Raw genomic sequence first — 72,089 nt, forward strand, 5'->3', positions numbered from 1 at the left:
TTTTTCTATTAGGTTTTCTTTTGCCATAATGGTGATTCCTACTACATCATACCCTCAGCCATATGTCAATTGTTTTTTTGTCTCTTTGTTAATATACGGTTCTGTGCTTTTTATGTTGAATCCATTCAACTTCTGTATTGACATTGTGCATGTTTAGTAGTATTGATGAATTTATTTTGTGGTTTCATTCTGATAAAATTAAAATAAACAGTGTTCTTTTTAGTAGAAATGTGCTGTCAATAAGGGCTTTGAGGATTAGTCTTCTTCAGTAGATTGTAAGGGTTTTTTCGTAACTTTTCAGCTGGCTTCATAAAATTGCAAAGAAATCTACTTTGAAATATGTTTTATAAATACATGTGTTGGAATGCTTTACTGTGACTGCGTTAACATTGGTAGATGTAGCGTTAGGTTCATTTATAGGTCTGCTTTCAATTGTACATCTTTGTTTAATTTTAGTTTTTGGAAGAGGGGCCATACTTTATTTAGTGGTCAATGGTTTAGTTTTGTTGAGTTAGGATAGTAGCTGTTTTGTTTTAATGTTTTCTATAAATTGTCTTAGAGGTGGATGACTATATGGCTTGCTTTTATTCTTATCTGCTCTATTTATATGTATTGTTAGTAGGCAATCTATTCTGTCTGTTGGGAAAAAAGAATGTTTGTGTTTGATAGTTGCGGAATGTATATGCATGTGTTGTGGATGGGTGTGTGGATGTGATTGTAGAGATGAAGAATGTGCTGTGTGATTTTGTACTGGGATGATAGATGTAGGTGGGAAAGTTGTAAGAGTCTGTAAAGTGTTGACGGGCTTGGGTTAGTGAGTAAGGGAGTGGTGGTGTGTATCCCCATGCATCTACATTAGTCCCACTATCTGTACCTCCTTCCACTCACCCTATTTGTTCTTGTTGGTATCCCCACCCACTTAATGTATACCTAATGTATTTACCTTCACACATCTATAATTTCTCGATTCAACCTACCTGCACCAGTCTACCACTGCCTTTTGTATCACTACTCAAACTTTTCCCTCCCTATATATTCCAATCCTCCCATTCTACACACGTTTTCTCTCCCCTCCATCCAGTTGCCTAACATTCACTGTTTCTACCTGCATTCTCTATTCGTGCACCCATGCTAAATCCATCTTGTGTACTCCCAAGCACTCATCCTACCCCCATCCTTTCTATTTCCATTCAACCTACCCCATCCTCTTTGGTCCCATACACCTATCCCCCATACCTCTGCCATCACTCCCCCATCTTGTCTGCCCCCACGTATCCTACCCCACTGTATCTACTCCTACTTAACGTCACTCTTTCTACCCTCACTTGTCCATTCTATCCCACTCTCAGTCACACATCCATATTTCCCTGTGCTCAATATTCCCAAGCACGCACTGTACCCTGACTGTCTTTCCACCCACCCATCCTATGTACACCCACTGTACTCCTATCCTATCAATCCTACATCCTGCATCTCTACCTCTATCTATCCACTCAACATATGTGTACTATGTCTACATTCACTGTTAGTATGCATAATAATTTAACTTCCACTATGTCTGAGCCTACCATGTTTATATACCCCCACTAAATTCACACCCTCTCTACCTAAACCAATCCACACTGCTACCATCTTCTGTATTCACACCCATCCACTTTATTGGCATTACTATTACACCCTTGTGACACCCTAATCTAAACTGTGTATTCCTACCCACCTACTGTACTCATATTATCTGGACCTTCAGTCACCCATGCACCCTACCTGCACTGTGTCCATTCCTATCATCACTACCCCACTCACTGTACCAATATTCTCTATACCCTTGCAACCCACTTTATATTCTCTGTACTATTGCCCAGTAATCATACCCCCAACATCTGTACACCTACTCACTCACTCTACCTCTATACTGTGTACATCCATCCACTCATCATATTTCTATTATTTCTACCCATAGTCAGTGTACCTTGACTGTGTTTACCCCTACCCACCCATCCTATCTGCTTGTGCACTACTTCCACCATCCTACCCCTTCTCTGGTACCCCCAACCACCCTACTTATCCTCAGCCTGTGTATCACCATCCACTCATTCTACATGCAATCTTTCTTCTGCCATCCACTTGCCTTATATTCACTGTCTGCACCTCCACTCCATGTATCCCCACGTCTTTTACTCCCATTCTCTGTACCCCATGAACCCACCATACCTCCACCCTCTGTACTCCCACCCACCCTAAATCCCCTGTAATTACTCATTCATCCTACATCCACCTTTTCTATTGCCATTCTCCATATTTTCCCACACCATACCTACAGCATCTCTGCCTCCATCCACTTATCCAACCTACTTCAATATTCTGTTCCCCTATATATCCTCTCTATCTGTAATTTCTCTTTTCGTGTCAGTTGAAACACTTGTGTATTTGCGCGTTATGAATGCCATATCATATCATATCATATCAGTTACCCTACCTGCAACCTCTGCACCCCTATGCACCCATCCTACACCCACACTGAGTAGCTGCATCCATTCAACCTAGCTCAATGTTCTATATACCCACCCACACTACCTCCACTGTTTCTATCCTCAGCAAGTGATCCTATCTGCCTCCACCCTACTTCCACCACCCTACTCTCACACTCTCTAATCCCACCCAGCATATCCCACCTTCTCTACTGCTACAAATGCATCCTGTCACCACTCTCTTTACCCTCATGCACCCACTGTACTGTATTTTTCTCCCAGCCATATAAACAATGTACTTCTCCTGTCTTTGTTGGTATCCACTCATGCTATCTCTTCTCCATCTATTGTTACCTATTCATTTTGAGTGGATCTTTCTTTTAAAGTATTTTTCTATTCTAGAGGACTAGAGGTGTTTTAGGCGTGCTCAGCATGCTTGTTGGAGCTTGTTAAATTGGATGTGTTGTATCCATAGTTTCACATTTTATATATAGGTTACATTAATGATTACATTACTATTATCATAGTTGCCTGAATGTGCTTTGTCACATGGAACTTGAACCAAGGCACAGCCGAAACGGGTTCCAGGTTCCATGAAGTGTCAGTTGGGAGGTGTGCAGCTGAGGTTGCTATGGAGAGACTTGCCTTAACTGAATGACAATAAAGGCAACGTCTGCAAAATTCACACCGGGCCCCCTGTATGTTTCTTGAGTCCCTCACGTAACAACTGGCGATGAGGTGAAAATATGAGCAGCGACCTACAGCATATGCAGAACGAAGCAAAAGGAGCCCATCTGACCCGCATGTGACCTGACACGACCACAAGTCTCAGGTGAGATCTGCACCAGCAATAAACCACTGAGAGGTCCAGGGTCAGCAGCGGCTCCATGATATGAGCTGTGGCTTCTTTGGAAACAGGAGGTAGCCATAGCCCTGTGCGCGGACTATGTGCGGTGGCCAGATCTGAGCCATCATCCTGTAGGACGCTGTTAGCAATGGTCCCCGTTAAAGGAAAGGACGCTATAGAATCATAGTATGCACAACCATCTTGTGACTTGGGAAGCAATCAGCGTTACCAGGCCAATGCTTTGTGCTGAAAGCAAAGCACAAAGAGTGCTGAGTCTATCCCTCCATGCTAAAAGTAGAAACAGCGTCAGATGCAGGTGGGGCAATCAGAGTATTTGACAGGACTGAGTGGCAGAGATTACTGTACACAGAGAGTGCATAGCAAAGAGCTCAAAGAGTTGCACAGTAGCAGAGGTGCAAGACCAATACAAGCAGATCAACTGTCTTGGCTGGGTGAAGGAGATACAGACCATGTTCACAGTGCATCAAACACTGCAGCATCACACAACTCATCAGCACTTGTAGTAACATTTTGCTATGGCCAATGTATCTGGCCCAATATTTTGGCTCACCAAATATGTACTGGCCATGTTTGGTGTTAATTATTCTAAATGACACGAAGGTAGCACTATTATTTCACTGTCTTGGGTCCGGTGGTCGCGACATTCAGAAAAAGCTACGAGAACCAGTCGGCTTAGGAGATGTAGAAATATATGAGAGGACAATAGCCAAACTTGACAAGCACTGCGAAGATCAGGAGAATATTATTTTAGCATGTTATCACTTTTGCCACCAGGGAACAAAAGGTGAGTGAGAGCATCAAGGAGTACACCTATCCCCCATTCGGGCCTTGAGAGGTTTGGTTATCAAGTGCCAATTTACCCATTGTCAGGAGGAACACCTTAGAGATCAACTTATGAGTAAGTGAAATAACAACAAGATGAAGTGGGAGAATGGAACAAAAGGCTCCCACCAATCCCCTCACACCCCTGGCCTAGAGGATCGCGGCCCAGACACTCGCCACAAGAGGACTTTGCCTATCTACCAGACGAACAAATACCCTGGTACAGGAACATACGGATGTGCCCACAAGCCTGCCCACCAGCCTGCCCACCAGCCTGCCCTGCCCATGCCGACACCTGCGGCATGGATGAACTCGACTGAACCATTCAACAGTAAATGAACACATCGTTAGAGATGCCATGACGACCTAGCCAACGGTCAGCACACCCGAGCAAACATGCACACTGGACACTCCCACACCAATCCACACGAAGAACATATTCAGTGCTATGACGTAGATGACAGACACACCCACTGACGTGCATCTTTATTATTTTTCACATAGGTTTTTCAAAATGCAGAAACGCAAGATGCACAATGAACTCATCTAAAATGCTTGCTGACGCTTCTCCTAACCCATGCATTGCAATGAGAAATATAACGAAGACATGATACTGGGGATAAAGCAATATGATACCATAACCTAAAGCGCTGTGCATCAAACATCCCCACCTATGCACCAGGCCCAAGTAGGCCGCAAGCAAGAGCCTCCATGAACATTGAACAAGCAAGAGTACAATTGCTGACCCTGCAGAATGAGCCCGGCGAGAACAGACAGTCAAGGGCACAATGTTGCAAACTTGCATGCCACAAGCCGAAGCCAAGGTCACACCTGCAAACTAAGCCAGACACACAGTGGAAAATGCAATATTAAATGTGCAGAATTCTGCCTCAACCACGGTCTCTCCTCACGTGACCAAGCCGAACCTGACAGGGTGCCAGGCCCAGGAGGAAGGAGGCGCCTGGATCCCACGTTTTGAGATGCAGGCAGCAACAATTAAGCGACTCAATGGACATATGCGGCGGTGGGAGTAGTCTGCCCTCCAGCATATGAACAAATCCTCGCATTGTCTGCACATACCCACAGTTATACATTGTTGCAAATGACAGGTGCACCGCGAGCCGGGAACAGCGATGGTCCCAGACATGGGGGGGCTCGCGAGTGGACCAATCAGAACATGGGGCTCTTATCACTGACGCCATTAACATTAGCTAATCCTCAGGGGTCTTCATGTAACAATTTTCATGTATCTAATTGAAGGGACAACCCAAGTATACCACCTGACTGACCCTCAACCACTAACAGCGTTCTCTATACGTATGCTATACTAACCCTACCACTCGAGGAACCAATCCAGAGTGGCGATAGGTTTTTTGCTAACTTTCCCAGGTGACGCAAGTAGCGCGTCACACTAAGGTAAAAAGGGCCTGCGAGCCCCACGAATGGAGAGAGAGTGTCAGGACGGACGCGTATGATCCTTGACCCATCCCTGCCGTTTTGTTTAATAAACAGCAGAATCACCTTGCTTCTTGCGTGTGCCTCATACTCATTTTTGGGATACACGGGAAGAGTTGGGGCCTCCCTGCCCGGAGGTCCGCGGACGGCCCAGCCGACCCCGGGAGAATTTCCCCCCGACAAAGATATGAGAAGAGATGTGGAAAGATCGAAACCCCACCTTGGCAAGGGAAATCGAAATAGCTAAATGCACAGAGCATACAGAAAATTGTATCAAAGCTCTTCACTCAGACAAGAATTTTGAAAGCCAAAGGGCAGCACCAGATGAGGGTTTTGTGAACAAGAGTTCAAAGGCATTTCAGAAGCAATGGTCAGGTGCAACGAGGAAGAGTCACAAAAAAGCAAAAGAGACTCAAGGTGATAATGGACATTGCAACAATAAAAACACAGGACGATCGTGGGGCCCTCTGAAGGAGCCCAGATCAGAGTAGAAGTTGCTACAGATGTGGTAGTAGTTCCCAACTTACCTATGATAACGAGTGTGTAGCCATTCACATTAATTGTCGCGAGTGTGGGCGCAAAGGCCATGTAGCCCGATGCTGTAAGAATTTCAGCTTCTTCAGGCATGTGAGGGAGGTGATTGAGGATGATGAAGAGGATGAATATGAAAACACGGGTAAAGAAATAATTGGCTTGGTACTGGCAGTCTCTGGAAGAGTGAGAATAAGCAAACCTCATGCCATGATAACCATCAATGGGGTGCCCATTTCCATGCTACTAGTGTAGGATATTTTGTGTAAATTTGGGGTTTGGTGGTATTTTCTTACCGCCAAAACATGAGTGGTACCTTGGTAATACCTATCCTCGTGTTTAGATTGGGTTTGGCCTCACATCATTCTAGTGACCATACTTTGTTACATCATATTGGAGAATCTAGTAATATGTACTACTGGTGGTATTCTGTGGTAGTAGGTTACTTATTGGTGAGCATAATTGTCCTTCCCTACATTACAACCCCATCCTACACATAACCTTCCTTAGTATTATAATACTCCTAGTGATCTATAGAGAGTCTTGGACCTACATCCAGGGACACCCAATATTTTTACATGGAGTGCCACCTACAGCCTGTGGCCGGTATCACCAGTTTATCTACACCAGTGATCTATGCCCATAGGTATTGCTGGCTCATAGACCTCCAGCAATCTATATTATATTAGGTGCTTTCCAACAACATGCAAGGAAAACACATACACACACACACACACACACACACACATGTTTATCACTGCTTATTCGTGTTTATTATTCTATCTGCATGGGCAAAATGACAAATGCATTACCAAAGAAAATACATCTCCCGTCTCAAAATTACATTCCCAAATGCAATAAAAAAACTATACACCATCTGTTTTTATATATTATTTGTATTGCAGACAAATAGAATCTTACCATGTACATGCATCATTATCTGTAACAAAAGAGAAAAATACATAGACAGAGCACAATACATTTTGTGACATTAAACATGATGAATTAAATGCAGGGGATTACTTTTGGCTACTCTCCCTAAATGATATTTTTAGATCAGATCTTCGTCAAACAACGGCACACAGTAACCTCACTTCAACTGTCTGCGCTTACCAGAAAGATTTGTAGCTCTCTCCCCCACATGACCTTCTTTCACTCGCCTCAGAAGAGAAGCCCCAGCCAACAAACTGCTTCTGTTAATCTTGGATGTTTGGAATGCGCAGCGAGAACAGAGGGTTCTCCAGCCAGTGCTGATGAGACCAGGCACATCTGTCTCAGAGCCCAGTAATCCCAAACTAACTTCTTTGTTCCCCTCGGAAGGGCTCTGCACCTACCCATTTTGCCTATAACATAAAACTGGCTATATGTGTGCCACATTATTGCAGGCAACAAAATGCCAAACATTCAGTGAAGCGCTACACACTCCAAGGCACTACAAACATTATAAAGCGCTATATATTTCTACATTATCCCTCCTTTTCTGACAATTTGGCAATGTTCCAAGCCACAACTGGAGGAACCCACCTTGTGCTCCTCTTTCCTTTTAAAATGTATGCACATTGGGATATCTTTCATTCCCTATTGTTGCTAATATCACAAGCAACATCTTCACCTTTACGGACAAAATGATTAACCATCCTCCCATCACTAATACTACAACAGATAAACCCACCATAGTGCGTTCCACCCAGGTTCCCCAATTAAACATTTCCACTTCCATTATACCGAGGCTAATAACTGTAATATTGTCCTTTCTCAAATTCATCCTCATAGTGTGTTTTTCTTTATGATTCAATAAGAACTCCTTATCCGGGTCTATTGGGAACATATCCTTTTGAAACAACTCAATATTTTCCACTTTGCTTTCCCAAATATCATTTGTAATATGGAACAATGTTAAACCCCCAATCGAATCAACTGTGACCTTTGGAACCTGTAAGTAAAATACATTATATTTCAATTGCTTGACAACAAATGTTCCATCATTCAAATGCATCATTGTTACATTTTTCATACAGGTGCTGACCAACCATTAATTTTTGACCATTTTAGCTTGTGCTAATTCTTCACCACCCAGATTGCTAATGACTACTTCACATCCTCCTGATATGCCTGGATCAGATTTTAAACCACAAATAGCATCTGTAGCATCAGGAATAAATGGTTTACCTGGACACATGTAATTTTGTTCTTTAAATCTTATATATGTTTCCAGGTTCGGGATCAAGTACACTTCAGGCTCCCATGACTGAAATCCCACCACCTCTGGAGTCTTCATTTTTATGTATTTATCTGCTTGCCAAAATCCTACGTTATGTACCCATTTAGTTTGATAAATAAGTTCAGGAGCTATATATGGGATGCATAATAAAAACCCAATTTCCATCCTTTCCAAATTCACATATGTGTGCATTGCATTGCGCATTTGAAATGCAATTTACACTTGTACCATATCAATCTCCCTTCTGGTTAAACTTTCTATCATTTGATGAATAATATCTTGTGAAACAAAATATAACGGTATATGTCCTTGAATTAATTGGGAAATTGCAGCCTGGACTTCCCTCATGTAGTCTGTCATCTATTAACAGGATTTATTACATTCAGGATTTCATTCAACACCCGGTCATGCTTAATTATCAGTTTTGTGGTATGCTGTACAAATTAAGCCTGTTTGTTTATTATCACTGCAGTTTTGTTTATAAATTTCATTTGCTCATCCAATCCACCTCTAATTCCATCCAAAGTCTTTTGTATCATTTCCAAGTCGTAACTTAGTTGTTGTGCTTAAGTACTCAGTGTCCCTACTGAAATGGCATTGGCTGTTGACATTGTAGTACCTATTATAGCTCCAATAATAGACATTACCAATGAGACAGCAAGCATTACTGCTCCTCTTTTTCCTCTCTGTTTCTTTATGTCCGCTGAATTCACAAATGTTTCTTCTAATTGCATCAACATATCTCTTATTGACTGCTTGGCATCCTCTTTTCTTAACTCTAGCCACTCTTTAGTTTGATCAACCATGATCCCAGTGTTGTTGAAATGTTTTTCCATCAAGGTATATAAATATTCTGAAAGATCATCCTTCTATTGCTCATAATAAATCTGTGCGCTTCTTCCACTGCAATGCCAGATGCTGGTCCAGGCTCAATGATAACCTGTGCTTACATAGTTTTGATATTTCCTACAATCACTAGCATTGTCATCCATGTCGCTTGCGCCATCATCAATGATATCCATTTTACAGGTTTGGTCTTCGCCCCCGCCCGTGGCTTTTTCGGAATCCCTCCTTGCGGATTCCAGGACTCCATCATCTCCCGTGTCCTCCAGTCCTGTGACCTCTGAGCGAAAATATTTGTTAATTGTTCTAAATCAATTAGAAAAAAGACAGATTAAGTCCATAGCACAATACCAACTTCACCCTGTTTAACAAAAATAAAATATAGTCTAAAACATTTCATCCTTGTTCATTTGGTTTCTGAAATTAAGCACATGTTAGAGAAAAAAAAACATATACACAAAGCATCATTATACATTAAACATATTTGAACCTTGTAATAAAATAATACCATCTACTTCAGCCCCCTTTTTGTTAATGTTTATTACCTATGATATTTCATGTACATCTTTCATAACAAGAATTACATCTATTTCTATTTCTCTGGTATTGGATATTATGAAGGGTACTATGTGTTTTTCTTGTATGTATTCAGGGCACTTGAGCGGTTTATACTTGCTCAAGCCTCCTGATTTCATGTTTGGGATGACAGGGCTTAATTCGGTTAACATGAACACATTGCTCTGTTACCATTTCACCCTCTGTACTTAATATTTTATAAACCACTGGAGACATCTTATCTATGATTTGAAATGGCCCCTGCCAGGCCGCCAGAAATTTAGAATTGTTCTGTTTACCTTTCCCAAAATTAAATTTATATACCTGATCCCCTACATTATACTATTTCACAGATGTCTTTTTATCATAATATGATTGTGCACTGTCAGCAGCCCTTTCCAAATTTTGCTGCACAAAAGCAAATGCATGTTGTAAATGCTTCCTCAGTTCTTCCATATATTTGTGAACTGTAGATCCGCTTACAAGTGTCTGCTCATGTGTCCTGTATAACAAGTGTTGTGGTAACACCATTTTCCTACCTGTCAATACTTAATGAGGGCTGATACATGTTGCTTTGGCAGGAGTTGATATGATTGCCATCAAAACCAGAGGTAAACGTAAATCCCAGCTGGAACCTGCCTCTGCTACAAACTTCTTCAATATATCCACAACAAACCTATTACAACGTTCAACACCCCCAGAAGAAGTGGGTCTGTATGCAATATGTAGTTTTCTTTTTACCCCCAGTATCTGACACAGTTTACTCATCAAAGCACTTGTAAAATGACCTCCTCTATCTGATTCTATTCTCTGTGTTAACCCAAACCTTTAAAATATATGATTTACCAGAAATGTGGCTGCTCTTTGCACACTACAATCTGGTACAGGAATACAGTCTATCCATTTTGACATCAAACAAACCACGCTTAAAATATAACGGTTCCCCCTGCTCGACCTTTTTACAGGCCCTACATAGTCTATTTGCAAATCTGACCATAGAAGGGTTAACCCTTTTTTCATCAGTGGAGCTCTATGCATTGGTGAAGCGGGTTTCAATTGGGCACATACTAGACATCCCCTAGCATATAATTCCACGTCTTGGGACGTATGTGGACAGTAAGTATAATCTTTCAGTATCTCTAATGTTTTTTGTGAACCTCTGTGTCCTGCAGTTATTGCATCATCTGCATGGTGTAGCATTAGTCCTCTGAATGAAAGGGCTACCACCCACTGTATCTGTCCTGTTACTGTTATGGATTCTCTAATCATGAGTCCATCTGGTAATCTGATTCGTTTTTTTATTTTTTAATAGCACCCTCAACTCTTCTTTTCCCGTACAATCATTTTCAGTTAAAGAATTTTGTTCAGGATCTGTCAAATTATTATAATAGATTCCCAAAATTGGATCGTATTTTTGTGCCTTAATCAGGTCTTGATCTGGTGTATCATAACTCCATTGTGCTACTGGTTGTTCTACCTCTTTTGGAGCCTTAGAACATGTAACTGCATCAATCTTTATTTCACCAAGTAAGTGTTCAATAGGTAGTAATTCTCCCACCACAGCCCCAACTTTGGTTAAATGATCCGTCTTATCATTCCCCTCCTTATCTTCTCCTGGAGTTTTTCGATGTCCACAAATTTTCCTCCAGTATATTGTCAAATCATTCTCTGACACTAATTTGTCTATGGCCGGTATCATTTTTCCATGTTTAAGGGGCTTTTTGTTGTATGCAATCATGCCTCTTGCCTTCCAGCCAGGCAAATATTCCACAAAGCTATTTCGGGCATAATCAGAATCATTCACCAGGACAATTTCACTAAATTTATTATCGACTGCAGTAGTAATTGCTTTATAAATGGCTGCCAATTCCGCTACTTGACTGCTCCTAGCCCCAATTCTCATCCCTATACTGGGAGTGTCTTCATATTTCAACCAGACATTTCCTATTTCTGATACTAATTGTTTATTACTGTCATTTCCAATGTGAAAAGCACAACCGTCAACATATACAGTTGGCAAATCCTTGCATGTCTTTTCATCAAAAGCTTTGTGTAGTGATTGTTCAAACTCCTTTAAGCTACATTCCACTTCTATTTCATTTGATATATGTTCAGCTGTACAGTCATGTAAATCTGCCAATCCTTGAGCAACTGGGCTCTTTTTATTTTGGCCATACCTCACTTCTACAGGAAAGCCTTGCAATGCCAGTGTCCATGAAGTAATTCTGGACTGTGCTAGATTGCCTGACCTAATCCTTTTTCTCTCTAGAAATTGCAATGGCTGATGATTTGTCTCAATGATTACCTTTTCTCCCTGAACAATGGGGGGGAAATGCTGTAATGACTACACAGTGATCAAAAGGGCCGTTTCACATTCACTGAATTTAATTTCAACTTGGGAAAATGCCTTACTTGCATAAGTAATGGTTTTGTGATTAAAATCATGTTTTTGTGATAACACTGCTGACATACAATGTTCAGAAACCTATTTCTATAAAGAAATCCCTCTTCTTTATGGGGTATGCTAAACATGCTGCCTTTATTAGGCATTCCTTTAATTTAACCACTGCCTCAGATTGCTCTTTTTCCCATTTCCAGGGTTTATTCAGCTTCATTAGTTTAGTCAATGGTTGAGTAATTTCAGCATAATTTTCAATAAACTTTCTGTTATATCCCGTCATTCCTAATACACTTTTCCTACCTTTCACACTTCTAGGCTCTTTAAGTTTTTGTATGGCCTCTACATTCTTCTTTTTCGGGTTTAGTCCATGTTCAGTCACTTCATGGCCTAGAAAATTCACCTTTTTCTTGCACCATTGTGCTTTGTGTAAAGATACTTTGGCACCTGCCTTTTGCAATTGGCCAAGAACATGCCTAATTTCATCAAAATGGCTTTTTAAGCTTTCATTTTTTATCCGGACACTCCACATAAACTATAGTTCCTCTTTCCGCTGCATCAGGCATAGCCTTTCTCAAAAATATGCCAAATTAACTCCCACTATTGACGTACCCGAATGGAGTTCTAACCCATGCGTATTGCGTTTTATCAAATGAAAATGAAAACAAATTCTGAATATCCTCTGCCAGTGGTACACACCAATAGCCAGATGTGAGATCTCATGTAGTAAACACCTTTGAGCCATGCCCCTGAGCCAGGCCTTGATCAATGAATGGCAGTGGCCATCTAGAGACTGGCACTTTTTTATTTAATTCTCTCAAATCTGCACACAAACGCCATTGACCATTTGGCTTTAACACACCCAAAATAGGTGTGTTGGATGTGCTATGAATGGGCCTGATCATTCCCAGAGACTCCAAATGTATAATTATCTCTGCCAATGACTCTAAACATGGCAGTGGTAACCGGTACTGGTGCACAAATACTGGATTTCTACTACACCCTTCCGGTAATGTGGCAACATGTAAAATCTTTAGTTCGCAATCATATGCATCTTTAGCAAAGACATCTTTAAACTCCATAAATATTTTCCTCAATTCATTTTTTTTCATCGCTATCGCATGCATCTGCGGACAAAATGGCTCCTCTACCATTTCTGAGAATTCTGGGAAATCCTCCACTGGAGGAATCTCTGTGCTTTCTTCCAACTGTGTGGCTGTGTCTCTCTGTAAAGCTGCCACTTTTAAATATTTTGGCTTATCAGCTTCCACTTCAATGCGCTGATTTTCTGTTTCATTTTCATTTAAGTCAAATACTATAATCCTCTTGGTGACAGCACACTGTCTCATTTGAATCATAAGGGTACACAGATTGAATTTTAAAGATCCCTTTGGGCTGAGAATCCAGATATTCTGGCAATACACCTCCTGCATCTACATACCTTTCAGGGATGTGTCCAATTAAAATGTTATTGAAATCTGCAGTATAATGTGATTTTTGTATGGCCATACTTAAGGATGAATTTTCCTCTAAATGAATATCCTGACACCCTTTATTATTCACCATAATTTTTAACGTCCCTTCACCAACATCTATCAATGGGATGTATTCATAATCCAGGCCTTGCTGTTTTATGGATTCATTCAAGCACACACATGCATCAGAATCTTTCATTTGCTCTCCATTTTTGCACTTTAGCGTTATTGCAACCTGCTTGGTGAATGCAGGAATAATAGTATCCTTCCTCACCTGTAATTCAATTGCATATGGGACCAGTTGTGCGCAATGATAAGCCTTTCTTTTGTCATCAAATTCAGGTGCAGGCCCACCTAGCCGTGACCATATTTTTTGATTAAGGAAATTTAATACCATACACATTATGCGCATGATATCATTACTTGGAGACATGTAAAAGCCATTTTGTGTTCCATTCACTATCCATACATTATGATAAATTGTCTTCTGCCCAATATTAATCTTTAGCATGCATCTGCCTGCAATTCAGTTTTCAAAGTCTGGACTGTCCAAAGCATAGACATATTGGTTTTTAATTCTAAATTCTGGGATCTCCTCCCTCTCCATTATTTCTGCAGTCATTTCTCATTAATAAAGCTTCTTTACTGTTCAAACACTAAGGTGGCTTTTATTACTTTAGAATTGTCATTTATACCAATGTGAACCCATGGTTGCTCATCTTCCATGTGTATTTCAGCAAGAGTAGTAATGTGTTTTTCTGTGTTTGTTTTAGGAGTAGTATTCTGTTTGCATTTCTTCTCTTTTAAATAGAAGCGTAATGTGTGCTCATCTATTTCAGTTTGCCATTTTTTCATACGGTCTAAATACATCTGCACAGATTGTCTTTCCTTCCCACCTTGCATTTTATCTTGACACATCAAGATAACAGTAACGCTGTACAGGTATACAGCTCTTCTGGAGGTGTACCTCCACTGCATCATTCGTTTTGGCAACGGTGTGGCATTCATTTATATTGTTGTTTTGTGATTTTATTTTCTTAGGTCTCAATGGTTTTTTGGTCAAGGAACACAGTACTCCATTCACCCCATTTATGAGAGGAGACAATCTTTTCAGGCAATCTGTCCCCATCAGAATTAGAATTTCACAAAAAGATGTGATCAATACCTCCTGTTTCATTCTGTGTTTTCCTATCTTTATGTCAACTTCATAACATCTATAATAGGCACCTCATCACCGTTCAAATTATGCACTGGACCTTCACTTTGCCTCACTGTGATCTGATTCTGCGGAGATCTTCATTGATTCACTTCACTCATACTTTTTACCAATTCTTTGGACTTAATTGTGGCCTGTGCGCCGGTGTCAGTCATCGCAAATGTATTGCATTTCTCTTCTACAGTGATGGGAGCATAATACCTGTCTTCAGCTTCCTCTAATATACATAAAAAAGTGTGAATTGTTACTGATTTCAGGACTCACTTTTCATAGGCCTTTTTCACTTTTGGCTAAGCACATTGGTAAATGGAAAGACATTTTTCCTTCATTTCTGTGTGAGAGACTCTATTCATTTCCCCATGTTCAGAGGTTTTCTGGAGCGTGGCCACTGTTTGCCCATCCATCCAGGGATCATCAGAGGTCACACTACAATCCTCCAACTGAACATGTGTAAAAACATTACTTGGTAATTTGACATTTTTCAAATTCTGTGCATTTGTGGTTATTTGGTATGGTACCAGTCCTTGTAACGTCTTCAAAAATCTGTGGCTCAAAGAATTCTTCGGGTGATTGATCTGTACCCTCCTTTTGAGTATTTATTTTTTCTGCCTGTGTTTGGTTAGTGTTTTGCTTGCCCAGGGAAGGAGTTCTAGCATCCCCACTTATTCACTGTTCACTTGTATTCCCCATGCATGAGTTATTTTTCTTAAATCTGTCTCTTTGTTCTTTTGGAATTTCAGGTTTTCCTTTTTCATTTGTACAAATCTCCAATGTTTGATTTAGCTCTAGGTTAAACCGAACTTCTTTTTTGGATGTATTTGCACCTACTGTCACATATTAATTTGCCGGTATTTTCATTTTGAAATCATCAGGCATCTCAGAATCATTATGCAAAATTAAATCGGGGCAATCTGTTTTCTTAGCATTGCAGGTATCATTAATACTTAGTCACTTATCAGAAACTGCCCGGTCAGTGCTATGGCCTTCTGCCCCCTCCTGTGATGACTGTTTTTGTGCTGTACTGAGCTTTCCTATTTGCTCAGCCAACATTTTCACTTGGGCTTAGAGACACTGGAATATTTCCATTTCTCTAGAATCCTCTCTCTGTGGCCTAGATCGATATTGGTTGTTTTCCCCCTGTTTGAATCCATTCTGATATCTCTCAGGAGAATTATTTCTATTGGGATTGCTTCTAAATTCTTGATTCATCTGTGGAGGGGAGCGAGGTGCACCCATCCTTTGGTTGTAGTCCCCTGGTGGTGGTGATTCATTGTATTGACATGGAGCATAATTCATATTCTTCCTCATGTCCTGTCTGTCATTTTGTGGGTACTGACCCCTATGTTGATTCCCATTATCAGTAAATCGATCCATATATCGGCATCTATCCTGATTTCCATATATCATGGTGTTAGGATCAAATCTACTCTGTGTCCCCAATGTCTGGTAGGGACTATTATTTCTTTGATCCTGACTTTGTCTCTGATTATTATTCATACCTGACATATCAGGCCGATATCCTGCCCGGGGACTATCTCCTAAGTACCTAGGACTAATTTAGTTCTCACTATCACTAGGATCATGTGATTGAAACATTGGTGCAGGGAGTGACAACCTTTGTTTATTACCCCTTTGGTCAGGTACCAAATTATTTTTACCTGGACTTTGAGCAGAGTTAAGCGACATTTTGGCTGATCTGATCTTCATCACTGTTGCTGAAGGTTCTTTAGATTTTGGTCTAGTGTCTTTCATTTTATCATGCTCTCTGCCCTGACAATAGAGTACGTCATATAGTTTTGTGCTTTGGTGTACAATCCATTCAAGGGACTTGTCACGGTCAAATTTACGGACTAACTGTGATATGATGTCTTTCTGTAGCCCATAGAAGTAGGCAGTTTTAAACTCATTGGCATTGGGGTCAAAAGATACATCAAAGCGAGAAAAAGCTCTTTTTAAGTTTTGCAAAAATTGGCGAGGTGACGTATTAGGCCCAGCAGTAATTGTGTAAGCAACCTTTTTTTGCCTCTTGCAATGATTGGAAAGGAGAAACATGATGTCTACTCTCTTTTTCAAACTCTGCCCATGTCCTGTTCTGCTGTTCATTTAACCCCCTAATGATACTGGCTGTGGGAGCATCTAGAGTTAAATGAAAATATTGTCTGTATTGCTCCTTAGGTATCTGGAGGGCTTTAACTATATCATGCACCGCTTCTAAGTGGTCATCTATGCAGCACTCCCCTCCTTTTTTAAATGGCTTGATCAGAGATTTGATGGATTTCATTATCTTTATGGGGCTACTTGTTGCTATGCATGGAATTGCACTACTTTGTGATTCAATCCTGGTTTCTGGTGTATGGGAGTGGTGGCCCCCAGTGGGTGTGACAGATCCCCCAGGGGCACAGCAACCAAGTTCATTCATGACCAAGTCACTGGAGCACCAGCTCTCTGTGTAGAAACAGAATTCACCTCAACTCCATTGAATGTGGTGCCCTGCCGTCTATCCTGGGACCTGGAAATGCATACTTGCTGTTCCAAATCCTTGCACTTTTTAAGGAGCCTATCTGCCTCCTTATGCAAATAGTTGTTTTCATCACTCATTTTATTAAATACCTCCTGCATATCGCCCATTTGCATTTGGCATTCATTGAATTCTTTGTTTCTCTTGTCTCTTTCTTGAAACATTTTAACCATTCCTGTTCAGCATTTTGGAGATCACTTTCTTTCTCACACTGTTCCTTTTGCAAAACCTGCATTTCCAAAATAAACTCATCTTTGTCTTGTCTAATATGGTCTACCAACGCTTCCAAGTGTTTCAATTCTTGTTCACTATCCTCAAACTGTTTCTTGCTTTGAGACAATTGAGTGTCAAGATCCCTATATTTTGACTGCATGTCTTTTTGACATACCTCCAATTCGGCTCTTACCCTTTCCTCTTTTTCATTTGCTCCATCCAAATCAGCTATTAACCTGCTAATCAGCTTGGCATCATTTTCTTGCATTCACAGGGAACTATTTAGGATAAACCATATCTTGGCATAGAGGCTTATCAGACAATCTGAGAATACTCAGTTCGATGATAATAAAGCAAATCAGATATAATTAAGATCTCACCTTGACAGACAGTAAAATACTAAAGGGGAAGAGCCAATGCGGAAGGTGAAAGCTCCCCTGACCGACCTGTCCCTCCCAGCGTGGAAAGTTATAACCCAGGGGAAAGACCACGACCGTCAGGGAAACCTTCTGGGGAACAAAACCCTGGATGAGTTTGAGATCCGGAGAATCTGGGTCGTCGTGCAGATGGTGTTCAGGCATGGCTGGAGTAGAACAGGACACGGGAAGGCTTCTTCTAATGACAGAGAAACAAAGGAGGTGAGAGGAGTTTCTTTGAGAAAGAAGGAAATTTAGGACGAAATAGTAGAGTGAGCCGGTAAAGATTCTCTCACCTCTAGACGTGAGAAAAATTACGAATTAGAGTCGAGTTCTTGAAGACTGGATCCGGAGTGAAAGAGAGGCAGGATATCTATAACAGACAGAAGGGTAAGTACGGGTGAAATGGGAGAAAATAGAAGGAACTCACTCCTGAGATGGTGTAGAGAGAGAAGCAATACCCGAAAGGGCGATGTTGCACTAGAAGGGAAAACAAGAGTTTGATAGTCTGGAACAAGTAATAGAGGCGTTTGGGCAAAGAGGAATTCCCACTGAGGTGATCTGAAAAGAGCAGAGGCACAGAGTTAGAGATAGATATGATATGATATGATATGGTATTTGTAACGCACCTATACACAAGTGTTTCAAGGCGCGACGAGGCAGGGAGGGGGGGAAACAAGGGGAAGACAGACAAACGATCCTACTAGGCCAGGTGTCATTCAGATCGCGCAAGTGCAGAGGTAAGGGGAAAAGGAGAAAGTGCAGGGGGAGGAGGTGGGGGGAAAGTGCAGTACAAGGTAAGTAGCGTAATAAAATAATAAATAATAATAAAAGGGCCAGCTGGTGGCAAGTGCGAGGTAAGTGCAGAGCAAGTGCTGGGAAGGGGGCTGTAGGGATGCAGTGACAGTCCCACAGTGCAGGGGGAGCAGGGAGGCAGTGCAAGTGGAGAGTGGCTGGGCCCTGGACCGAGGTCACAGAGTGGCCCAGATGCAGGTTTAGTGCAAACTTCAGTGGGGAGTTTAGCAGGTTTAGCAGGGGAGAGGGAGAGAGAAGGCAGAAGCGAAGAGGAAGGTTTTGAGGTGCTTCCGGAACCGGAGATGGTTCTCCTCAAGTTTCAGGGAGGCAGGAAGGCTGTTCCAGAGGGAGGCCCCTGCTGCGGAGAGAGATCTACCCCCAGCTCGTTGCTTCGAGAAGCGGCTGACCATGAGGGAGTTGGAGACGGATGAGCGAAGGGCTCGTGAAGGCAGATATTTAGGAAGAGAGAGTTGAAGGTATTGTGGCCCCAGGCCCCAGAAGGCCTTGTGGACAATGCAGAGGGTTTTGAACTTAATCCTCGCAGCCACTGGGAGCCAGTGAAGAGATTTCAGTCCTGGAGAGATACGGTCCCTGGGCTTGAGGCCAAGGACAAGTCTCGCAGTTCTGTTCTGGATAAGTTGCAGAGGGCGGAGAGTGGAGGCAGGCAGATTAAGATAGAGGCTGTTACAGTAGTCCAGCCTTGAGAGAACCAGGGCTCGGGAGACAGTGAGCTTCTGGGGGAAGGAGAGGAAGGGAAGAATACCTCTGAGGAGGTGCAGCTGGTAGTGTGACTTCTTAGAGACGTCAGAAATATGAGGAGAGAAGGAGAGTGTGGAGTCGAAGATGACCCCGAGGTTTTTAGCTTTGCAGGTAGGGGCAGGAAGAGGGCCAAGGCAAGCCGGCCAGAGAGCTGCAGGAAAGGAGGGAGTGGGTGTGCCGATGAGTAGAATCTCAGTCTTACTGGCGTTAAGGCAGAGGTCATTGGCGGCACACCATTCCTGGATAGCAGACAGACAGTCGGAGATGAGGGAAGGAGAGGAGGAGGCCGAGGGTAGCCTGAAAATGAGCTGGGTATCGTCCGCATAGCACTGAAAGTGGGGGCAGAGAGCGGCGATGCGGTGGGCAAGGAGTGCCAGATACTGATTGAAAAGCCAGGAAGAGAGGTTGGATCCCTGGGGGACACCACAGGTGGAGAAAAAGATGTCAGAGAGGAAGGAGCCCATTTGGACCTGGGAGGGTCGACCGGAAAGGAAAGAGGTCAGCCATGCCAGAGCCTGACCAGTGATACCCAGGTTATCACAGAGACGGTTGAGCAGGATGGCATGGTTGACAGTGTCAAAGGCAGAGGAGAGATCGAGCAGAATGAGAACACAGGGAGTGTTGGAATCGAGGTTCAGGAGCAGGTCCTCACGGATGTTCAGGAGAGCAGTTTCCGTGCTTCTGGCCGCTCTGAAGCCGGATTGATGGTCATGAAGATTACCAACATATTCAGCATGGAGGTTAAGCTGGGAGATGGCCAGTTTCTCCAGGAGCTTGCCCAGGAAGGGAGTAATGGAGATTGGGCGATAGTTGGCCGGGCAGGAGGGGTCGGAAGAGGGTTTCTTGAGGAGGGGGTGCACAAGGGAGTGCTTGAGGGGGGATGGGAAGACTCCAGAGGCGAATGAGTGGTTGCAAAAGTCAGCTAGGGCAGGAGCCAGGGAGTCGATGTGGTCCTTGATGGTTTTGGAGGAACAGGGGTGAACCTGTTTAGACGAGGTTTTCACTTGTCTGGAAACCTCATCAGCAGAAAAAGGTGGAAAAAGGTGGAAAAGCAGAGAAGGAGGGCGGAGGGGCGGCTGCAAGAGAGCAAGAGGAAGAGCAGGGAAGAGAGGGAGGGAGGTGAGAGGAGGGGAGCGAGGACAGGATGTCCTGAGTTTTTGAGATGAAGTGCGAGGCCAGTGCAGTGCAGAGGGCCTGGGAGGGGACAGGAGAGGTAGAGACTGCAGCAGGGTTGGCCAGCTCCTTGCAGATTTTAAAGAGTTTGGCCGAGTTGTTAGATGCCTCAGAGATGCGGGCTTGGATAAGGGCTCTCTTCTTGGTGAGAACGGAGAGCCGGTATTGCCTTTGGAGCAGGCGGCAGGCCAGTTTGTCAGAGGATGAACATGAAGCACGCCATTTCCTCTCTGCCACCCTGCACTTGCGTTTTAGGGTAACGAGATCCGAGTCATACCAGGAGTTACATTTGGCTTTGGGCTTCAGGCGGATTCTCATGACGGGGGCAAGGATATCGAGAGTATCAGATATAGAGGAATAGAGCATGGAGAGGGCTGCGTCAGGGTGGGAGTCAGCCGAGGGGGGAGAAGGGGCTGAGAAGGTAGCAGCGAAAGCCTCAGCTGACACGCGCTTCATGGGTCGGATGACCGAGAAGGTGGGTGGCAGTGAAGAGGGTGGCTCTGCCTGTGGGGTAGGGAGGGAGAGGTGGGAGGATAGGAGAAAGTGATCGCTCCAAGAGAGAGGAGTGGAGAGAGGGAGGGAGAGGGGAAGGTCAGAAGAGATCAGAGCATCAAGAGTGTGCCCTGCAGAGTGAGTAGGCCCAGACGGGAGAATAGAGAGTGAGAGAGAGTTGCAGAGTTCACGGAAGAGACCAGTGGGGGGACAGGAGGCATCGAGGTGGATGTTGAAGTCACCGAGAAAGAGGAGTTGGGTGGTTGAGGACAGGAGTGAGGAGGAGAGGTCAGCCCACTCAGAGAGGAAGGAGGAAATTTGACCAGGTGGCCGATAGATAGTAGCCACGGTAAGGGAATGGCTAGGAGAGAGAGAAAGTCGGCAGACAAGACATTCAAAAGAGGAGTAGGTCTGCGTAGGAGTGACAGTGGCAGGAATCCACTCAGGGAAGATAAGGGCAACACCACCCCCTGAACGGTTGGGCCTGGGCACGGAGGGGATCTTGTAGCCGTCAGGTAGGAGTGTGTCAAAGCTGGTGGCAGAGCTGGCAGTGAACCAAGTCTCAGTGAGACCGAGGACGTCGAGGTCCAGTTCCTCAAGAAGGCGACAGATATCAGAGGAGTGCTTGATGGCAGAGCGAGAGTTTAGAGTGGCAATGTGGAGAAGGTTGCCATCCTTGAAAAACTTCCGGGGAGGGGTACAGATCAGAGGTACGCCCTGCGGAGGTGTTAGAGAAGGAGTTGAAGAGGGAGCAAGAGAAGGGGCAGGGAGGGAGGGGAGAGGCAAGGTAGCCGAGGACAGAGGAGGGGGGACAGCGGGAGCGGAGAGGAAGTTGATGAGGCATGGGAAGCATCTATCAAAGAGGTGAAGGTTGGCCTGAGGGCCTTGGACCAAGACGGTCCCGTTAGCATAGACATTAATGATGGCTTTAGAGGAGTGGAAAGGGGCCAAGAGGACATCCCAACGGGTGCCACCATTTATGGGAGAGGTGGAGAAAGGAGAGAGCACAGCGACCATGTGAAGGGTCCATAGGTCAGGTGAAGGCACGAAAAAGAGAATGTCAGTGAGAGTTTCCTTGGAGCAGGCGCTCGTGTAGGTGTCAGCGATAGGGAGGCCTGGGTTGGAGACCAGGATGTCCTTTTTAAACTTTTTCCTACCGGATTTAGTGAGGAGAGCAGGATAGTCAATGGAGAAGCAGTTCGAGTAGATAGGCGAGATAGAGAGCACCATGGAGTAGGATGGGAGGCGGACGACACGAGTATGCAGACAGGAAGTGAGTGGAGGGCACTAGTTTACCACAATGCAGAGCAAACAGTAATGCGTAGTAGGTCAGGGCCACCTAAGTTTGAGAATCCTGCGAGGGGAGAAAAACACCCTAGTTTACCACAATGCAGAGCAAACAGTAATGCGTTATAGGTCAGGGCCACCTAAGTTTGAGAATCCTGCGAGGGGAGAAAAACACCCTAGTTTACCACAATGCAGAGCAAACAGTAATGCGTAGTAGGTCAGGCCAACCTAAGTTTGAGAATCCTGCGAGGGGAGAAAAACACCCTAGTTTACCACAATGCAGAGCAAACAGTAATGCGTAGTAGGTCAGGGCCACCTAAGTTTGAGAATCCTGCGAGGGGAGAAAAACACCCTAGTTTACCAAACAATTGGAATAGGGGGGGGCGAGGCATCATGTGGATGAGGTGAGCAAGGTGAGGAGGGGGGGGGCCAGAGAGCGGAGAGCAGGTGGAACTGGCGCCTGGCGTCCCCTGCGGACACCTGCAGACACACAAGGGAGCCGCAGTCGTAGGAGCCGCCCTTTGCCTAAGGGGCCCTTGGCCTAGGGGGCTGCCGGGCAGGGGGGGCTGCCCAGAGGGAGTGGGATAAAAAGCAGAGGGAGAGGAAGGGGAGGGGGGTGTGGGCGGGAAGGGAGGCGGGAATGGAGAGGGGAGAAGGAGGACCAGGAAGTGAGGGGGAGGGAGGGGGCAGCACACAGACGCGCACGGAGCGCTGGCAGCAAGAAAACAAAAACGATTCAAAAAATAATATAACTGGAGGCTTAACTGGAGCCCAACGGGGCTCGGGAGGCAGCCTCAGCAGCAAGCCACACGGGGCTACGGCGACCGCTCCAACCCGCTCAGGCTCAACAAGGAAGCGAGCGTGGTGAGCGGTCGAGCCGTAGTCCCGGAGCGGCTGCAAGGACAGCCAATCAGAGGGGGGGGTGGGCGGGAAGGGAGGCGGGAATGGAGAGGGGAGAAGGAGGACCAGGAAGTGAGGGGGAGGGAGGGGGCAGGGGGCAGCACACAGACGCGCACGGAGCGCTGGCAGCAAGAAAACAAAAATGATTCAAAAAATAATATAACTGGAGGCTTAACTGGAGCCCAACGGGGCTCGGGAGGCAGCCTCAGCAGCAAGCCACACGGGGCTACGGCGACCGCTCCAACCCGCTCAGGCTCAACAAGGAAGCGAGCGTGGTGAGCGGTCGAGCCGTAGTCCTGGAGCGGCTGCAAGGACAGCCAATCAGAGGGGGGGGTGGGCGGGAAGGGAGGCGGGAATGGAGAGGGGAGAAGGAGGACCAGGAAGTGAGGGGGAGGGAGGGGGCAGGGGGCAGCACACAGACGCGCACGGAGCGCTGGCAGCAAGAAAACAAAAACGATTCAAAAAATAATATAACTGGAGGCTTAACTGGAGCCCAACGGGGCTCGGGAGGCAGCCTCAGCAGCAAGCCACACGGGGCTACGGCGACCGCTCCAACCCGCTCAGGCTCAACAAGGAGCAGGTACGGAATGGGTCTGAAGAGAAAGCAAAGTACTGGAACACCTAGAAGCGAACTCATGGAGCGCCTGCAACACAGCTGTGACGCGAAGGGCATTTGTTCTCTGTTCAGTATAAGGGATCACGTGAGCTATCCTCGGCATCTCTTGCGGACGTGTAAACACTGAAACGCTGCTCTCTGCCCAGGTAATACGATAGTCCTCCATCTTGGAAGTACAATATCTAAGCAAACCGCATAAGCGGCTACGGGACCAAAGAGACCAACGGCCAATATGTGTAACAACATGTTTATCAGCTGCATTTAATAGTCTCAAAAGGCATACCTGAATTATGCTGCCTTCTGCAAAAATGCTGTCTAATGGTTCTTTCTGTACTTCACCATAAATGCGGTCATGCCATTTTGTGGCATTATTTGATGACCATATCCCATGTGCATATAGCCTTGCCTCCAGATACTGGAAACGTGGCTTCCATTTGAGACATTCTGAAATTCACTTTTAGTGTCACACTGCTATTATGAAATGGGTTCCCTTTAATGCATGTATGGTAGTTTGAGACATACTTTCCACGCCCAGTAGGTGCTCTATAGCCACTTTCCCAGCCAACACACCATATATGTATGATATTTTGTGTAAATTTGGGGTTTGGTGGTATGTTCTTACCGCCAAAAGATGAGTGGTTCCTTGGTAATACCTATCCTCGTGTTTAGATTGGGTTTTGCCTCACATCATTCTAGTGACCATACTTTGTTACATTATATTGGAGAATCTAGTAATATGTACTACTGGCGGTATTTTGTGGTAGTAGGTTACTTAGTGGTGAGCATAATTTTCCTTCCCTACATTATAACCCCATCATACAAAAAACCTTCCTTACTATTATAATACTCCTAGTGATCTATAGAGAGTCTTGGACCTACATCCAGGGACACCCAATACTTTTACATAGAGTGCCACCTACAGCCTGTGGCCGGTATCACAGGTTTATCTACACCAGTGATCTATGCCCATAGGTATTGCTGGCTCATAGACCTCCAGCAATCTATATTATATTAGGTGCTCTCCAACAACATGCAAGGAGAACACACACACCTGTTTATCACTGCTTATTCTTGTTTATTATTCTATCCGCATGGGCAAAATGTTAAATGCATTACTAAAGAGAATAAATCTCCCCTGTGTCAAAGTTACATTCCCAAATGCAATAAAAAAATTAAAAAAACTATACACCATCTGTTTTTATATATTATTTGTATTGCAGGGGATTACTTTTGGCTACTCTACCTAAATGATATTTTTAGATCAGACCTTCGTCAAACAACAGCACACAGTAACCTCCTTTCAACTGTGTGTGCTTACCAGAAAGATTTGTAGCTCTCCCATCCACATGGCCTTCTTTCACTCGTCTCAGAAGAGCAGCCGCAGCCAACAAACTGCTTCTGTTAATCTTGGATGTTTTAAATGCGCAGCAAGAACAGAGGGTTCTCCAGCCAGCGCTGAGTGAGACCAGGCACATCTGTCTCAGAGCCCAGTCATCCCAAACTAACTTATTTCTGACCGTCTTCCCCCCAGCAGGGCTCTGCACCTACCCATTTTGCCTACGTAATCTATCTGCAGACATTCTGCTCCAATCAGGTTGAAAGGCAGCATCACCCTTCACTTTTGTACAATAGGATCTTTGCTCAGGGAGCAACTGTTTCAAATTTAATTTCCTTTCACGCATATGTTCTGCTTGCTGCAAAAACAAAAAGAGAAAGAATAGAAAAAGAAATTCAGTGCACCTTTGAAAAACAAATTTCAGAATATGTATTTTCACCTCATTTTGTACATGGAACTACATCATAATGTTAATGAGTTAGCACTAGTGATTAGTAATCGTTAATTAAATCAGTCAGTTATATAAATAATGTCGCCCCCTGTGCATGAGATATTCCAGAGAATAAAAAAAAAATGGGTGCACTTTTACACTTTGCAGCTTCAGATTGAGCTTTTTTGCTGCATTATAAATCCTATACCTTGCATGCCTCCAGCCACATATCCACATATTATACTGGCAACATAAAACTGGCTATATGTGTGTGGCACATTATTGCTGGAAACACAATGCCATCACATTCAGTGAAGCGCTACACACTCCAAGGCGCTATAAACATTATAAAGCATTATATATTACTACATTATACAGTGGTGCAGACTGCACGCTTGTGAGTGTTCAAGTAGGGAGAAGTACATTTGACTGCTGAACGTTATAGCAACCAGAGATAAAGGCCAATGCATATGGTGATATACCCATCGACATAGTGGGTGAGTTCAGCGGAGAGTATGAATTTAAGGGCAGGAGGGCTGTGGGAATGGTATATGTGGCAAGAAGAGGAGGATAATTGTTGTCTTGGGATGACCCAGCAGGACTTGGGATGTGGCTAGATGCAAGACATCCTTAGCAGGTGTTTGAAATGTAAGGAACTGAGCAAAGCAGCAAACTGACAGACTTGGCAGAGAATTCCTCAGGAGTATTCGAGAAAAGAATAGGGTGTCTCAAGGGATTTGTGCATTGCATCAGACTTATATAAGGAGCTGAAACCAAAGTGGCTACGTTGTGGATGGTACCACTAGCGTTGCGCAAAGATTTTGAGAAGGAGATCACCAGAATGGAGAGGGAAGGCATAATTGAGAAAAATGAATGGATCAGTCCCATCATCGTAGTAAGAAAATGGGATGGATATGTGAGGCTCTGCATAGATCTGAGAAATTTAAACAGCTAGGTGGTGGCTGAGAAGTTCCCACTGCCAAGATTCGATGATCTGTTGACACGAATTGCTGGGGCTCAAGTGTTCTCTATTCTAGATCTCAGAGCAGCTTATAACCAGATTGAACTTCGTGAAAACTCAATCGATTTGACTGCCTTCATAACACCCATTGGTTTATTCATATGCTGATGGTTGCTGTTTTACCTTGTATCAGTGGCTAGTGTGTTCCAGAATGTTATGCAGCGATTGTTGGGTAGTGAGAAAGGAGTGCTGTTTTACCAAGATGATGTACTGATTTGTGGTGTGACTGAAGAAGAGCATGACATATGGTTGAGAAGAGTGTTAGAGATTTTGAATGAGGCAAGACTGACAATTGCCAAAGTGAAGTGCACCTTCAGGGCACGCAAGGTGACTTACTTGGGGCATGACATCTCAGCAGAGGGTGTCAGACCGAAGCATGATACTGTTGAAGCTATCAGAAAGATAGAATGTCCCAAAAGTAAGGGTGACGGGTCTTCCTTTCTTGGCTTAGTGGAATTGTATAGTACATTTATTGAGAAGTTGTCAGATAGGACTAAGAGTATGAGGAGACTTACAAGGAAGGGTGTACCATTTCATTGGGATGAATCCTGTGCCAAAGAATGTGAGGCCTTTAAACCGGGTACTATAAAGGCTCCAGTTCTTTCCAGCTTTGTGGAAGGTCAGAAAAATATGATTTATGCTGATGTCAGTAATTATGGTTTAGGTGCTGTGCTGATGCAAGAGTGTGGTGAGGAACTTTTGACTATTGTGTTTACCTCTAGAACACTGAAGGAGGCAGAGTTGAGATATTCTGTGGTGGAGAAGGAGGCTTTGGCATGCACATGGGTTGTCAATAAATTTAAAATATATCTGTGGGGTGTGAATTCACGATAAGGACGGATCATAAGCCACTGATTAGCATTTCAAAAGATGGCTTAGAAGGTGTATCCAGAAGGATAACAAAGTGGGTCAGTAGCCTGCAGGGCCTACAGTTTTGCATGGAACATGTACAAAGAAAGAATAATGTTGTTGCAGACGCTCTGTCTATATCAGTGTTGGATGATCATGTGACTGGTGAGAGTATCAGAAATTATGGGGAGGATGTTGTTGAGATTTCTTGGGTGCAAGAGTGCATCAAGAGAGTGGATTGGGATGTGGCCTGTTCTGAGGATAGCATGTACCAGTTAGTACTTGGTTTAGTGAGTACAAACTGCACTGACATTGAAATGAAAGGGTTAGATACTACAGGAAAGTGAGAAATTAGCTTTGTGTGTGGGATAATTATTTATGCAGAAGGCATAAGTTGGTAGTTACTGAGAAGATGAGGAGAGCGGTTATGGAGTTGGCGCACTGTGGTCATTTGGCTCTTGCAAGGACCAAAGGTTTGATAAGGTCTGATTTATGGTGGACTGGGGTTGACAAGCATGTGGAGGAATAGGTTAAAATATTACCAGATTTTGTGGATGGAGACAAAGGTCTCAAAGTACACAAATCTCCCATATTGGTAAGAGATAGCCCAAAAGTATCTTGGGACGAGATTTACTTGGATTTGTTGGGGCCTTATGATATAAGAGGTTCCAAAGATACTTATCTGTTGGTGGTGATGGATCTCTTATCGAAATGACTGGAAATCTGTGTGTTGAAAGATGTGTGCAGTAGTAGTATAATCAGGTTCATAGAACCGCTGTTTTGGAGGGAGGGTTTCCCTCGCCGGTGTTTATCGGATAATGGAGCTCAGTTGGTTTAAAATAAATTCAAGTCGTTCTTGGAAAGGTATGGCATAAAACATGTCACAACTGTTCTTTATCATCCCTAGGGAAATGGTTGCGTAGAGAGATTTAATCACACATTAATGGATGTTATCAGGATTGCAGTTGCTACTTGAGGAGACTTGGTGAAGTCGTTCATGGAGAGAATGTTCCAGTATAGGTTTGCTCTACATGCAGTGACAGGTTTGACCTTATTTGAATTGTTGCGGTAAAGAAAGCCCAACACACACCTGTGTCCAGGTTGGATGGGCAGGTCAAGATGGGAGAGTTTGGATGTGAAAGGGGTGAGAGAGAAATTGTTGGTCAGCGGGCACAAGTCTAAGCAAAGATATGATAAAAAGAATTGTTGCAATAGTTCCAGTCAATCCGGGTGATGTGATTAAGGTGAAGTTGCCGGTGAAGGTGAGAAAGGGCAACTCTGTGTTCTCTGAGGCCAAGGAAGTTATCAAGGATCTGGGTCCTTCCATTATCATCAAGGATGGAGGAGTTGCAACAAGGAGAGAGTGGCTGTTTTCTACAGAAATGAGGTGTCTGTGAGAGTGCAGAAAGAAGAGAGGTATTAGGAGTGCTCAACATGCCTGATGGAGCTTATTAACTTGAATGTGTTTTATCCATAGTTTCACATTTTATTTATAGGTTACATTTAATATTATATTATTATTGTCATAGCTGATTGCATGCATTGTCACATGGAACTTTGAACCAAGTCAGAGCCTAACGGGATTCCAGGTTCCATGAAGTGTCAGTTGGGAGGTGTGCAGCTGGAGGTCACTATGGAGAGATTTGCCTTACCTGAATTACAATAAAGGCAAAGTTTGCAAACGCCACACCCTGCTTCTGTGTGTTTCTTGAGTCCCTCAAGTAACAAGGTGCATGTATGTACTAATTATATTTGTTTCAGTATTGCTCATCGTTACCACCAACACATATTTTTGGAAAGTGACAGAAGGAAGGCATGCTTGCAGGTAGACTATTTAAATCTAGAACTGTTGATGATAAAGTTTCAATTTTTGTACATATTTATTTTAATGGCAATACACCCATGCATGGTAGTGATAATGCTTTTGAAAATATCCAAATAATAAATTGAATGAAATCAAGCTTATTTCAAGTCAGAGGTATACAATGAACACTATATTAATGCTGTTAGTAGTTAGTAATAAAAACACATTTTTTAAAAGAAAACAAACAAACACTCCTTTAGGTTCTAGACAAAGGAATAGAGATATATATAGAAATATTTTCTGTCTGAACAATCACTTGTTGGAATCGGTCGAATCATAATTATCTGGGACTTTTTCCAGTAACTTTAAATGGGCCAGACAAACTGAAAAGAGCACCATGACCTGCTTGCAGCATAGTGGTTTAATTGTGAGCCTAGCATCTCAATGGAAGGCAATGCAGCATCAGTCACTCATCAGATATATAGGGCTCATGTGAGTCCAGCTGTTGCAGATGGTTCCAAACTATGGGGATATACTTCCTGCTTCTCTATTCAAATAGCAGAGAACAAATTCTTAAAGCGCCTCCTTGGTTTACCTTTACACGCACCCACTGTACTGGTGGATTGTGAGGTTATTTTATCTGAAATAAAATATTCCATCATGCTCCAACCAGTGTTGTATTGGCTTAGATTTTGGAATTCGGAGGCACTGGCCTTGTATAGAGCTGGAAAATAAAAGAGGTGTTGAATAGATTGGTAGAAAAGCAGTTGCCGGGGTTTAGGCATATGAAAAACATGCTAGTAAACATTGGTCTCAGCAATTCATGGGAAGATCTGACTAAGCTTGGTATCATGTATAAATCTAGCATCAAGAACCATTTCAATAGCTGGATTTGGGGACAGATAATTGACACTTGCAATGAAGGAAGGATGGCAACTAACTATTTGTTAGTCAAGACAAATTGGGGCCTGGAATCATATCTTTATTATCACTCCCAAGTCGAAAAGCTCAATTCACTGCCAACTGGGACAAGAATCCTTCATCTTCATGTCCTTTCTGTCCTAGCAAGATCGAGGGGAAGTGCATTTTATTTTTCATTGTTCCACATATTTTTCTGAAAGGTTCAAATGGTTCAGACCTATGTGGATTCAGCTCAGTTTAAAAATGATCTGTGCTGCTCTGGTGGTGATGAAACAATGGGCCTCATTATAAGTGGCGGTACAGTAACAACGATGCTGGTAGTGCTACTGGCACAGTTGCAACCGTACCGCCATGCTACGAGTTGTGCTCCAGATCTTACTCTGCCTGCCTGGTTGGATCTGGCGGGCAGTGCGGCACACGCAAGTTCAACTCGTGGATGCACCAGCACCGTGCATCCAAGCTCCCCATTCCCATTCAGCTGTATGGGCCCAAATGGGAATGAGGAGTCCCTTATTGCCGGCACCAACGAATGGGCACTTATCGGGTCTTCCACCAAAATAAAGAATATTTGTATTGTAAAAAAAATCCACTCTCTAGTGTTTACAAATCTTTGTGTGAAATCAAAATCTAGGTATGTGTTGAAGCGTTTTATTGAAAAGTAAAAAGTAGAAGTAGTAATCAGAAAAGCTTTTGATATGAAAAGAACATTGTTCAAACTTAAAGTAAATTAAGGTCACCAAGCCATTGTACACACAGATACAAACAGTTGATGTAATTACACGTGACATCTTTTGTGAAGTCTTTGGCAGAGAGTGGAAACACACTTCTCATACAGAAAGATTTTTAATGGAGAGAGTTACTTTCAACAATGGAATGTAACCCTTGCTATTGATGAGACTGGATGTAGCTGTGTCATAGAAAATGGTCTGATTTCTGAAAAAGAAGAAATCCAAAAGACAGTGACTAGTGAAGCAGAAAGTTTAGGACCGTCTGCAATAAAAGCAACAAAGGAAACTCTTATATGGACATGTATTTCTGTGCAATATTGACAAGTTTTCTAAAAAATTCTTCAAGAGATTTTTGCAAGTGTTGCACAAAAATGACAATGTTCAAAGACAGCTCATGATGTTGCAGAAAATAGACGACAGTGAAGTTCATGAAAAAAAGGACTTCTGAGTCATTATCTAGCCTGTCTTGATGAAAGCATATGTAAGACTCAGTTTCACCATATACGGATGCTGGCTACACATAGTAAAATGAGATAACTTCTTCATAAATTGTATCAGTGCAAAATACCATGTATGCCTGTTGCACTTTTAAATATAATACTAATGAGTGGAACTGTTGAAAATGTACTCTCTACACTTCCAATGATTAACATGACTCATTTAAAAGATTATGGGCCTCATTACGACTCAGGCGGTAAGGGTTTTACGGCGGCGTAAACAGCGCCGACCCTTACCGCCTGATTCCGAGGTCCCTTAGCGCCATGGAGGTTTTAACACCTGCTTTTCCATGGCGCTAAGGGACCTTGATGTTAATTACGCCACCGTAATTTACGGTGGCGTAATTAATGCCTTCCCCACTCCCATTATGCCCTATGGGGCAAAATGGGAATGGGGAAGGGAAAATGGGAAAATGGGGATTTACCGCCCCGCCAAGGTTGGAATGGGGCGGTAAATCCGCCAACCACCATGGCGTAAACATAGTTTACGCCATGGTGGTAAAGTCACGGCCCAGGCGGTAACTTACCGCCTGGGTCGTAATGAGGCCCTATGTGTATGTGGATGAAACACTTAGAGGAAGTGGAAATGATGATGCTATGCTTTCCAAGGATCTAATTTTTCAAAAGTTCAAAAGAGGTACTGCAATATTTGAGTTGTTTTCAAGCGAAAGACCTGACATTGTTTGTGTGTCATGTCAACGCACTTTCCATAATACACAAGTACTACTAATGTAAATTGAAGAGCTGTACAAGATGTTTGGAAATACCTCTATCTGTATTTGGATGTAGAACAGCAATTTGATTCTATTGAGTCACTAAATGTTTGTATGCACTGAATTGGGTTTTACAAAATGAAATACATTCCTTCTAGAAGTGTCTTGAATGAAATGGTAGTGCCTGATATCCCTGTTGTGCCTGTTGTGCTCCAAAAATTGAACATGTGGGATGTTATTGCATTGCAAACTGTTCATCCTTCCCAAGTTATTGATAGGCTGCAAGCAAAGATGACAGAACTGCCTAAGAAATCATTAGTACAAGGTGTGAGAGGTAAAGTTGTCACTCAATTTGCAAGAAAATGTTGACAAGTGAAACGTGGCACTGCAGATTCCTTGTTTGTTTTAGTAAATGTTGTTGCCACAAAAGATTAGCAACTTTGGCAACTGCTTATAGACATCAGAAAGGTAAAATAATCTTTATAGTGTCTATTGAAGTACAATGATTTGCATAAAGGCAGTCTCACTGTACCAGATTTGTCTATGCTTGATGTTGAATCCACAACCAAGAGCAGTGAAGGTACGTTCTCACATCTATATGTCGCATAAGGAATAGGTTGCATGAACATTACACTATTCATCCTATACACTCACATGAAGTCATGGGATACAGTTTAGAATTATACATGATGAAAGCAACAAAAGGTGAACCAATCAGTCTCTGGGGAAAAAAACGTTGTTGTTTCCATATGCTTTTTCCTACTGGAAAGGAAGGCAGACCGGATGATCGGAAGGTACCATATGCTTCTTCAGAATATCGCTGCATACTACTGTATTCTGAAGATTCCCGATTCCACACCAATATTGAATATATTTTTCAAATACTTGATGAAAGTGAACTTTTGACATTTTGTTATGCTTTGCTCATGCACTTCAGACAGGAATTATATTTCAAAATCGTTCGTCGACATGGGAGATGCTCAAACAGGTACAAGAAAAAACAAAATTTAGGAGGAACAATTACCACTATCATTCCACAATGAGAGGAACAAAGGAGTATTGGTATGGCAGACACTCAGAGGTTACACCAGAAACTTGGTTTGTGACTTTAAGTTGCACTAAGTATGGTTGGGATGATCTTTCAGAGTGATTTTGTGAAAGCAATCCACAGAAAGACAACCTAGAATACATGACACTAGGAGAATTGTGTTCCATGGACCCTTTAAGTGTATCACAATTCTTCCATCGCAGATTTTTAGTCATGTAAAACTTTATTTGTAATAAAGAACGTGGTCCACTACTTTCTGTGGAAGATTTAATTTGCAGAAAAGAGAACCAGGCACACAGGGCTCCACATATATATATGTTGTTGTGGACTAAAGATGCCCCTCAGTTTGGTAAAGAAAGTGTTGGATGTAGGATGGAGTTCATACAAAAATGTGTGACTTGTTCCATCCCTGCTCAGCATGTTAATGATGGTTTATGCAACAGGCTGGAAAGGTTTCAAAAGCCCTTATGTGGAAAGTATTGCACTGGAACATAAACAGTATAGACAAGTACTACACTCAGTGCAGATTTGCCTTTGCTAGGCATGTTACACCAGTTGGTCAAGCAAATAGTCTAATGTCATCTGTTTGACACCATGTTACTGGTAAATCCCACAGGAATACGTACCATTTGAAAAGAGATAAGGAATGACAATTCAATAACGATTACAATTCTGTCATTGCTCAGCTTTGGAATGGAAATACTGATGTACAGTGCATTACAGGTGGTACAAGAGCTGTTGCTCGTAATGTTACTGCATACATGACAACAGCTGAAAAGAGCAATGCAGCTGAAGTATGAACAGACTTATCAGCATACAAAGGTCTGAGTCACAAACTTCAAAGCGTTGGTCTCAAGGTGCTCTCTCATAGAGCGTGTGGAAAATACGAAGCTGCAGATCGGCTATCTCGTTTGGCTCTGTATGGATGTAGAATTAATGCACTATGGTTAAGTCTTGGCCCAGGTACTGCAAGAAATCAGGTACTGGGGTCTTTGTGTGAAGTTCAACAGTTAACTGAAATACGATAGTACAGAAATTATTAAAACCAACCAATTTGTGAATGGTGCTGGTGCATGCAGCATGTCCGACCTGGCGGGCAGAAAGGCACCTGCGAGCACAACTCGTAGTTTGTTGGTCCAGGAACTACGGTACCAGCAAGCTTACCGGTACCGTAGTTCCCAGACCGGCAAACTTGTAATGAGGCCCATTGTCTTTTACTTCTTATGTGTGTTGATGGACAAAATAAGTATGCACATACCCTTTACAAGAACTGTTGTAATTAAATTAAAAAGAAAAACTGTCTGATTTAAGTACTAGTTGGTGGAGTACTTCTATTTCAAGTGTGGCAGTTTCTATGAAAGTGTGGGAATGTTTTCTGTGTGTTACACTTTGAATTAAAAGAAATATGAAAAAATATATTCTTAAAGAAATATGAATGCAGTTTTTTAAGAGTAGATTAAACACAATTGTTATTAACTTCTTATGTGTGTAGGTGGACACAAAAAGAACCAAACAGATTTGAAGAAAAGTATGTTAATGTCAATTTAGATATGAATAGAATATTTGAAAGTGAACTTTGGTTTAATAGAAAAAAGGGAATCCACATTGCACATAAGCTTCTGTGCAAATAGAGGTATTAAATAACAATACACACTTGTAATTATTAACTTTTTATGTGTGTAAGTGGCCAAAACAAGGACACACACAGATTTTACTAGATGTATTCAAATGATAATTTCAAGATACTTAGTGTAGCTTGTAGTAACTACTCATGAATTTACATACAGATAACCTTTTCTTCTCTACCTATTACTTCAAATAATGGTATGACAAGACATTAAAAAGATTTACACTCAAAATAATTGAAAAATTCTGGCATGTTTTTATATTTTCTTGTAAAACTGATGACATATTTAGGTTATATGTCTTAGTTTCCTGGTTAAGGTTGCATAAACTGCTCTGTACACAAGCTGCCCAGGAGACCTCCTTCTAAAATAAACCTAGAGCATAAAGACATTTTAGCTCCGTTTTTATGTAGATTTGCGAATGCCCCTTTTAAATCTTGTACTATACTGCAAGCCATAAAGGATGTGGTGGAGACACCACTTTTTAAAAAAGTGGGTCTAGATCCAAATGAGGCATCATATCTGTGTCCTATCACAAACACGCTGTTCCTTTTGAAACTAGTTGATACAGTAGCAACCATACAGCTTCAATCCCATATGGCTACTGCTGATATTTTGCACAAGAAGCATTCGGGTTTCTGATCCTTTCATGGCACGGAAAGTGCCTTATTAAATCTTCAGACCCAGATGCTGTCCATGTTGGAGAAGAGCAGATCGGGGCTGCCTTTGATCTGCTCGATCACAAAATCCTGCTGGACAGACTGGGTTCTGTGGGTGGTCTCTCAGAGCAGGCGACAGATGGTTAAAATCATTCTTAGATGGCCAGAAATCGCGAGTTTATTGGGGTGATACCTCATCAGAACCAGACATTTTCAATTGTGGAGTCCCTCAGGGGGCATGTCTGTCCCCTTTGATTTTTAATATATATATATATAGGATATATATATCCTTTTTCTTTACACAGAGTTTAAAAACAGTGGTGCAGAGCAAAACGGCAACCATTACCGCCCAAGTAGAAGAGGGACTCCCCTGAAAAACACACCCATCCGGAGTGAGTCAAAGGCGGACATGTTTAACTGTTGAAGCCACTATACTGGCGAAATCACAGCTACATGGAAATGACTACTCTTATCCCCATAGGTAATTCATATGCATTTACTTTCTATATAAATTTAGAACACACTACTCGTCTGTTTGGTCCCCACAATGAACTTGCCCCTAATGATGAGTGTTTGTCATTGGAGTCCCTCTATGCCATGTATGAGTTTAAATACCTCACAACTACTGGTCGTCCGTCCCGTACGATCTTTAGAACGTCAAATGAGCATTTGCTTTATTAACAAGTCCTCAGTATTGCAGTTAGTCTGTTCACTCAATCGATGCCACTTATGATCATTCGATCATACTGCCAAACCATCACAGAAAAACGCATTATAGTGGTTGTATTGATGGAACATAGATCACTTTTGGGATTATCCTGGACGGCTCATAGTGCGTACTGTATGCCGCCCCCATAGGGGAACTCCCTTTCTGTTGCTGAGGTGCTCATGCATTCAACAATATTGGGTATACCAGTGATCATCAAAGTACATTGGTCACTTTAAATATATAGTACGCCAATGCCTATTGGAATGTATCAACCGCTTTTAAATCCCTTGTATGGCTAGCATAATCCAGTGCATCAGTTTTTGTAGAGTGCATCAAACATTGTAAAGTGCCTAGTGCAAAAAAATGATGATAAGATGTAACAGTTCCTGTGCAGTGCATAGTGCATTGATCTGAAATTAGGAACTTTTCACTTTTAATTGGAATGCATCAATCTAAATCAAGTGCACCACTCATTATCCAGTGCATAGTGCAGTAAAGTGATGATAAAATTAAAATTCATTACTGTACGGTGCATAGTATATAAAACTGCAAAGGGGGACTTTACTCATTTGATCAGGACCCTATCCTGTCATCTCCTCGACCTTCTAACATGGCAAATATTTCCACAAACTCTGCATCACCTGTTAAAATAGACTCAAATATAAAAAATGTGTACAATAGCAATCAATAATCACACCTATATGAACGTATTAGTGCACAGACAATCACCTAGTGAGTTAAAAACATATATGTATATATATGCTAACGAACAAGTTAAAACCATGTTAAAATACATGCTTTGAGCCTCTCTCAGTATTTACGGACTAGATAGTTCCAACAATTTGTTATCTTTCTTAGTTCCCGATATTTGCTGGAAGATTGTAAGTTGGGAAGAACCAAGGAAACCAAGGGAGAAAGAACCATGAGGGGAACGGGGAGGAGAGGGAAAAAGGATTAATATCTAACACTTATCGATCATTGTCCTAAAAATGTATAGAGTTCCTCATCTATGTTGTGTCCATTTGGAAATTTACTTTCAAAATCCAATATGCAGCGAGTCTCTTTTTGTCTCAGAATCTTTTCTTTATCTCCTCCTCTTGGACCCGTCTCAATTTTGTGTATGCCAAAAAACCCAAAACTTCCCATATCCTTTTCATGATATTCTGCAAAATGTTTAGCCATTGGGTAATTGACATCATTGTTCACAATTGCTCTTAGATGTTGCTGAATATGTGTTTTAAGTTTCCATTTGGTGCTTCCTATATGCCACTTGTTGCACGCACAGGTCAGCACATAAACAACGTATTCCGTTTCACAGGTGATTTTTCCTGATATGGGAACCAGTTGACCAGTGATCGGATGTTTAAAAGAACCTTGAGTTTTGGCATACTTGCAGATGTTACACCGGGTACATTTTGAAGAAACCCTCTTTTTTGTTGTTAACCAACCAGCTCATCTTTCTGCTGTCCTCTTCCTGAGTCATGTAACTTTGAACCAAGATATCCCTTATCGATCTGTTTCTTCTAAAGGTTATCTGTGGGTTGTTACAGAGGTTTTTGTTAAGATCCTGATCTGCCATGAGGATTCTCCAGTGATTAGTTAAAATCCATCTAATCTTAGGTGCTTGAGTGTCGAAGGTTAGAATTAGTCGTGTACTGTCTTTCTCCCTGTTTTTCCTCTCATTATGTTCAGTTCCTGCTATGAGCTTCGAGCATTCCTTGGCTCTTGCTTTTAGGTATGCCCTCTCCACAACTCTTCTTGGATATTGTTGTTTGGAAAAACCTTGCGCGGTGATTCTACTCTCCATATCATAGGTTTTCAGGGTGCTGTTATTTCTTCGTAACCGGATGAATTCTCCATAGGGGACCCTCCATATCAGATTTTTCGGATGTCCACTATGTGCGTGGAGTGGTGAGTTTGTCCCTGTGATTTTTCTGTGTAGTTCACTGGTGAGTTTGTTGTCTACTATTCTCACATTCACGTCGAGAAACGTAATCAAAGTACGACTGTGTGTTTCAGTGAACCGGAGACTGTTATCATTGATGTTAAGATGCTTAACAAACTCCATCCATCCTTGTTCGGTCCCTTTCCATATTATGAAGAGATCATCGATGTATCTCAACCAGAGAATGATGTTATCTGTATATTTTTGGTTCATCTCCGTCCACACCTCCCGTTCTTCCCAGGCGCCCATTGTCAAATTGACATAGGACGGCGCAAAGGTAGTGCCCATAGCGGTTCCTTGTAACTGTTTGAAATATTCGTTATTGAAGAGGAAGATATTATTAGTTAGGCATAGGTCTATCATTAATAATACCATTTGTGTATGCTGCAGATAATTGAGAGATCGAGTTTGTAAAAAGTGTTGGCATGCCTGCTTTCCATATTCGTGGCCGATCGAGGTGTACAATGAAACCACGTCCATGCTTGCTAACAAATAATCTTTCTCCCAGGGAATGTCCTCGATTGTGGATAGGAAATCAGTAGTGTCTCTGAGGTACGATGGTAATGTCGAGACAAATGGAAACAGGACCTCATCTATGTACTTAGACATATTTTCCAGAGCAGATCCTATCAAACAGACAATCGGTCTTCCTGGGGGCTTTTTCATGTTTTTATGTACCTTGGGGAGGAAATAAATAGTTGGTGTAATAGAGTTAGTGATTGTTAGGAATGTACAACTTTCTTCAGACAGAAGGCCTTTAGCTCCCCATTCTGTAAGTGACATCCTAATTTTGCTTTCAAGTTCTTTGATAGGATTTTGAGCAATTTTCATATAACATTTGTTATCATTAAGCTGTTTGTAGGCTTCTCGTACATAATCCTCCCTATTCTGCAGGACTATATTGCGTCCTTTATCCGAGGGTTTAATGATGCAGTTTTTTAGTTCGTGCAACTCTTGCAATGCCTGTCTGTCTGTGAAAGATAAATTATCGTTCCAGATATTTTTCTGTTCCTTTCTTCTGAGTTTTTTCAAATCTTCAATCACTAAACTTTGAAATGCCTCTATATTATTGCCAAGGTTTGCCACGGGATTAAATTTGGACTTGGGTTTCAATTGACTTTTGGGTGTCCAGTCTGTTCTAATGTCTAACTCTTGTAGAACTGCGGGTTCACCTTGATCTCCCACGGATATGCCTCTCTCCAGGTCAACCAGGTCTGTCAAAGCGGTTAACTCCTTGATTTGAACCTCAGTATGTCCTGTTTGTTTTTCTCTTGGGCGTTTTTTTTACTGATTTGTAGCGAAGAATTTCTTTAAACGAATTTTGCGTATATATTTATCAAAGTCAATTCTTGTCTGTACATAATCATTTTTTGCCTTTGGGCAGAAGTTTAAGCCTAGATTAAGTACTTTTATCTGGTTGGGGATAAGAATATGGTCTGATAAATTGATAATTCTCAATTTTTTTATCTTCCCCATCTGTTTGTTCTGTTACTTTCCAGAGCGCAGCGATCTGGCCGTGGTACTGTTCATTGCATTGCCTGCCCCTCTTCCCCCTCATCACGGTTTTTTGCCGCCTCTGCCTCTTCCCTGACTTTGATTTCCACCTCTCTGTGGTTTGTTCTTTCTGCCGTCTTGGCGTAGTAAACGCATTTCGTCTAAAAAATTCATACGAACATTCGGTTCATCAGTTTCACTACTCGTTAGATCTGATTCTGAGGTTGGTGCATTATCGCTGAGTTCCTCTTCATTTCTTTCAGTTGAACTAGCCGGCCTGGATAGGGATGCCTGTCTCATCTGGTCAAATCTTTTCGCAAATGTATAGACTCTTCCTCTCTCATAATCTTCTTTATCTCTTAGAAACTTTCTCTGTTTCCTTTGCTTTATTTCCTCCTCGTATTCACCGAGACTCTTCTCCATACTCTTCCCCAGCCTCTTACCTTCTTCGGTCTCAGGTATCTTTTTTAATTGTTTTTCTATTTCGGTAATCTTTTCCAATGTCTTAATGCGGTCCGCACCAGCATACTTTACCAGCAACTGCAAAAAAGTTTTTGAACATCCATTCGTTGCAACGCTCCATTCTTGTAGCATCATATGGTCTAATTCTTCAAAGGAAGGGATGGTTAGGATTCTCAAACCCCGTGGGATTCTGCCTACTTCAATGTAGTTCTGGAGTGAGTGCTCCTCCCACCACTTACTCAACTCCCTGCGTTGCAATTTTTCCAATTCTTTCAAAAGACCCAGTTCGCTATCACTTTTAAGTGGCGTTGCGGCTGGTTTGCTGGTGTTACTGATTTGTAGAGTCTCATTAAACAGTGTTGCGGCTTGTGCCTTTCTGATTGCCTCTCTATTACTTTGGGAGTTGGCCATTCTTCTTGCAAGGTTAACAGACAAATTCTATCTGAGGTCCGGCACTTGCAGTGTGACTGCTCGGGAAAATAAATCCACTTGAGCAGCACACTGTTTGAGATGTGAAACACAAAGAACACAGTATTAATATATTTGTGTGGGTAGTGGGCTGGTAGGAAGGTCGTGATTGGATGTGGTAGCGGTTGTATCAGATACCTCTCTGACAATAGGATGCAGTTGCTGCTCGGCACCAGTACTCACCCTGCTTTGTTCTGCTGTCCTTCCTCCGACGTCCACATTCATGAAAAACACCAATTTAAATGAAAAACGGGAGCAAACGCGGCTCGAGCATTAGGCTCCTCCCCTTCCTCCTGTTAGTTCAAATCATGTGATCACCCTGGGTCTAAGTCCCAACAGTGTAAATAAAGCCGCCATGATGGACTGGCTAAATATATAGTACGCCAATGCCTATTGGAATGTATCAACCGCTTTTAAATCCCTTGTATGGCTAGCATAATCCAGTGCATCAGTTTTTGTAGAGTGCATCAAACATTGTAAAGTGCCTAGTGCAAAAAAATGATGATAAGATGTAACAGTTCCTGTGCAGTGCATAGTGCATTGATCTGAAATTAGGAACTTTTCACTTTTAATGGAATGCATCAATCTAAATCAAGTGCACCACTCATTATCCAGTGCATAGTGCAGCAAAGTGATGATAAAATTAAAATTCATTACTGTACGGTGCATAGTATATAAAACTGCAAAGGGGGACTTTACTCATTTGATCAGGACCCTATCCTGTCATCTCCTCGACCTTCTAACATGGCAAATATTTCCACAAACTCTGCATCACCTGTTAAAATAGACTCAAATATAAAAAATGTGTACAATAGCAATCAATAATCACACCTATATGAACGTATTAGTGCACAGACAATCACCTAGTGAGTTAAAAACATATATGTATATATATGCTAACGAACAAGTTAAAACCATGTTAAAATACATGCTTTGAGCCTCTCTCAGTATTTACGGACTAGATAGTTCCAACAATTTGTTATCTTTCTTAGTTCCCGATATTTGCTGGAAGATTGTAAGTTGGGAAGAACCAAGGAAACCAAGGGAGAAAGAACCATGAGGGGGACGGGGAGGAGAGGGAAAAAGGATTAATATCTAACACTTATCGATCATTGTCCTAAAAATGTATAGAGTTCCTCATCTATGTTGTGTCCATTTGGAAATTTACTTTCAAAATCCAATATGCAGCGAGTCTCTTTTTGTCTCAGAATCTTTTCTTTATCTCCTCCTCTTGGACCCCTCTCAATTTTGTGTATGCCAAAAAACCCAAAACTTCCCATATCCTTTTCATGATATTCTGCAAAATGTTTAGCCATTGGGTAATTGACATCATTGTTCACAATTGCTCTTAGATGTTGCTGAATATGTGTTTTAAGTTTCCATTTGGTGCTTCCTATATGCCACTTGTTGCACGCACAGGTCAGCACATAAACAACGTATTCCGTTTCACAGGTGATTTTTCCTGATATGGGAACCAGTTGACCAGTGATCGGATGTTTAAAAGAACCTTGAGTTTTGGCATACTTGCAGATGTTACACCGGGTACATTTGAAGAAACCCTCTTTTTTGTTGTTAACCAACCAGCTCATCTTTCTGCTGTCCTCTTCCTGAGTCATGTAACTTTGAACCAAGATATCCCTTATCGATCTGTTTCTTCTAAAGGTTATCTGTGGGTTGTTACAGAGGTTTTTGTTAAGATCCTGATCTGCCATGAGGATTCTCCAGCGATTAGTTAAAATCCATCTAATCTTAGGTGCTTGAGTGTCGAAGGTTAGAATTAGTCGTGTACTGTCTTTCTCCCTGTTTTTCCTCTCATTATGTTCAGTTCCTGCTATGAGCTTCGAGCATTCCTTGGCTCTTGCTTTTAGGTATGCCCTCTCCACAACTCTTCTTGGATATTGTTGTTTGGAAAAACCTTGCGCGGTGATTCTACTCTCCATATCATAGGTTTTCAGGGTGCTGTTATTTCTTCGTAACCGGATGAATTCTCCATAGGGGACCCTCCATATCAGATTTTTCGGATGTCCACTATGTGCGTGGAGTGGTGAGTTTGTCCCTGTGATTTTTCTGTGTAGTTCACTGGTGAGTTTGTTGTCTACTATTCTCACATTCACGTCGAGAAACGTAATCAAAGTACGACTGTGTGTTTCAGTGAACCGGAGACTGTTATCATTGATGTTAAGATGCTTAACAAACTAAATCCTTCCTTGTTCGGTCCCTTTCCATATTATGAAGAGATCATCGATGTATCTCAACCAGAGAATGATGTTATCTGTATATTTTTGGTTCATCTCCGTCCACACCTCCCGTTCTTCCCAGGCGCCCATTGTCAAATTGACATAGGACGGCGCAAAGGTAGTGCCCATAGCGGTTCCTTGTAACTGTTTGAAATATTCGTTATTGAAGAGGAAGATATTATTAGTTAGGCATAGGTCTATCATTAATAATACCATTTGTGTATGCTGCAGATAATTGAGAGATCGAGTTTGTAAAAAGTGTTGGCATGCCTGCTTTCCATATTCGTGGCCGATCGAGGTGTACAATGAAACCACGTCCATGCTTGCTAACAAATAATCTTTCTCCCAGGGAATGTCCTCGATTGTGGATAGGAAATCAGTAGTGTCTCTGAGGTACGATGCTAATGTCGAGACAAATGGAAACAGGACCTCATCTATGTACTTAGACATATTTTCCAGAGCAGATCCTATCAAACAGACAATCGGTCTTCCTGGGGGCTTTTTCATGTTTTTATGTACCTTGGGGAGGAAATAAATAGTTGGTGTAATAGAGTTAGTGATTGTTAGGAATGTACAACTTTCTTCAGACAGAAGGCCTTTAGCTCCCCATTCTGTAAGTGACGTCCTAATTTTGCTTTCAAGTTCTTTGATAGGATTTTGAGCAATTTTCATATAACATTTGTTATCATTAAGCTGTTTGTAGGCTTCTCGTACATAATCCTCCCTATTCTGCAGGACTATATTGCGTCCTTTATCCGAGGGTTTAATGATGCAGTTTTTTAGTTCGTGCAACTCTTGCAATGCCTGTCTGTCTGTGAAAGATAAATTATCGTTCCAGATATTTTTCTGTTCCTTTCTTCTGAGTTTTTTCAAATCTTCAATCACTAAACTTTGAAATGCCTCTATATTATTGCCAAGGTTTGCCACGGGATTAAATTTGGACTTGGGTTTCAATTGACTTTTGGGTGTCCAGTCTGTTCTAATGTCTAACTCTTGTAGAACTGCGGGTTCACCTTGATCTCCCACGGATATGCCTCTCTCCAGGTCAACCAGGTCTGTCAAAGCGGTTAACTCCTTGATTTGAACCTCAGTATGTCCTGTTTGTTTTTCTCTTGGGCGTTTTTTTTACTGATTTGTAGCGAAGAATTTCTTTAAACGAATTTTGCGTATATATTTATCAAAGTCAATTCTTGTCTGTACATAATCATTTTTTGCCTTTGGGCAGAAGTTTAAGCCTAGATTAAGTACTTTTATCTGGTTGGGGATAAGAATATGGTCTGATAAATTGATAATTCTCAATTTTTTTTATCTTCCCCATCTGTTTGTTCTGTTACTTTCCAGAGCGCAGCGATCTGGCCGGGGTACTGTTCGTTGCATTGCCTGCCCCTCTTCCCCCTCATCGCGGTTTTTTGCCGCCTCTGCCTCTTCCCTGACTTTGATTTCCACCTCTCTGTGGTTTGTTCTTTCTGCCGTCTTGGCGTAGTAAACGCATTTCGTCTAAAAAATTCATACGAACATTCGGTTCATCAGTTTCACTACTCGTTAGATCTGATTCTGAGGTTGGTGCATTATCGCTGAGTTCCTCTTCATTTCTTTCAGTTGAACTAGCCGGCCTGGATAGGGATGCCTGTCTCATCTGGTCAAATCTTTTCGCAAATGTATAGACTCTTCCTCTCTCATAATCTTCTTTATCTCTTAGAAACTTTCTCTGTTTCCTTTGCTTTATTTCCTCCTCGTATTCACCGAGACTCTTCTCCATACTCTTCCCCAGCCTCTTACCTTCTTCGGTCTCAGGTATCTTTTTTAATTGTTTTTCTATTTCGGTAATCTTTTCCAATGTCTTAATGCGGTCCGCACCAGCATACTTTACCAGCAACTGCAAAAAAGTTTTTGAACATCCATTCGTTGCAACGCTCCATTCTTGTAGCATCATATGGTCTAATTCTTCAAAGGAAGGGATGGTTAGGATTCTCAAACCCCGTGGGATTCTGCCTACTTCAATGTAGTTCTGGAGTGAGTGCTCCTCCCACCACTTACTCAACTCCCTGCGTTGCAATTTTTCCAATTCTTTCAAAAGACCCAGTTCGCTATCACTTTTAAGTGGCGTTGCGGCTGGTTTGCTGGTGTTACTGATTTGTAGAGTCTCATTAAACAGTGTTGCGGCTTGTGCCTTTCTGATTGCCTCTCTATTACTTTGGGAGTTGGCCATTCTTCTTGCAAGGTTAACAGACAAATTTAATCTGAGGTCCGGCACTTGCAGTGTGACTGCTCGGGAAAATAAATCCACTTGAGCAGCACACTGTTTGAGATGTGAAACACAAAGAACACAGTATTAATATATTTGTGTGGGTAGTGGGCTGGTAGGAAGGTCGTGATTGGATGTGGTAGCGGTTGTATCAGATACCTCTCTGACAATAGGATGCAGTTGCTGCTCGGCACCAGTACTCACCCTGCTTTGTTCTGCTGTCCTTCCTCCGACGTCCACATTCATGAAAAACACCAATTTAAATGAAAAACGGGAGCAAACGCGGCTCGAGCATTAGGCTCCTCCCCTTCCTCCTGTTAGTTCAAATCATGTGATCACCCTGGGTCTAAGTCCCAACAGTGTAAATAAAGCCGCCATGATGGACTGGCTAAATATATAGTACGCCAATGCCTATTGGAATGTATCAACCGCTTTTAAATCCCTTGTATGGCTAGCATAATCCAGTGCATCAGTTTTTGTAGAGTGCATCAAACATTGTAAAGTGCCTAGTGCAAAAAAATGATGATAAGATGTAACAGTTCCTGTGCAGTGCATAGTGCATTGATCTGAAATTAGGAACTTTTCACTTTTAATGGAATGCATCAATCTAAATCAAGTGCACCACTCATTATCCAGTGCATAGTGCAGCAAAGTGATGATAAAATTAAAATTCATTACTGTACGGTGCATAGTATATAAAACTGCAAAGGGGGACTTTGCTCATTTGATCAGGACCCTATCCTGTCATCTCCTCGACCTTCTAACATGGCAAATATTTCCACAAACTCTGCATCACCTGTTAAAATAGACTCAAATATAAAAAATGTGTACAATAGCAATCAATAATCACACCTATATGAACGTATTAGTGCACAGACAATCACCTAGTGAGTTAAAAACATATATGTATATATATGCTAACGAACAAGTTAAAACCATGTTAAAATACATGCTTTGAGCCTCTCTCAGTATTTACGGACTAGATAGTTCCAACAATTTGTTATCTTTCTTAGTTCCCGATATTTGCTGGAAGATTGTAAGTTGGGAAGAACCAAGGAAACCAAGGGAGAAAGAACCATGAGGGGAACGGGGAGGAGAGGGAAAAAGGATTAATATCTAACACTTATCGATCATTGTCCTAAAAATGTATAGAGTTCCTCATCTATGTTGTGTCCATTTGGAAATTTACTTTCAAAATCCAATATGCAGCGAGTCTCTTTTTGTCTCAGAATCTTTTCTTTATCTCCTCCTCTTGGACCCCTCTCAATTTTGTGTATGCCAAAAAACCCAAAACTTCCCATATCCTTTTCATGATATTCTGCAAAATGTTTAGCCATTGGGTAATTGACATCATTGTTCACAATTGCTCTTAGATGTTGCTGAATATGTGTTTTAAGTTTCCATTTGGTGCTTCCTATATGCCACTTGTTGCACGCACAGGTCAGCACATAAACAACGTATTCCGTTTCACAGGTGATTTTTCCTGATATGGGAACCAGTTGACCAGTGATCGGATGTTTAAAAGAACCTTGAGTTTTGGCATACTTGCAGATGTTACACCGGGTACATTTGAAGAAACCCTCTTTTTTGTTGTTAACCAACCAGCTCATCTTTCTGCTGTCCTCTTCCTGAGTCATGTAACTTTGAACCAAGATATCCCTTATCGATCTGTTTCTTCTAAAGGTTATCTGTGGGTTGTTACAGAGGTTTTTGTTAAGATCCTGATCTGCCATGAGGATTCTCCAGCGATTAGTTAAAATCCATCTAATCTTAGGTGCTTGAGTGTCGAAGGTTAGAATTAGTCGTGTACTGTCTTTCTCCCTGTTTTTCCTCTCATTATGTTCAGTTCCTGCTATGAGCTTCGAGCATTCCTTGGCTCTTGCTTTTAGGTATGCCCTCTCCACAACTCTTCTTGGATATTGTTGTTTGGAAAAACCTTGCGCGGTGATTCTACTCTCCATATCATAGGTTTTCAGGGTGCTGTTATTTCTTCGTAACCGGATGAATTCTCCATAGGGGACCCTCCATATCAGATTTTTCGGATGTCCACTATGTGCGTGGAGTGGTGAGTTTGTCCCTGTGATTTTTCTGTGTAGTTCACTGGTGAGTTTGTTGTCTACTATTCTCACATTCACGTCGAGAAACGTAATCAAAGTACGACTGTGTGTTTCAGTGAACCGGAGACTGTTATCATTGATGTTAAGATGCTTAACAAACTAAATCCTTCCTTGTTCGGTCCCTTTCCATATTATGAAGAGATCATCGATGTATCTCAACCAGAGAATGATGTTATCTGTATATTTTTGGTTCATCTCCGTCCACACCTCCCGTTCTTCCCAGGCGCCCATTGTCAAATTGACATAGGACGGCGCAAAGGTAGTGCCCATAGCGGTTCCTTGTAACTGTTTGAAATATTTGTTATTGAAGAGGAAGATATTATTAGTTAGGCATAGGTCTATCATTAATAATACCATTTGTGTATGCTGCAGATAATTGAGAGATCGAGTTTGTAAAAAGTGTTGGCATGCCTGCTTTCCATATTCGTGGCCGATCGAGGTGTACAATGAAACCACGTCCATGCTTGCTAACAAATAATCTTTCTCCCAGGGAATGTCCTCGATTGTGGATAGGAAATCAGTAGTGTCTCTGAGGTACGATGCTAATGTCGAGACAAATGGAAACAGGACCTCATCTATGTACTTAGACATATTTTCCAGAGCAGATCCTATCAAACAGACAATCGGTCTTCCTGGGGGCTTTTTCATGTTTTTATGTACCTTGGGGAGGAAATAAATAGTTGGTGTAATAGAGTTAGTGATTGTTAGGAATGTACAACTTTCTTCAGACAGAAGGCCTTTAGCTCCCCATTCTGTAAGTGACGTCCTAATTTTGCTTTCAAGTTCTTTGATAGGATTTTGAGCAATTTTCATATAACATTTGTTATCATTAAGCTGTTTGTAGGCTTCTCGTACATAATCCTCCCTATTCTGCAGGACTATATTGCGTCCTTTATCCGAGGGTTTAATGATGCAGTTTTTTAGTTCGTGCAACTCTTGCAATGCCTGTCTGTCTGTGAAAGATAAATTATCGTTCCAGATATTTTTCTGTTCCTTTCTTCTGAGTTTTTTCAAATCTTCAATCACTAAACTTTGAAATGCCTCTATATTATTGCCAAGGTTTGCCACCGGATTAAATTTGGACTTGGGTTTCAATTGACTTTTGGGTGTCCAGTCTGTTCTAATGTCTAACTCTTGTAGAACTGCGGGTTCACCTTGATCTCCCACGGATATGCCTCTCTCCAGGTCAACCAGGTCTGTCAAAGCGGTTAACTCCTTGATTTGAACCTCAGTATGTCCTGTTTGTTTTTCTCTTGGGCGTTTTTTTACTGATTTGTAGCGAAGAATTTCTTTAAACAAATTTTGCGTATATATTTATCAAAGTCAATTCTTGTCTGTACATAATCATTTTTTGCCTTTGGGCAGAAGTTTAAGCCTAGATTAAGTACTTTTATCTGGTTGGGGATAAGAATATGGTCTGATAAATTGATAATTCTCAATTTTTTTATCTTCCCCATCTGTTTGTTCTGTTACTTTCCAGAGCGCAGCGATCTGGCCGGGGTACTGTTCGTTGCATTGCCTGCCCCTCTTCCCCCTCATCGCAGTTTTTTGCCGCCTCTGCCTCTTCCCTGACTTTGATTTCCACCTCTCTGTGGTTTGTTCTTTCTGCCGTCTTGGCGTAGTAAACGCATTTCGTCTAAAAAATTCATACGAACATTCGGTTCATCAGTTTCACTACTCGTTAGATCTGATTCTGAGGTTGGTGCATTATCGCTGAGTTCCTCTTCATTTCTTTCAGTTGAACTAGCCAGCCTGGATAGGGATGCCTGTCTCATCTGGTCAAATCTTTTCGCAAATGTATAGACTCTTCCTCTCTCATAATCTTCTTTATCTCTTAGAAACTTTCTCTGTTTCCTTTGCTTTATTTCCTCCTCGTATTCACCGAGACTCTTCTCCATACTCTTCCCCAGCCTCTTACCTTCTTCGGTCTCAGGTATCTTTTTTAATTGTTTTTCTATTTCGGTAATCTTTTCCAATGTCTTAATGCGGTCCGCACCAGCATACTTTACCAGCAACTGCAAAAAAGTTTTTGAACATCCATTCGTTGCAACGCTCCATTCTTGTAGCATCATATGGTCTAATTCTTCAAAGGAAGGGATGGTTAGGATTCTCAAACCCCGTGGGATTCTGCCTTCTTCAATGTAGTTCTGGAGTGAGTGCTCCTCCCACCACTTACTCAACTCCCTGCGTTGCAATTTTTCCAATTCTTTCAAAAGACCCAGTTCGCTATCACGTTTAAGTGCCGTTGCGGCTGGTTTGCTGGTGTTACTGATTTGTAGAGTCTCATTAAACAGTGTTGCGGCTTGTGCCTTTCTGATTGCCTCTCTATTACTTTGGGAGTTGGCCATTCTTCTTGCAAGGTTAACAGACAAATTCTATCTGAGGTCCGGCACTTGCAGTGTGACTGCTCGGGAAAATAAATCCACTTGAGCAGCACACTGTTTGAGATGTGAAACACAAAGAACACAGTATTAATATATTTGTGTGGGTAGTGGGCTGGTAGGAAGGTCGTGATTGGATGTGGTAGCGGTTGTATCAGATACCTCTCTGACAATAGGATGCAGTTGCTGCTCGGCACCAGTACTCACCCTGCTTTGTTCTGCTGTCCTTCCTCCGACGTCCACATTCATGAAAAACACCAATTTAAATGAAAAACGGGAGCAAACGCGGCTCGAGCATTAGGCTCCTCCCCTTCCTCCTGTTAGTTCAAATCATGTGATCACCCTGGGTCTAAGTCCCAACAGTGTAAATAAAGCCGCCATGATGGACTGGCTAAATATATAGTACGCCAATGCCTATTGGAATGTATCAACCGCTTTTAAATCCCTTGTATGGCTAGCATAATCCAGTGCATCAGTTTTTGTAGAGTGCATCAAACATTGTAAAGTGCCTAGTGCAAAAAAATGATGATAAGATGTAACAGTTCCTGTGCAGTGCATAGTGCATTGATCTGAAATTAGGAACTTTTCACTTTTAATGGAATGCATCAATCTAAATCAAGTGCACCACTCATTATCCAGTGCATAGTGCAGCAAAGTGATGATAAAATTAAAATTCATTACTGTACGGTGCATAGTATATAAAACTGCAAAGGGGGACTTTACTCATTTGATCAGGACCCTATCCTGTCATCTCCTCGACCTTCTAACATGGCAAATATTTCCACAAACTCTGCATCACCTGTTAAAATAGACTCAAATATAAAAAATGTGTACAATAGCAATCAATAATCACACCTATATGAACGTATTAGTGCACAGACAATCACCTAGTGAGTTAAAAACATATATGTATATATATGCTAACGAACAAGTTAAAACCATGTTAAAATACATGCTTTGAGCCTCTCTCAGTATTTACGGACTAGATAGTTCCAACAATTTGTTATCTTTCTTAGTTCCCGATATTTGCTGGAAGATTGTAAGTTGGGAAGAACCAAGGAAACCAAGGGAGAAAGAACCATGAGGGGAACGGGGAGGAGAGGGAAAAAGGATTAATATCTAACACCTATCGATCATTGTCCTAAAAATGTATAGAGTTCCTCATCTATGTTGTGTCCATTTGGAAATTTACTTTCAAAATCCAATATGCAGCGAGTCTCTTTTTGTCTCAGAATCTTTTCTTTATCTCCTCCTCTTGGACCCCTCTCAATTTTGTGTATGCCAAAAAACCCAAAACTTCCCATATCCTTTTCATGATATTCTGCAAAATGTTTAGCCATTGGGTAATTGACATCATTGTTCACAATTGCTCTTAGATGTTGCTGAATATGTGTTTTAAGTTTCCATTTGGTGCTTCCTATATGCCACTTGTTGCACGCACAGGTCAGCACATAAACAACGTATTCCGTTTCACAGGTGATTTTTCCTGATATGGGAACCAGTTGACCAGTGATCGGATGTTTAAAAGAACCTTGAGTTTTGGCATACTTGCAGATGTTACACCGGGTACATTTGAAGAAACCCTCTTTTTTGTTGTTAACCAACCAGCTCATCTTTCTGCTGTCCTCTTCCTGAGTCATGTAACTTTGAACCAAGATATCCCTTATCGATCTGTTTCTTCTAAAGGTTATCTGTGGGTTGTTACAGAGGTTTTTGTTAAGATCCTGATCTGCCATGAGGATTCTCCAGCGATTAGTTAAAATCCATCTAATCTTAGGTGCTTGAGTGTCGAAGGTTAGAATTAGTCGTGTACTGTCTTTCTCCCTGTTTTTCCTCTCATTATGTTCAGTTCCTGCTATGAGCTTCGAGCATTCCTTGGCTCTTGCTTTTAGGTATGCCCTCTCCACAACTCTTCTTGGATATTGTTGTTTGGAAAAACCTTGCGCGGTGATTCTACTCTCCATATCATAGGTTTTCAGGGTGCTGTTATTTCTTCGTAACCGGATGAATTCTCCATAGGGGACCCTCCATATCAGATTTTTCGGATGTCCACTATGTGCGTGGAGTGGTGAGTTTGTCCCTGTGATTTTTCTGTGTAGTTCACTGGTGAGTTTGTTGTCTACTATTCTCACATTCACGTCGAGAGACGTAATCAAAGTACGACTGTGTGTTTCAGTGAACCGGAGACTGTTATCATTGATGTTAAGATGCTTAACAAACTCCATCCATCCTTGTTCGGTCCCTTTCCATATTATGAAGAGATCATCGATGTATCTCAACCAGAGAATGATGTTATCTGTATATTTCTGGTTCATCTCCGTCCACACCTCCCGTTCTTCCCAGGTGCCCATTGTCAAATTGACATAGGACGGCGCAAAGGTAGTGCCCATAGCGGTTCCTTGTAACTGTTTGAAATATTCGTTATTGAAGAGGAAGATATTATTAGTTAGGCATAGGTCTATCATTAATAATACCAATTGTGTATGCTGCAGATAATTGAGAGATCGAGTTTGTAAAAAGTGTTGGCATGCCTGCTTTCCATATTCGTGGCCGATCGAGGTGTACAATGAAACCACGTCCATGCTTGCTAACAAATAATCTTTCTCCCAGGGAATGTCCTCGATTGTGGATAGGAAATCAGTAGTGTCTCTGAGGTACGATGCTAATGTCGAGACAAATGGAAACAGGACCTCATCTATGTACTTAGACATATTTTCCAGAGCGGATCCTATCAAACAGAGAATCGGTCTTCCTGGGGGCTTTTTCATGTTTTTATGTACCTTGGGGAGGAAATAAATAGTTGGTGTAATAGAGTTAGTGATTGTTAGGAATGTACAACTTTCTTCAGACAGAAGGCCTTTAGCTCCCCATTCTGTAAGTGACGTCCTAATTTTGCTTTCAAGTTCTTTGATAGGATTTTGAGCAATTTTCATATAACATTTGTTATCATTAAGCTGTTTGTGGGCTTCTCGTACATAATCCTCCCTATTCTGCAGGACTATATTGCGTCCTTTATCCGAGGGTTTAATGATGCAGTTTTTTAGTTCGTGCAACTCTTGCAATGCCTGTCTGTCTGTGAAAGATAAATTATCGTTCCAGATATTTTTCTGTTCCTTTCTTCTGAGTTTTTTCAAATCTTCAATCACTAAACTTTGAAATGCCTCTATATTATTGCCAAGGTTTGCCACGGGATTAAATTTGGACTTGGGTTTCAATTGACTTTTGGGTGTCCAGTCTGTTCTAATGTCTAACTCTTGTAGAACTGCGGGTTCACCTTGATCTCCCACGGATATGCCTCTCTCCAGGTCAACCAGGTCTGTCAAAGCGGTTAACTCCTTGATTTGAACCTCAGTATGTCCTGTTTGTTTTTCTCTTGGGCGTTTTTTTTACTGATTTGTAGCGAAGAATTTCTTTAAACGAATTTTGCGTATATATTTATCAAAGTCAATTCTTGTCTGTACATAATCATTTTTTGCCTTTGGGCAGAAGTTTAAGCCTAGATTAAGTACTTTTATCTGGTTGGGGATAAGAATATGGTCTGATAAATTGATAATTCTCAATTTTTTTATCTTCCCCATCTCTTTGTTCTGTTACTTTCCAGAGCGCAGCGATCTGGCCGGGGTACTGTTCGTTGCATTGCCTGCCCCTCTTCCCCCTCATCGCGGTTTTTTGCCGCCTCTGCCTCTTCCCTGACTTTGATTTCCACCTCTCTGTGGTTTGTTCTTTCTGCCGTCTTGGCGTAGTAAACGCATTTCGTCTAAAAAATTCATACGAACATTCGGTTCATCAGTTTCACTACTCGTTAGATCTGATTCTGAGGTTGGTGCATTATCGCTGAGTTCCTCTTCATTTCTTTCAGTTGAACTAGCCGGCCTGGATAGGGATGCCTCAAATCTTTTCGCAAATGTATAGACTCTTCCTCTCTCATAATCTTCTTTATCTCTTAGAAACTTTCTCTGTTTCCTTTGCTTTATTTCCTCCTCGTATTCACCGAGACTCTTCTCCATACTCTTCCCCAGCCTCTTACCTTCTTCGGTCTCAGGTATCTTTTTTAATTGTTTTTCTATTTCGGTAATCTTTTCCAATGTCTTAATGCGGTCCGCACCAGCATACTTTACCAGCAACTGCAAAAAAGTTTTTGAACATCCATTCGTTGCAACGCTCCATTCTTGTAGCATCATATGGTCTAATTCTTCAAAGGAAGGGATGGTTAGGATTCTCAAACCCCGTGGGATTCTGCCTACTTCAATGTAGTTCTGGAGTGAGTGCTCCTCCCACCACTTACTCAACTCCCTGCGTTGCAATTTTTCCAATTCTTTCAAAAGACCCAGTTCGCTATCACTTTTAAGTGCCGTTGCGGCTGGTTTGCTGGTGTTACTGATTTGTAGAGTCTCATTAAACAGTGTTGCGGCTTGTGCCTTTCTGATTGCCTCTCTATTACTTTGGGAGTTGGCCATTCTTCTTGCAAGGTTAACAGACAAATTCTATCTGAGGTCCGGCACTTGCAGTATGACTGCTCGGGAAAATAAATCCACTTGAGCAGCACACTGTTTGAGATGTGAAACACAAAGAACACAGTATTAATATATTTGTGTGGGTAGTGGGCTGGTAGGAAGGTCGTGATTGGATGTGGTAGCGGTTGTATCAGATACCTCTCTGACAATAGGATGCAGTTGCTGCTCGGCACCAGTACTCACCCTGCTTTGTTCTGCTGTCCTTCCTCCGACGTCCACATTCATGAAAAACACCAATTTAAATGAAAAACGGGAGCAAACGCGGCTCGAGCATTAGGCTCCTCCCCTTCCTCCTGTTAGTTCAAATCATGTGATGACCCTGGGTCTAAGTCCCAACAGTGTAAATAAAGCCGCCATGATGGACTGGCTAAATATATAGTACGCCAATGCCTATTGGAATGTATCAACCGCTTTTAAATCCCTTGTATGGCTAGCATAATCCAGTGCATCAGTTTTTGTAGAGTGCATCAAACATTGTAAAGTGCCTAGTGCAAAAAAATGATGATAAGATGTAACAGTTCCTGTGCAGTGCATAGTGCATTGATCTGAAATTAGGAACTTTTCACTTTTAATGGAATGCATCAATCTAAATCAAGTGCACCACTCATTATCCAGTGCATAGTGCAGCAAAGTGATGATAAAATTAAAATTCATTACTGTACGGTGCATAGTATATAAAACTGCAAAGGGGGACTTTACTCATTTGATCAGGACCCTATCCTGTCATCTCCTCGACCTTCTAACATGGCAAATATTTCCACAAACTCTGCATCACCTGTTAAAATAGACTCAAATATAAAAAATGTGTACAATAGCAATCAATAATCACACCTATATGAACGTATTAGTGCACAGACAATCACCTAGTGAGTTAAAAACATATATGTATATATATGCTAACAAACAAGTTAAAACCATGTTAAAATACATGCTTTGAGCCTCTCTCAGTATTTACGGACTAGATAGTTCCAACAATTTGTTATCTTTCTTAGTTCCCGATATTTGCTGGAAGATTGTAAGTTGGGAAGAACCAAGGAAACCAAGGGAGAAAGTACCATGAGGGGAACGGGGAGGAGAGGGAAAAAGGATTAATATCTAACACTTATCGATCATTGTCCTAAAAATGTATAGAGTTCCTCATCTATGTTGTGTCCATTTGGAAATTTACTTTCAAAATCCAATATGCAGCGAGTCTCTTTTTGTCTCAGAATCTTTTCTTTATCTCCTCCTCTTGGACCCCTCTCAATTTTGTGTATGCCAAAAAACCCAAAACTTCCCATATCCTTTTCATGATATTCTGCAAAATGTTTAGCCATTGGGTAATTGACATCATTGTTCACAATTGCTCTTAGATGTTGCTGAATATGTGTTTTAAGTTTCCATTTGGTGCTTCCTATATGCCACTTGTTGCACGCACAGGTCAGCACATAAACAACGTATTCCGTTTCACAGGTGATTTTTCCTGATATGGGAACCAGTTGACCAGTGATCGGATGTTTAAAAGAACCTTGAGTTTTGGCATACTTGCAGATGTTACACCGGGTACATTTGAAGAAACCCTCTTTTTTGTTGTTAACCAACCAGCTCATCTTTCTGCTGTCCTCTTCCTGAGTCATGTAACTTTGAACCAAGATATACCTTATCGATCTGTTTCTTCTAAAGGTTATCTGTGGGTTGTTACAGAGGTTTTTGTTAAGATCCTGATCTGCCATGAGGATTCTCCAGCGATTAGTTAAAATCCATCTAATCTTAGGTGCTTGAGTGTCGAAGGTTAGAATTAGTCGTGTACTGTCTTTCTCCCTGTTTTTCCTCTCATTATGTTCAGTTCCTGCTATGAGCTTCGAGCATTCCTTGGCTCTTGCTTTTAGGTATGCCCTCTCCACAACTCTTCTTGGATATTGTTGTTTGGAAAAACCTTGCGCGGTGATTCTACTCTCCATATCATAGGTTTTCAGGGTGCTGTTATTTCTTCGTAACCGGATGAATTCTCCATAGGGGACCCTCCATATCAGATTTTTCGGATGTCCACTATGTGCGTGGAGTGGTGAGTTTGTCCCTGTGATTTTTCTGTGTAGTTCACTGGTGAGTTTGTTGTCTACTATTCTCACATTCACGTCGAGAGACGTAATCAAAGTACGACTGTGTGTTTCAGTGAACCGGAGACTGTTATCATTGATGTTAAGATGCTTAACAAACTCCATCCATCCTTGTTCGGTCCCTTTCCATATTATGAAGAGATCATCGATGTATCTCAACCAGAGAATGATGTTATCTGTATATTTTTGGTTCATCTCCGTCCACACCTCCCGTTCTTCCCAGGCGCCCATTGTCAAATTGACATAGGACGGCGCAAAGGTAGTGCCCATAGCGGTTCCTTGTAACTGTTTGAAATATTTGTTATTGAAGAGGAAGATATTATTAGTTAGGCATAGGTCTATCATTAATAATACCATTTGTGTATGCTGCAGATAATTGAGAGATCGAGTTTGTAAAAAGTTTTGGCATGCCTGCTTTCCATATTCGTGGCCGATCGAGGTGTACAATGAAACCACGTCCATGCTTGCTAACAAATAATCTTTCTCCCAGGGAATGTCCTCGATTGTGGATAGGAAATCAGTAGTGTCTCTGAGGTACGATGCTAATGTCGAGACAAATGGAAACAGGACCTCATCTATGTACTTAGACATATTTTCCAGAGCAGATCCTATCAAACAGACAATCGGTCTTCCTGGGGGCTTTTTCATGTTTTTATGTACCTTGGGGAGGAAATAAATAGTTGGTGTAATAGAGTTAGTGATTGTTAGGAATGTACAACTTTCTTCAGACAGAAGGCCTTTAGCTCCCCATTCTGTAAGTGACGTCCTAATTTTGCTTTCAAGTTCTTTGATAGGATTTTGAGCAATTTTCATATATCATTTGTTATCATTAGGCTGTTTGTAGGCTTCTCGTACATAATCCTCCCTATTCTGCAGGACTATATTGCGTCCTTTATCCGAGGGTTTAATGATGCAGTTTTTTAGTTCGTGCAACTCTTGCAATGCCTGTCTGTCTGTGAAAGATAAATTATCGTTCCAGATATTTTTCTGTTCCTTTCTTCTGAGTTTTTTCAAATCTTCAATCACTAAACTTTGAAATGCCTCTATATTATTGCCAAGGTTTGCCACGGGATTAAATTTGGACTTGGGTTTCAATTGACTTTTGGGTGTCCAGTCTGTTCTAATGTCTAACTCTTGTAGAACTGCGGGTTCACCTTGATCTCCCACGGATATGCCTCTCTCCAGGTCAACCAGGTCTGTCAAAGCGGTTAACTCCTTGATTTGAACCTCAGTATGTCCTGTTTGTTTTTCTCTTGGGCGTTTTTTTTACTGATTTGTAGCGAAGAATTTCTTTAAACGAATTTTGCGTATATATTTATCAAAGTCAATTCTTGTCTGTACATAATCATTTTTTGCCTTTGGGCAGAAGTTTAAGCCTAGATTAAGTACTTTTATCTGGTTGGGGATAAGAATATGGTCTGATAAATTGATAATTCTCAATTTTTTTATCTTCCCCATCTGTTTGTTCTGTTACTTTCCAGAGCGCAGCGACCTGGCCGGGGTACTGTTCGTTGCATTGCCTGCCCCTCTTCCCCCTCATCGCGGTTTTTTTCCGCCTCTGCCTCTTCCCTGACTTTGATTTCCACCTCTCTGTGGTTTGTTCTTTCTGCCGTCTTGGCGTAGTAAACGCATTTCGTCTAAAAAATTCAGACGAACATTCGGTTCATCAGTTTCACTACTCGTTAGATCTGATTCTGAGGTTGGTGCATTATCGCTGAGTTCCTCTTCATTTCTTTCAGTTGAACTAGCCGGCCTGGATAGGGATGCCTGTCTCATCTGGTCAAATCTTTTCGCAAATGTATAGACTCTTCCTCTCTCATAATCTTCTTTATCTCTTAGAAACTTTCTCTGTTTCCTTTGCTTTATTTCCTCCTCGTATTCACCGAGACTCTTCTCCATACTCTTCCCCAGCCTCTTACCTTCTTCGGTCTCAGGTATCTTTTTTAATTGTTTTTCTATTTCGGTAATCTTTTCCAATGTCTTAATGCGGTCCGCACCAGCATACTTTACCAGCAACTGCAAAAAAGTTTTTGAACATCCATTCGTTGCAACGCTCCATTCTTGTAGCATCATATGGTCTAATTCTTCAAAGGAAGGGATGGTTAGGATTCTCAAACCCCGTGGGATTCTGCCTACTTCAATGTAGTTCTGGAGTGAGTGCTCCTCCCACCACTTACTCAACTCCCTGTGTTGCAATTTTTCCAATTCTTTCAAAAGACCCAGTTCGCTATCACTTTTAAGTGCCGTTGCGGCTGGTTTGCTGGTGTTACTGATTTGTAGAGTCTCATTAAACAGTGTTGCGGCTTGTGCCTTTCTGATTGCCTCTCTATTACTTTGGGAGTTGGCCATTCTTCTTGCAAGGTTAACAGACAAATTCTATCTGAGGTCCGGCACTTGCAGTGTGACTGCTCGGGAAAATAAATCCACTTGAGCAGCACACTGTTTGAGATGTGAAACACAAAGAACACAGTATTAATATATTTGTGTGGGTAGTGGGCTGGTAGGAAGGTCGTGATTGGATGTGGTAGCGGTTGTATCAGATACCTCTCTGACAATAGGATGCAGTTGCTGCTCGGCACCAGTACTCACCCTGCTTTGTTCTGCTGTCCTTCCTCCGACGTCCACATTCATGAAAAACACCAATTTAAATGAAAAACGGGAGCAAACGCGGCTCGAGCATTAGGCTCCTCCCCTTCCTCCTGTTAGTTCAAATCATGTGATCACCCTGGGTCTAAGTCCCAACAGTGTAAATAAAGCCGCCATGATGGACTGGCTAAATATATAGTACGCCAATGCCTATTGGAATGTATCAACCGCTTTTAAATCCCTTGTATGGCTAGCATAATCCAGTGCATCAGTTTTTGTAGAGTGCATCAAACATTGTAAAGTGCCTAGTGCAAAAAAATGATGATAAGATGTAACAGTTCCTGTGCAGTGCATAGTGCATTGATCTGAAATTAGGAACTTTTCACTTTTAATGGAATGCATCAATCTAAATCAAGTGCACCACTCATTATCCAGTGCATAGTGCAGCAAAGTGATGATAAAATTAAAATTCATTACTGTACGGTGCATAGTATATAAAACTGCAAAGGGGGACTTTACTCATTTGATCAGGACCCTATCCTGTCATCTCCTCGACCTTCTAACATGGCAAATATTTCCACAAACTCTGCATCACCTGTTAAAATAGACTCAAATATAAAAAATGTGTACAATAGCAATCAATAATCACACCTATATGAACGTATTAGTGCACAGACAATCACCTAGTGAGTTAAAAACATATATGTATATATATGCTAACGAACAAGTTAAAACCATGTTAAAATACATGCTTTGAGCCTCTCTCAGTATTTACGGACTAGATAGTTCCAACAATTTGTTATCTTTCTTAGTTCCCGATATTTGCTGGAAGATTGTAAGTTGGGAAGAACCAAGGAAACCAAGGGAGAAAGAACCATGAGGGGAACGGGGAGGAGAGGGAAAAAGGATTAATATCTAACACTTATCGATCATTGTCCTAAAAATGTATAGAGTTCCTCATCTATGTTGTGTCCATTTGGAAATTTACTTTCAAAATCCAATATGCAGCGAGTCTCTTTTTGTCTCAGAATCTTTTCTTTATCTCCTCCTCTTGGACCCCTCTCAATTTTGTGTATGCCAAAAAACCCAAAACTTCCCATATCCTTTTCATGATATTCTGCAAAATGTTTAGCCATTGGGTAATTGACATCATTGTTCACAATTGCTCTTAGATGTTGCTGAATATGTGTTTTAAGTTTCCATTTGGTGCTTCCTATATGCCACTTGTTGCACGCACAGGTCAGCACATAAACAACGTATTCCGTTTCACAGGTGATTTTTCCTGATATGGGAACCAGTTGACCAGTGATCGGATGTTTAAAAGAACCTTGAGTTTTGGCATACTTGCAGATGTTACACCGGGTACATTTGAAGAAACCCTCTTTTTTGTTGTTAACCAACCAGCTCATCTTTCTGCTGTCCTCTTCCTGAGTCATGTAACTTTGAACCAAGATATCCCTTATCGATCTGTTTCTTCTAAAGGTTATCTGTGGGTTGTTACAGAGGTTTTTGTTAAGATCCTGATCTGCCATGAGGATTCTCCAGCGATTAGTTAAAATCCATCTAATCTTAGGTGCTTGAGTGTCGAAGGTTAGAATTAGTTGTGTACTGTCTTTCTCCCTGTTTTTCCTCTCATTATGTTCAGTTCCTGCTATGAGCTTCGAGCATTCCTTGGCTCTTGCTTTTAGGTATGCCCTCTCCACAACTCTTCTTGGATATTGTTGTTTGGAAAAACCTTGCGCGGTGATTCTACTCTCCATATCATAGGTTTTCAGGGTGCTGTTATTTCTTCGTAACCGGATGAATTCTCCATAGGGGACCCTCCATATCAGATTTTTCGGATGTCCACTATGTGCGTGGAGTGGTGAGTTTGTCCCTGTGATTTTTCTGTGTAGTTCACTGGTGAGTTTGTTGTCTACTATTCTCACATTCACGTCGAGAGACGTAATCAAAGTACGACTGTGTGTTTCAGTGAACCGGAGACTGTTATCATTGATGTTAAGATGCTTAACAAACTCCATCCATCCTTGTTCGGTCCCTTTCCATATTATGAAGAGATCATCGATGTATCTCAACCAGAGAATGATGTTATCTGTATATTTTTGGTTCATCTCCGTCCACACCTCCCGTTCTTCCCAGGCGCCCATTGTCAAATTGACATAGGACGGCGCAAAGGTAGTGCCCATAGCGGTTCCTTGTAACTGTTTGAAATATTCGTTATTGAAGAGGAAGATATTATTAGTTAGGCATAGGTCTATCATTAATAATACCATTTGTGTATGCTGCAGATAATTGAGAGATCGAGTTTGTAAAAAGTGTTGGCATGCCTGCTTTCCATATTCGTGGCCGATCGAGGTGTACAATGAAACCACGTCCATGCTTGCTAACAAATAATCTTTCTCCCAGGGAATGTCCTCGATTGTGGATAGGAAATCAGTAGTGTCTCTGAGGTACGATGCTAATGTCGAGACAAATGGAAACAGGACCTCATCTATGTACTTAGACATATTTTCCAGAGCAGATCCTATCAAACAGACAATCGGTCTTCCTGGGGGCTTTTTCATGTTTTTATGTACCTTGGGGAGGAAATAAATAGTTGGTGTAATAGAGTTAGTGATTGTTAGGAATGTACAACTTTCTTCAGACAGAAGGCCTTTAGCTCCCCATTCTGTAAGTGACGTCCTAATTTTGCTTTCAAGTTCTTTGATAGGATTTTGAGCAATTTTCATATATCATTTGTTATCATTAGGCTGTTTGTAGGCTTCTCGTACATAATCCTCCCTATTCTGCAGGACTATATTGCGTCCTTTATCCGAGGGTTTAATGATGCAGTTTTTTAGTTCGTGCAACTCTTGCAATGCCTGTCTGTCTGTGAAAGATAAATTATCGTTCCAGATATTTTTCTGTTCCTTTCTTCTGAGTTTTTTCAAATCTTCAATCACTAAACTTTGAAATGCCTCTATATTATTGCCAAGGTTTGCCACGGGATTAAATTTGGACTTGGGTTTCAATTGACTTTTGGGTGTCCAGTCTGTTCTAATGTCTAACTCTTGTAGAACTGCGGGTTCACCTTGATCTCCCACGGATATGCCTCTCTCCAGGTCAACCAGGTCTGTCAAAGCGGTTAACTCCTTGATTTGAACCTCAGTATGTCCTGTTTGTTTTTCTCTTGGGCGTTTTTTTTACTGATTTGTAGCGAAGAATTTCTTTAAACGAATTTTGCGTATATATTTATCAAAGTCAATTCTTGTCTGTACATAATCATTTTTTGCCTTTGGGCAGAAGTTTAAGCCTAGATTAAGTACTTTTATCTGGTTGGGGATAAGAATATGGTCTGATAAATTGATAATTCTCAATTTTTTTATCTTCCCCATCTGTTTGTTCTGTTACTTTCCAGAGCGCAGCGACCTGGCCGGGGTACTGTTCGTTGCATTGCCTGCCCCTCTTCCCCCTCATCGCGGTTTTTTTCCGCCTCTGCCTCTTCCCTGACTTTGATTTCCACCTCTCTGTGGTTTGTTCTTTCTGCCGTCTTGGCGTAGTAAACGCATTTCGTCTAAAAAATTCAGACGAACATTCGGTTCATCAGTTTCACTACTCGTTAGATCTGATTCTGAGGTTGGTGCATTATCGCTGAGTTCCTCTTCATTTCTTTCAGTTGAACTAGCCGGCCTGGATAGGGATGCCTGTCTCATCTGGTCAAATCTTTTCGCAAATGTATAGACTCTTCCTCTCTCATAATCTTCTTTATCTCTTAGAAACTTTCTCTGTTTCCTTTGCTTTATTTCCTCCTCGTATTCACCGAGACTCTTCTCCATACTCTTCCCCAGCCTCTTACCTTCTTCGGTCTCAGGTATCTTTTTTAATTGTTTTTCTATTTCGGTAATCTTTTCCAATGTCTTAATGCGGTCCGCACCAGCATACTTTACCAGCAACTGCAAAAAAGTTTTTGAACATCCATTCGTTGCAACGCTCCATTCTTGTAGCATCATATGGTCTAATTCTTCAAAGGAAGGGATGGTTAGGATTCTCAAACCCCGTGGGATTCTGCCTACTTCAATGTAGTTCTGGAGTGAGTGCTCCTCCCACCACTTACTCAACTCCCTGCGTTGCAATTTTTCCAATTCTTTCAAAAGACCCAGTTCGCTATCACTTTTAAGTGCCGTTGCGGCTGGTTTGCTGGTGTTACTGATTTGTAGAGTCTCATTAAACAGTGTTGCGGCTTGTGCCTTTCTGATTGCCTCTCTATTACTTTGGGAGTTGGCCATTCTTCTTGCAAGGTTAACAGACAAATTCTATCTGAGGTCCGGCACTTGCAGTGTGACTGCTCGGGAAAATAAATCCACTTGAGCAGCACACTGTTTGAGATGTGAAACACAAAGAACACAGTATTAATATATCTGTGTGGGTAGTGGGCTGGTAGGAAGGTCGTGATTGGATGTGGTAGCGGTTGTATCAGATACCTCTCTGACAATAGGATGCAGTTGCTGCTCGGCACCAGTACTCACCCTGCTTTGTTCTGCTGTCCTTCCTCCGACGTCCACATTCATGAAAAACACCAATTTAAATAAAAAACGGGAGCAAACGCGGCTTGAGCATTAGGCTCCTCCCCTTCCTCCTGTTAGTTCAAATCATGTGATCACCCTGGGTCTAAGTCCCAACAGTGTAAATAAAGCCGCCATGATGGACTGGCTAAATCACCCAATTTGCGAATACTGCTGTATATGAAAATTATTTCATTCAGCAGTCAAATACGTAAATGACTTTAATGTGAGGCAAGGAAATTCACCCAAAGCTCTAAAAAGTTGAGCTTGCAATTCCCAATTAAAAGCACATTTTGTTGCAACATGTGCAGTTAGTAGATGATGATCGCCGATAATGCGACAAACATCAAACCATTACGCCCCAGTCATTGGAGTGTTAAAGAGGCCACAGTTCTGGGTGCAGCACGGACATTTCTGACAATTTCAGATGACGCACAATTCTGTGCACCTAAGTATTCCCATAGGTTAACTTGGTGCCACTAGGTCTTTCTAAAGTGCAAGTGCAATGTACATTACAAGTGAGCCAATTAAAGGTATAGTGTCATAAAATACCTAATGATGGGCGGCAGCATATACATCAGATTCGAGGCAGCATAATCTTAGTAAAATACTGAAATGCTTAAACCCTTTGATGAGAAACAAAGCCACAGTCATCAAATAACAATTGGAAACAGCATGGTTCATATCGAAAAGTGCTGATGCATTGCTAACAACATACTCCATAAATGAACAATAAGTAAAGTGCCAACTGTTGTAAAGTGCAAATGCTTAAACCCACTGATGTAAAACACCATCATAACCATCACATTATGATTTAAAGCAGGATACTTCCAATTCAAAGTGCCTATGCAATAATGCGACATTCTTGGTAGATGAATAGATGAACACTGAATAAAGTGCTAATGCAATGTTGTCCTTAGTTCTAAGAAAGGACAAGTCCCAGCTACATCTCTTGATACGATACATAATATCCCAAAAATACACCATTTAAAAAAAAAAAATCCGATTTTAAAAGATATCAAGATTAAAATATCTGGGTCCCGATCATCCCTATCATCATTGTTGTTATGGTAATACCTGGGTCTTAGGGGCCATTGTGCTAGAGTAAGTCGACCATGTGGTTTCCACTCACTTCTTACGTGGATTCACTTCTAGCAATTCTTGACAGGCAGAGGGACTTACTGCAAAAATACATATAATTCTGGGTCAATATTGAGCCCATTGGGCCTCAGTGTGTCAAATTTGCAAATCAGAGATGCCTCCAGTTGTCTCAACTTCAGCTCTCTGTTACACAGTCTCTTGTGTATCGGAAAATGCGCACGACCCACAAATGTCATTTCATTAACATTTCCTCCATATTTCTCCAAGAAATGTCCTGTCAGTGGATTCGTAACATCCCCATTTTTAATCGCTCTATAGTGCTGTAGGATGCGTAGCTTTAGAGACCCTATAGTTGAGCCAATATAATGGAGGCCACAGGTACACGTAATCGCATACACCACAAATTTAGTGATGCATGTCATTTTTTGTTTGTACTTCCATCCCATCCCATTGTGACCAATAAAAGGTAGTTTTGATACAAAGTCACACATTTTGCAATTTGTACATTTGCGAAAAACTACCACATTTCATTTCAGAAAAGGGCTAGGGGATTTGGTATCTGTGATGACCATACTCGGAGAAAGTAAATTCTTAAGAGTTGGGGCTTTGCGGTATGTTACATTAGGGGTAATGCCTAGCACTTTTCAAATCAGGATCAGTTATGTGAACATTCCAATGCTTTTTCATAATGCGGTTGATGTTTTGGGCTTGGTGGTTATAACCCGTAATGAATCTCATCTTTTCATCTTTTTGTGTTTTATGGATTTTAAATAATTCAGATCTATTGTTACCTTCAGCTTTATCAAAACAGACTGATACCACTTTCTTGTTGTAACCTCGTTCTACAAATCTACGACCTATGTGTTTCGCTTCTATTTGGTAGTCAGTTTCTATGCTACAGGCACCTTTTGCTCTCAAAAACTCACCATAGGGGATCACATTTTTCAATGAGGCGGGGTGGTGGCTTTGGGCATGCAGTGTAGAGTTGGAGCTAGTTTGTTTCCTAAACAGTTTGGATGTTAATATATTGTTGGCTACCGTAAACCGAACATCCAGGAAAACCAGTTCTTTATTACTTGAAACAGATGTCAATTCTAGATTGTACTCATTGACATTCAAAGTTTCCACATAGTTATCCAACTGTATCTTGGTACTGTCCCATATTATAAATAGATCATCTATAAATCGGTACCAAACGATTATATGCTTCGTAAACTCCTCCATTTCTTCTGCCCATGCCACTTTTGATTCCCACCACCCCATATAGAGGTTGGAGTAGGTGGGGCCAGACAAGATCCCATCGCCGTCCCTTGTGTTCGCTTATAAATAGAAGACTTGTGCAAAAAGTAGTTGTGTTCCAAACAAAATAGAAGCATTTCTAACAGCATTTCATTATGCTGTTGATGGCTGATAGATCTGGACTCCAAAAAGAATCTACATGCTTTGACCCCTGCTTTATGCTTTATCGCGGTGTATAACGAGACAACGTCAAGTGAAACCAATATATATTCAGGTTCCCAATTGACATTTTCAAGTTTTGTCAGAAGATCTGAGGTGTCCTGTATGTAAGAACTGAGGCTAACAACAAAGGGTTGAAAAAAGTAATCAAGAAATTTAGAAGTATTTTCAAGAAGACTCCCCATAGAGGGAACTATAGGACGCCCAGGCGGGTCAATGAGACTTTTGTGGATTTTGGGGTTAAAGTAGATTAAAGGCGTGGCGGGAAAGGTTTTTTTTAGGAACCAATATTCTTCATCATTAATTAATTCCAGTTCACACCAGTTATGTAACATAGAATAATGTAGGACATTGGTTTCCGTTAACATATTTTTGTCCACCTTTATGTAGTTGTCTGTCATGCCTAATTGTCTACTAGCTTCCAAGTCATATTTTTCACTGTTCATAATGACTATCCCACCTCCTTTATCTGAGGGTTGTATCACTATAGTATGGTCATTCTTCAAACCCTCTAATGCTTTAGATTGCAGAAAATGTAAGTTTCTGCGGGAGGGTGGTATTTTAATAGGAAGCTTCTTGAGATCTTGTAAGACCAAACTTTCAAAAGTGTCTATAGGACTGCATACAACATTTGTACAAAAAATAGACTTTGTTTTAAGATACTAGGGCAGGGAACATTGGTATATATACCAAATTGCTCTTCTAGTGTAACATTGTCCACAGAGGTAGCTCTTTCCCATTCTGCTTCTGTTTCCTGTTTCATATTTTGCAAGACACATGAGACTAACCATATCTTTGTCCGTGAGGGGAGAGATCGGTCTGGACGGTTTCTCTTTTCTCCTTGGTCCCTCATTGACTTTGGTAGCATGGAATTTAGTACGTTTTAGTTTTCTCAGGAATTTGAAGAGGTCAATCCTTGTTGTAGTATAGTCATAAAGGTAGGTAGGGCTAAAGAAGAGACCTAACGATAGTACTGATGTTTCTTCTTTAGTCAGGACTCGGTTAGATATGTTGAAGATTTTTAGTTGTAGGTCTTCTTGCCTCTCGGCCTGCCCTTCGGGTTATGTCCAGATTGCGTGATCACATTGGGTTTACTGCCTGTGTTGGCACCCCGCCTCATTTTGTTTTTCCTGCCTTTCCTATTGCCCCTCTTCCTTGTCCTGTGTGTTGCCCTCTTCCTCTGTTGTCCTTTCTGCTGTCCAAATGTAGTAGTTTGAACTCTTCTGAAAAATGTAGCTTTTTTAACGTTGAGCCATCTGTATCCGATATGTCAATTTCAGAGTTACTCGGCTCCTCTGATGTAATTGCTGGTACTTGATTGTTAGTGTTTATTTGTTCCAGTCTCTGTTTGATGGGTGCGTCAAAACGCTTAGCAAACGTATATATTCTGCCCTGTTCGTAATCCAAATGATCCCGCTTGAATTTTAGTTGCTTACGAGTTCTGATTTCTCCCTCATGTCTCTCTAGATTCTCTTCCACTCTGGACATTCTTTTTTTGCACTCATCACTGTCTTCTGAGGAGAAGAGTTGCTCTTCCATCTCTTCAATATCTTTTATCAGTTTCATCCTATCTGTCTTGGCATATTTGATAAGACTTTCTATCATCTTGAAGGAACATTCGTTGGTATGTTGTGTCCATTCCTCTATCAGTTTAGGATCAATGTCCTCAAAGGTGGGAATAGTCAGGATTCTCAGTCCTCTCGGGATTCGTTGGACATCTAGATATGTTTGTAGGGTCATTGCCTCCCACCTTTTTGAGATTTCTTTTTTCTTGATTTTTTCAAGTTTGTCTAATTTTATATTTGTCAATATATATATATATTGTCCCCTTGTGTTTAGAATTGGAAGATCTGGGTCTCTTCTTTACAAATTACGCTGATGACTTTCAGTTGTCCATAGAGATCAGTGGAAACCACACAGTGGATCAGGAAATGCTAAATCATGTGTATCAGGTTATAAAGGACTGAATATCGACCGATTGGCTGTGTTTAAAAACCACAAAGACAGAATTCATGATTTTTGGGTCGCAACATGCTAGAGACAGCTTGGACCTCACTTTTGATAGTATTGCGGTTGAGTGTAGCCGGATAACAGTAGCACCCAGAGTGAAAACCCTTGGCCCCTGTATGGAGGCCAATTTGAATAACAGGTACTAACTACCATCTAAAAGTGCTAATACAGGTTGCTCCCTTGATCTCAAAAGACAATCAGTCTAAGCTAGCCGAGGCTGTGATACTTCCTCGGTTGGACTATTGTAATACCCTTCTGAGTGGTGCCAACAAACAAGACATTCAGAAGTTACAGAAGGTACAGAATGCGGGCGTACGTTTTGTTTACCAGATGGGTCGAAATGAACCTACATCTACTGCTCGGTGGGAGTTGCACTGGTTACCAGTCTCCACAAGGATCTTGCTGACAGTATGTCACAAATGTATCTTTGGATCTGCTGCACAGTATTTGAAAGAAAAGGTGACCATTTATAGTCTAAAGTGAAACCTCTGATACGCAAAGGCCTGCTGCCTTAAAGTTGATTGTATAAAAATGGCTGGGGGGGGAATGGCCGTGCTTTTCCTGTTTTGGCGGCAATGGCATGGAACGAGCTGCCAGAGGCTCTTCGTAAAGAGGAGAACCATTTGATTTTCAGGAAATTGCTAAAGACCAGACTGTTTGAGTAAACAGCCATGACCCTGGCTAGCTCAATGTATATGACAGCACCTGGCTGCCCTAGGGCTTTGGTGCTATAGAAATGTAATAACATAACAACATATCATATCATTTAACAAGAAAGAACATTTATACACAAATGAAATATACACAAATGAAACATATACTTAGTCTAAGTTGCGACATTAAAGTCTGACACAAGTGATCACAGTTCAAGAGTGTTTATTGAACTTAATCATGGGTGAGATACATGTCTAATCTAAACCTAAATCTAAGATGGGAGCAACCTACAACCATCAAATAATAACAAGGCAGTCCTAGTGGCAATTTGCCAAAATAAAAAGGGCATATACTAAAAAACCTGTTGCCAATCCTTACTACTAAACTACAAAAAGAGTGTGGAATAATGTTCACCAGAAAAGAAAGAAGTGTTAACAAAATGACAAGTCAGGATGGTAAGGCTGGGTCTCCCTTCCCCACATTTTAAGCACGGGACAAGGCGGGACTTCAGAGAAGAGCACACTCCTGGGCCTCGACAGCACGAGGTTCACAATTCCAATTCAATGATATCTGAAACCTTCAGAGGCCAATTCTCTTTTCTGCAAAAGTCTCTTGCCTTAGAAGGCCTGCTGTTTCACAATGACAAACAAAAGTTCTCTTGGTGATCTTGCACCTTGGGCGATTGCCCTTCACCCCGATTTCACAATGACAAACAAACAAAAGTTCTCTCAGTGATCTTGCACATTGGGCGATTGTTCTTTGACCCCAGGATCCCCCTCTGCCGGGCTCGGATCCTCCTAACAGTTTGGGCCTCCCTCCCTCGGTTTCACTACAGAATTTCTTTAACACAGTTCATGTATTTCTAATAAAGTTCATGTATTGCTCATTCTCACCAGAAAGTGGGGTTTTCTTTCTACTAGCTTTCATTCGCCATCCCTCAGTCGGGTTTACACTTATTTCACAATCTTAATGGAAAATGGGGTTCCCTTCCCCTAGCTTTCCTCTGGCAACGGGTCAGACACTTTAGATTGTTCAAGGGATTTTACGTAACCCTTTTAGGATCACTTTGATGCCTCACGCCACACTTTCCTAGGGCATTCTGGTTCTTGTAGTTTCTAAACAGGTCCCGGACAGAGTATTTTGAATGAGCGCCCAGGTGGCACCAGTCACCTTTGCACCTGGACCTCAACTGGGTTTTCTTTAAAGTTGAAACACATACACAAGTTCTTTCTCTTTCAAATTCTTTGCATTAAAAATGTTGCTGCTTGCAACCTTGGGCTCAACACAGTTTGCTTTGCTATCATCTTCCTCCGACTCACTGGCTGGGCTGAACCCATTGCTTTCTTTGTTCTCGGGAGTCAAGGATATTATTACGGTAGCCTGCTTGCCTACCTGCCTATGTTATCAATGCGAGAGGCCCCCGTGTACCATTGACATCTGCTTCCCCGAACGACAGTTGTAACTCCCAGTCTTATGATTTCCCTTTTGGAGGCTTCACGGGTCTGAGTTGAAAAGGGCAAGGGCAATTCCCCCTTTGTCAATCTTCCAAGTCTCACTGCTTTTCTCCTCTGTTTCAACTGCCGGTTTGGTGTAACTATCTCCTTGTGCATTCAGCCCTGCTCGGAGAGTGCTTTTGTGCTCTGCCTTTTATCCCTGTGGGGAAGGTAAAGGGTTGTCAGATGTGCATGGTTATTGTCAATTGTCTGACTCTGCCTAACCCGTGTGTTGGGACATGTCAGGAAACAGCTCGGGTGTTAGTTAGTTGTCTGTTACAGTGTAAAAAAGTCTCTGTGTGGGAAGGGGTGGTAGAGCTTCTAAATATCCTACAGTTTAGGATGGAGAAAGGAGTTAAATGGAATCCTTGTCCTCATACTAGGGGGTTTGGGAAACTCAGAAGGGTGAGTTTGGCAGGGTTTGTGAAACCAACGGGAATTACCAGGATTATTGTCGTGAAATGAACACTAAGGATTGTGGGAACGGTAGTGTCTTGTTAAAGCAGATTGGGAAGCCGTAAAAAAAGAAGGAGAGGGATGGCATGAATGATAACTAGGAGTGTTTGGGTAGGAAAGAGGAAAGCAGGGGACTTGGGAGCTATGGGTTCCAAATGTAACAGGGTTTGGGCTCCTAGGGGATTTACCTGATATGGAAGGTTTGTTAGATTTGGGTAATGGAAATTCTTTGGGTGGAAGAGAGGCAGATATGGAACAACCTACAAAGGCCTCCAGGACTTTGCCCATGGTATATTACTACATCTCACCTGGGGCATTTTCCCAAGCACAACCCCTGGGTTTCCCCATCCAGGTGATCCTCCCTCGCTCGTCCACCCCTAGGGTTGGGATCTGAGAGCACCAGATTTTCGAGGTCTGCTGAGGAGAATACGTTCAGGTTTCTCACAGTATATAGTTATTTGTTTTTGGGATACTCTTATTGTGTATTTTATTTGTACGTACAATGTATAGAAGTAGGTTTGTAGGTGCACAAATGTTTAAAATTGCTGCAAATCTATTCAGAATTTCTGATGCAAAACCAGGTTTGTAGTTACAAACTGAATGCTTAGTGTAGGTGCTGCAATTTATTCGGGAGATTCACACCCAGGGAAGGGTGCTCAGCCAATCAGGTGGCTGGAACAATGAGAAAGCAAGTAGAGTTTCTTTTTCTCCCCAATTAGATATTTTTTTTTAATTGGTTGAGTACTTGGAATACGTTTAGTATTCTTATAGTATTATTAGGAAAAGAATACTTCTGTAATTTTCTTTGTATTTCTATTATGAAATATATTGCATTGTCTTTCACAGATGTTATGGTGACCAAGCAAAGAAAATGAGAGACTCATTAAAGAAATTAGATAAGTAATTTTGAATTAAACATCCCCCAAAAATGTTCAAAGTATGCTATATATAAGGAAAAACTATAGTTGCAGGGATGCTAAGGTGAGAACATAATGCAACAGAACCCCTGAAATTCAGCTAAAGCAACCTTAACTTTGAGCAGCCTAGGTGCACAATGATGACATCACAGATTACATCACTGATTTCATCACTGGTGACATCGCTAACTCCACTACAACAGTAAATGGCACTAAGCATGGCCTTCGAGCATGGTCAGCGGGTATGGCCATGCCCACTGTAGATTTTAAAAAACAAATTGCCCACTAACCATAGCCTCCGACCACGGCCACTGTATATTCCAACATAATATTGGGTGACTAGCTTTGGCCGTGACCACTGTATAATTTGAAACACTAACAGGCCACCAACCATTGCCTTCGACCATGGCCACAGGCCACAGCCTTCGGAAATGCCCACTATATATTATAATATATTAATGGGTGATTAGCCATAACCTTTGACCATGGTGAGTGGCCGCAGCCTTCGCCCTTATCCACTGCATATTTTAAAATTCTAATGGGCCACTCACCA

This window comes from Ambystoma mexicanum, chromosome 1q (assembly GCF_040938575.1).
Source record: "Ambystoma mexicanum isolate Mex_15411 chromosome 1q, UKY_AmexF1_1, whole genome shotgun sequence".
NCBI classification, from domain to species: domain Eukaryota; kingdom Metazoa; phylum Chordata; class Amphibia; order Caudata; family Ambystomatidae; genus Ambystoma; species Ambystoma mexicanum.